The 60,948-nt window shown below is 42.1% G+C and overlaps 2 protein-coding genes across 8 annotated transcripts in view; both read left to right on the top strand.

Moving 5' to 3' along the window:
• Positions 1-249: 249 nt before the first annotated feature.
• On the top strand, positions 250-30,157 carry LOC118587086 (zinc finger protein 426). Of its 4 annotated transcripts, none has more exons than XM_036192716.1 (7): positions 250-307; positions 20,132-20,255; positions 21,553-21,635; positions 23,676-23,805; positions 25,657-25,737; positions 27,453-27,535; positions 27,987-30,157. In XM_036192716.1, the coding sequence occupies exons 2-7, from the start codon at positions 20,231-20,233 to the stop codon at positions 29,244-29,246; spliced, it is 1,662 nt and encodes a 553-aa protein (XP_036048609.1). In that variant the 5' UTR covers positions 250-307; positions 20,132-20,230; the 3' UTR covers positions 29,247-30,157. The 4 variants fall into 4 exon arrangements, with proteins under 4 accessions (XP_036048609.1, XP_036048612.1, XP_036048611.1 ...); XM_036192718.1 differs by lacking the exon at positions 250-307 and adding an exon at positions 5,811-5,840; XM_036192717.1 differs by lacking the exon at positions 250-307 and adding an exon at positions 16,596-18,027.
• Positions 30,158-49,255: 19,098 nt separating this feature from the next.
• Positions 49,256-60,948, top strand: part of LOC118587083 (zinc finger protein 26) — a 25,043-nt gene continuing 13,350 nt past the window's right edge. For 3 of the 4 annotated variants that reach the window (XM_036192712.1, XM_036192713.1, XM_036192709.1), the window contains exons 1-2: positions 49,434-49,498; positions 49,734-49,811. The gene's annotated coding sequence lies outside the window, so the exon portion shown is untranslated. The other variant, XM_036192710.1, reaches the window with a different exon arrangement.

Below are 60,948 nucleotides of genomic sequence, written 5' to 3'. Positions count from 1 at the left end.
GTCTGCAGGGGGCGTTGCCTGGAGGTTGTTGGGGGGGACTCAGGGCGAGGGTGCTGAGCTCTGCCCCGCGCGTCCTCCGGACGAGGCCCAGGCTGAGGCTCTCAGGCTGTCAGTCTCCGGGTGGAAGGTGCCCAGAGGGCGCGTCTGGGGTGTCTGCATCTCCCGCTCTTCAAAAGCCGCCAAAGCAACTTTTATGAAAAAAAGCTGGTTGTTTTATGTTTTTGTTTTTCTCCTCAGAAGGGAACGAATTTTCGCTGGAGTAGTTGGAGTGACCAGCATCATAAACCTTGTGATTTCAGCGCCTTTGGTGAGCACTTAGTGAACGGTGGCTTTTGGAAAAGGCCGTATTCCTTTAAAAAATTAGAAACGAATGTCTCGGGTGAAAACTTGACTCTTATTGGTGTGTGTGTGTGTGTGTGTGTGTGTGTGTGTGTGTGTGTTTTGACATAGAGTGTACGTCTTTCTCGTGAGAGTATAAACGTTGGTAGAACTCAAGTCCATTTAAGAAAACTCAGCCGAGTATGGCTGTGCATGTCTCAAATCTCAGCATTCAGGATGCAAGAGGATTTCTATGAATTCCAGGTTAGCCTGGTATACATAATGAGTTCCAGGCTAACCAGTGCTACATAGTGAAACACTGTATTAAAAAACAAGCAAAAACCCAACAAACAATAATACTAGGCTGTTCTGTACAAAGTTCCTCGGCCTGTGTTTGTTTCTCATCCCTTTTGTATCTCTCTTGTGCTAATGATCAAATCCAGGACCTTGTGCATGCTACAAATATTTTCTCTTAGGTCTTACGCCTGTTCATCACTAAACTACTTAAAAATATGGACCTCACAGAAAAAATGGGGGAAGCTTTATTAAAAATCGTAGAATTAACTGTTAACATTGATAAATTAGTGTTCTCTCTCCCACAACATTCCCTCCCTATTTCTCTTTTAAAAAAAAAAAAAAAAATCTTAAATGTACTTGCATATTAGATGGTTCAGAATCTGTTGTGATACATTCATCTTTTTGCAGAAGTTTGTTTGCTCTTCCCTCTAATAGATAAATATATTGTGTGGTGATTGATTTGCTAAGAGGTAAACTGAAAATAAAGGGGAACATGGCAGGGTTGTGGTGGCACTTGCCTTTAAGAGGCAGGCGGATCTCTGAGTTCGAGGACAGCAAGGGCTACACAGAGAAACCCTGTCTTGAAAAACAAAACAAAATTACTAGATTTTGATCAAGAAAGTTAGAGGATAGAGTTGGGTATGCAGCTCAGTTGGTAGAGTGTTTGCCTATTATGTACAAATCCCTAGGTTCAATCTCTAATACCATATAAACTTGAGTGTAGTCGCCCACACTCCTGGAATCCCAACACTTAATCCATAGAAGCAGGAGGATTAGGAGTTCAAGGTCGTCCTTGCTATATAGTAAATTGTAGGCCAGCCTGGATCACATAAGATCTTGTCTCTTAAAAAAAAAAAAAAAGAAACGCCCTTTTCTTTTTCTGCTCTCTCTCCTCCGTGCGGCCTCTCCTTCTCCCTCTCCCCCTCTCTCCTCCTTTCTCTCCCAATAAAGCTCTAGAAAGGTTAAAAAAGAAACCATATTAAAAACCAGTTGGGCATTTAGCTCAGTAGTAGAACACTTGCCTAGCATGTGTGAAGCACCACACACACACACACACACACACACACACACACACAATCCTGAAAATTAAAAATTATGCAATGTGATATCTGATTTATAAACATTCAGAGTTCTACACATTGTTTAAAAGAAATAAAAAGCCGGGTATTAGTGGCACACACCTTTAATCCCAGCACTTGGGAGGCAGAGGCAGGCAGATCTCTGTGAGTTCGAGGCCAGCCTGGGCTACCAAGTGAGTTCCAAGAAAGGCGCAAAGCTACGCAGAGAAACCCTGTCTCAAAAAAACCATAAAAAACAGCAACATCAAAAACCAGACAAACAAACCAAAAAAAACCAACAAGCTCCTGGGTGTGTGGAGGTGTATAATCCATTCAGGATTTCCGTATTGTGCTGGGCTTGGCGGCAGACACCTGCAATCCCAACAGCTGAGCAGTAGAGGCAAGAGTATCACTGCAAGCTGAGGTCCCCCTGGACAAACCAAGACCTTGTGTCAAAAAATAAACCCAAAAGATGTCTATATAATTACCAGTTAATTGGCTGTATACATGTAGTAGACAAGCTGTCATACATGGTTGAACAGCTAGGTGCAGCTTTCCCTTTTTTGAGGCAGGTGTCATGTAGTTCAGGCAAGTCTTAAGCTTATTTTTGGCTAAGGTTGGCCTTGAATTTGGACTCCTACTACCATCTCCCAAGTGCTAGCTCCAAAGATTATGTGGAAGATAATTGGTAGATAGCACATACTTGGATTATGTTTTATAGGGAGGCATCTAGCTGTTGGCCTAATTTTGGTGCTCTCTGAAGGCCCTGCCTGTCAGAGCACTTTGCCTGTTTGCGGTGCACCAGGCCACAACCCCAGTACTTTGTTTTACAGAGGCTTTATCCCTTATCCTTTCAAATAAAAAATGTGCAGGCTGACGGTTTGAGAGGAGGAGTGTCTTGGGCCCTGGCTCCCATCCATTAGTCACCTGCAGTGAATACATGTCCCCGCCTTTTTTTTTTTTAAATGTGTCCATGCTCATACCTTAATGATGGTGACATGAAGGAAGACTTTGTGCAGTTGATTCTTTCCTCCTATGTGGGTTCTAGTGACCCAACTCAGGTAGACAGGCTTATGCTGCAAGTGCCTTTAGCCAATTTGTCAGCCTTTTTATCCCTCCTCCCTTGTATTTATGGAGGTGTATTGTCAGAGTAAGCTTTTAAGGGCGAGTGTTCTGGGTCAGAGGACATATGTACACTTTATTTTGACATACATTAATCTTTCTCTCCTTTTTCCAGGTCTTACCTGTATAGCAATTTCTGAATCAATTTTTTAACTTCATTTGAAACTTATTCTGGGAAAATAAACAGATTTTTAGTTGTAACTACAAGGCATTTGTTTTGAAAAGGGAAATCACTTGGCCATTTCAAGTGAATAAGAGCACTCACCTGTGTTCTCAGAAGCTGTATTTGCATGGGTGATCTGTCTTCTAGTGCTTGGGCAACTGAGGCTAGAAGAAAATCATTGAGTGATGTCTACCTCTAATACTAGGACTTGGGAAACTGAGGCAGGAAATCACAAGTTGGAGGCCACCAGCATTACGTAGTGAGAGTCTATATTGTTTGGGGATGATTTTATTTACAAGTGTTATTTAATTTTTGCTTTGTAATCTTGCTCTGGTGAATGGTTCTTTCTCTGTGTCTCCTCCTCCTCTCTTTCCCCAAGCAGCTTTTTTACTGGCTGTGAATTCAAAAGAGTAAAATAAAGGGGCTTTTAAACTTCAGGTTTTAGGTTTTCCAAAAATATTTATTTATTTGTTTGTTTATTTATTGATCTTACTGTGTTGTGTAGGTCAGCCTTGGACCCTATCCTCTTACCTCCAGCTCCCCAGCATTGTGAGTATAGGTGTGTCCACCTTGAGTTAATGATTTCAGAATGAGCCCCATTCATGAGCTTCAAATACAGTGTAATTTAGATTATGTGAGTAAATCAGTCTTTACATTTTAATTTATGGTTTTTGAGATAGATTCCTGCTGTGTAGCCCTAGATGGCCTGGAACTCACTATGTAACTGATTTTTCCTCTTGCCTTATGACTACTGAGATTTATATATTTCTATATGTCTGCAATTTAATGTGAATAATATAAAGTATATATGTGATAAATTTTGTCATGTGTAAGTAATAAAATAGTTCTTTATTTTCACCTAATTCAAAATCCATTTTTATGTAGTTAATTTTCATGGGTCAGACAGACACAGATGGCACCCTGCTGTGTTTTAGTGCAGCTTTGGTGTTATGGCTCCATAGTCAAAGCCCCTATACAATGCTGAATATTGCTGCTAATTCTATTCAATCAACAACATGTAAATACTTTTTACTTATATATTAGCTAATGTATTCCTTTTAGTGCCTGTTTCTTTTTATTTAATTTATTAGTGTGTGTGATGTGGGTGTGTGGGTATGTGCGTACAGATCAGAGGACAATTTTATAGAGTTGATTCTCTCCCTGCCCTATTACCTGATGTGGGTTCTGGGGGTTGAGCTCAGGTCAACAGGCTTGCATCTCATCAGAACCATCTCATTAGCTCTTCTGTGCCTATTTCTACAGCTTCTTAGCTGTACTGTGCCTCACTCTTCTAGCTCGGACACAGCATACTTTTCCAGTCTGCCTTTGAGGTACCACAGTAGCTTTGTCATCACACATAGTCCATCCAAACATCTTTTTGTTTTGTTTTAATTTTTCAAGACAGGGTTTCTCTGTATAGTTTTGGTGCCTGTCCTGGATCTTGCTCCATAGACCAGGCTGGCCTCAAACTCACAGAGATCTGCCTGGGTCTGCCTCCTGAGTGCTGGGTTTAAAGGCGTGTGCCACTGCTGCCTGGCTTCAGACAACGTCTTAACTGTATACACTTTTCTCTAGGACCACAAGTAGGACATTGATATTGTCTTCCAGGATTTTCATTTGGCATACTTCATTTTTACATTTTATGTGTGTGTGTGTGTGTGTGTGTGTGTGTGTGTGTGTGTGTATGTCTATGTATGGGGTGCTTGCACTCAATGTAGGAGTGCCACAGCATTTATGGAAATTGATTGTCTGTTACAAACCTCTGGGTTCCAGGGATAGAACTCAGCTTTTCAGGCTTGGCAGCAAGTACCTTTATCCACTGAACCATTTCACTGGCCCTGGCACAATATTAAAATGACACACACACACACACACAAATGCAACATCTTTTACTCACTCATCCTTTCCTTTATTTTTTAATTACACTTATTTGGGGGGTTGTTGAGATCAGGGGGCACCTTGGGAGAGTTGGTTCTCTCCTTCCACCCTGTGGGGCCTTGGAATTGTTGGTGAGTACCTTTTTCTACTGAGCTGTGTTGCTGGCCATGCCGTTTTAGTTCTGGTGGGATACATCCTTATTTTAAAATTTTATTGAGAAATTGAAACTAACAGCTAATCATGTTAGTGTCCTTTGATACTTCTTCACTGTAGAGGTTTCATCAATATTTCTTATGCCTTGTGGTGTATCTGCCCCAGATAGCCTTTTGTTGCCATACTCTTGTGATATAAGAAATTGCCCTTCTCAGCTTTGAGCCGTATATCAAGATAGCAAATGACGTGCCTACTGGGCTATCTGAGAAAAGGTTATCACAAATAGAGTCTTTGACTCTTCATACCCAGCTGCCCATAATACTCCAGGTCGTGGATATCCCATAAATCTGGCATGGATATTAAAGCCCAAGCCAGTTGCCGGTGGTGTATCAAATCTGGGCCCTCTGATAAATTACAGCTGTAGGAACAGTGCCTCGTGTTCCCAGTCCCTGTACCTAGGTGGAGGTCTCCGAGACTCCTAGACTTTACAAGGAGCCGCTTGGGTTCATGTGTGAACAGCAATGAGAGTTCACGTGCTATAGGAGGGTGCTGCTGCGTTATGAATGCACCTTAGCCTTAATGTCCTGCATAAAGGACAAGTGCAGGACTAGCACATTGTTCAAACTTTAGATTGTTGTCCTTAGCATTAATGCTGTGCTCAACCAGCTACCCCATTCTTACATGTAAACTGGGGAACAGTTGTTAAGCATATTCTCCTTTGTTAACTATAGTGTCATATTTGGTTTTATTTTGAAACAGGACTCAGGCTGACCTTGAACTCTTTGTGTAGCTGAGGATGACCCTAAACTCATGGACTTCCTATCTCCACCTCCTAAGTGCTGGAATTCCAAGTCTGTATCACCATACCTTACTCTTATTACCACATTTTGTGAGCACATTTCCCCCTTTTTAACAGCATCTTTGGTTTTCAACTGGGGTCCCTAGTAAACAGCATATATATTTCTCTTTGCTTATCTTCCCATGTTCTCCATAATGAAACTGTATCCAGTGTGCAGTGGTCACGTGAGTTTTTTTCTCACTAGGTACCTCTCTCCATCATCTGCAGGTTGCTGAGTGAAATGAACAGTATAATGGTCCCCTTATCTATAAGAGAGACTTCTTTTTTAATAAATGTGTTTTAAAATCATTTAATTATTTGAGTATTTTGTATGTATGCATGTGTATTTTTATGTGTTTAGATACTCATGTGGAACTAAGAAGTCAATATCTGTGTCTTCACCTATCTTAATTCTTGAGATAGGGTTAAAACTATAGCTCACCATTTTGGTTAGACTATCTGGCTAACAGATAGTCTATGGGTATAGTGATAACTCATGAGTTTGTTTAATACTATGTCTATTTAGCAGAGTAATAGTGGTAGGTTTCCTCCTATAGTCTGTGACCAACTGGCCACAGGTTCTTGGTTCTGATAGTGCCAGGTCTGGGTTCCATTTTATGTGAAGGTCTTAAGTCCAATTGGAAAGTGTCGGGTTACTCCTGTAACATTTGTACCGCTAGTGGTTGCATCACTGGGCATATCTTGCCAGAGTGGACATTATTGTACCTTGCAGAGAGTTCATAGCTGGATAAGATTGGTGATTCCAGGACTGAAGAGATGGCTCAGCAGTTAAAAGCACTAGCTCCTCTTCCAGAGGACCCAGGTTCAATTCTCAGCACTCACATGGCAGGTTACACCTATCTGTAACTCTAGTTCCAGCACATTTGACATGATATTCTCAGACATACATACAGGCAAAACACCAGTGAACATAAAAATAAATTACATATTAAAAAAAAAGGTTGACCATCATCCCCCTCCACTCCCCAATAGCATGCGTAGCACTCAGCACTAAAAGCTAGTCAGCAGGGTTGAAGCTTCCAGGTTAATAGCAGTTTGATTTTTTTTCATGTTCTGTGCCTCAAGTATGTGGTATCTTCAACAATAGGGTCTTATTCTCAAGTTTTGAAGAGTAGCCAAAAGCAGTGGCAATAGTTTATAATGTTTGGAGGTCTGTGTAACACCACCAAAAGAGGTAGTCCATTCTTGGCACTGACTTTTTTATTTGTTAGCCTGTGGTATATCCAGTGGGGACATTGTTGCCTGGCTACAGGGTAATTCTATTTATACTTATACAAGTATAAATTTTAGGAGGTTAGGCTTCTATGCAGTGTCTTCAAAAGGCTTTTAATGTTGCCTTTTCCCATACTCCCTCTTCTATTCTGCCCTTCTATCCCTGCTTTATTTAACCCATCCTGTTGGAGTAGTCATTTTTTTCCCTTTGTGATATGATGGTTAGCTTTTAATTGTCAACTTCTCCACCTGGAATCACCTGGAAAGAATCTAAGAAGGAATTGTGTAAATCAGATTGACCTGTGAGCATGTCTATGGGGGCATTGTCTTGATTGTTGATTCCTATAGCAAGTCCCAGCCTGTTGAAGGTGCCATCATTCCCTGATTTGGGGCAGAAGAGCAAGCAACCAAAGATCCATTCATTTCTCTGCTCTTGATTGTCAATGTGATGTGAAAAGCTGTTTGAATTCATGCTTAGACTTCCCCTAGGTGATAGACTATAGATTCTAATTGTAAGCCAGGTAAACCCATCATCCCTTAAGTTGCTTTTGGTAAGATTGTTTAGTCCAGGGCCAGTGGGTGACTTAGTGTGCAAAAACATTTGTCATGCAAGACTTGGAACCTGAGTTTGATCCCTGGAACCCACAGTGGAAGGAGAGAACCAGCTCCTGAAAGTTGTCCTCTGACCTCCGCATATGCATGCCTACATATGCACACACAATAATAAATATTTCTTAGGTCTCTAGTGCTTATTGAATGAATGATAGGATTTTTGACTGCCCACAGAGGAAGTAGAGATTGTGCCATTCCAGCTGCATCCTGCTCTCTGTATATTTCTTATAGAGAGCAGACAAGGGTATTGCAAAATTATGTTTTAATAACCAATGTTCTCAACACTTAACTTTGATCAAATAGCTGCAAGAGTATAATTCTAGCACTTCGGAAACTAAGAGGAGGGTAGAAAGTTCAAGGCCACCCTGGGCCCTTATGCAAGATTGAAAACATTTTCTTGATTTTAGATAGAGATGTCTGATCTGTTTTCTTGGGTGTTGGTGGCAAAACAGAGTGGTTAGTGAACTGGGCTCCAAACCTTGTCATGTGTCTAATGAACTCTTTCTAGTTATATGGATCTTGTTTTGCTTTGTTTTTTGTTTGTTTTTCAAGGTTGTCTTTAACCTCACTGTATAGCCAGGAATGACCTTGAACTGGGCCTCTTGCCACATCCCTCAAATTAGGAATATAGATGTGCTTTGTCATATGTGGCTCTCAAGTTAGATTTATAAACCTGTGGGAGCTAAGTTAGTCTGTTCTGCTCATCTTTTATAGCTGCGTAACCCAGATGACAAGTGTTAGCATTCCCAGTTGCTGATTAAAACACTGAGTTGTGGTATTAGAATGATGGCTTTGCAGTTAAGAGCATTTGCTGTTCTTCGAGAGGATCCAAGTTTAGTTCCCAGCACCTAAGTCAGACCATCAGTAATTCTAGTTTCAAAGTACCTGACAACTTCTTGGCCTCTACAGGCACTTTGACACATGTGGTGTGTGTGCTCTTTTGCACATGCATGCATAAACAAAACACACACACACACACACACACACACACACACACACACACACTCAATTGAGTTAGCAGGAATAAAGGTGCACATTTGTAATCTGGCATTTGGGATGATCAAAAAGAGAAAGAAGACCGGTAAGATGGCTCAGTGGTCAAGGTGCTTGGTGCCAAGCCTGACATCCTGAGCTCAATCCTTGGGACCCACATGGTGGAAGAAGAGAACCACCTCCCACAGCTTGTCCTCTGACCTCCACATGGGTGCCATGGGCACACCCACTTATTCATACAGCAATAACAAAAACTTTACAAAAGGGTAGTGAGATGACTCAGCGGGTAAAGCTTGTGGGTAAAAATTGCTGTGTGAGCCTGATCTGAAGTTAATCCCTGAACCCCACAGTTGAGAGAGAGAACCAGCGTCCCAGATTTGTTTGCTTGCCATCTTTTGTATACCATGGCACATGTACGTGCACACAGCACACACACTAATAATAATGATTAATAATATATAAAAGACCAGTGAGATGACTCAGCAGCTGAAGGTGCCTACTCCCAAGTCTGACAGCTCAACTTCAATCCCTAGAGCTCACAGTAAGAGAGCCTATTTCTAAACGTTGCCTTCTACTTCTGCACATGCTCAGTCATACACCTATTGGGGACCAGCCTCAGCAGTTTCGAGGGGCTTGAAGAGCAGGGATGTCTGACAGGTACAAGAAAAAGGACTCAGACACATGGGTTGGTGCAAACTGACGAGTATTGTCAGATCTGGAGATGTGCATCTTTTCTGCCTCTTCCCGATCGGACTCAATCCGTCTTTTATTGTAATAATGCAAGGAAATAGGGGATGAGAAAATTCAACAGGTTATTGGGTTTTTCATAATAGTTACAAAAATTCTTTTTGGAAATCAGCAAAGTGTACCCCGTGCCCCTTGATTGCACATAGAAGTTCCCAGGCAGAAAGCCAAAGCATACCGGCTTATTCTCTTGCAGGTTAGTAATTATCAGAACACCTGAGGCAGTCACCCCAGAGGCCATCTACTTGCAGTTACTCAGAAAGCACAGAAGTACAGCAGTGGTTTAAGGTACCAGACTGCCAGCTTCTTCTCAGCTTAAGTCCTTCATCACTCTGTAATTCATCACATTGTCTTCTAACTACTTCTGGACAGCTCTTGTCTTTTATCCCATCTGTATGTCACTCCGTCTACAGTTTTCTGCCACCAGCCTTCTGGGTTTTAAATGATTTCTTCTTTGGGACTATGCTTAGCATGCGCTGGCAGAGTTCTCGGGTCATCTAAGGTTGAATTTTGCATAAACACTAAATTTAATTCAGCCTGCCTCTGAATCGCATCCCATATGCTATAGTTCTGAACTTTGCATTCTGTACAATTGTTCCATGCCTGAAGAGCTTCCTCAGGCCTCAGAGTTTTCCCATGACCTGCATAACAGCTTCAACTCCTTCACTGTCACAATTTCAATGTCATTTCTAATGTCATGGAAACCACCGCAGGAGAGAGAAAGAAAATCATAAAGAACAAGTAGATTAGGAAGATTACAAGAACCAGTAACAGTTGGATGGGTGGGAACATGACATGCATAGGCCATAAAGCCTGCCCTCGGGACACAAGGGTTGTTTTCTCCCTGGCCCACAGAAGGCAGGCTTAGTAGACTATCCAGGGGGCAGACCCAGAGGGATTGATGTGCTCGTTCTTGGGCACCTCCAGCACAGACTCCACTGGCAACACATTAGGCTTTTCATATGCCATCTCCGGCCTCTTCCCCTTTTTGTTTTAGTTGGAGGGTGCGAATATCCACCATTAGAGCAGAGATAGTGAACAAAGTAGTCCTCTGAGGACTGGAAAGAGAATTGAAACAATTAGAAAAAGACCTCCAGCGACGGCAACATTATAGATGCATGTATTTTAATTCAAACTGCCAGTATGAGATTGCACTGTGGATGTAGAAGCAGCAGCAACTTTAAGAGAGGAGGAACCTACAAGTGACTTACTAATTTCAGCATTTTGGTGATGTAAATGAGTAATATCCATAGAAAAGATAGATCCCAACACCCTGAATATGTTTTTGGATAGTATCCCAGTTATGCTGGGATGCATTATACTGAAGGAGAGTGATACAAATCCATTTATTTAAACATAGAGTGGCATTGTACCACCAATATAATCTTGATATTTTGTATCTCATTTTCAATAAACACTACTGCTTCTTCCAAAGCATTAAGTTTATCCTCAAGACCTCTATCTGTTCTTTCCTGAATCATTAATGTCACATTAGCATTCCTAGAGAGCTGATCAATAAGATGTGTGGAATGCACCTCCTTCATAAGAGGTGGTAGACATATAGCAAAAGAAGAAACTATACCTGTAAGTGCAGTAATACCCAAAATAAGAGCGGTGACAAAGCCCTTAGGCCAAACAAGAGCAATGTAGCTTGATGTAAAGCTTCCAAGCCAGGATTAGCAAACCATGTCCATTAACAGCATTAACAGCAACTGGCAGAAGCAAATGAGGAGGCTGACGCAAAATAAGGAAACTACCCTAAGGAGTGGAAGAAAGGCAGTTAGATAAAACACAGTTAATACAAGAAACATGGTAAATGCCATTGCCATTCAGAGCAGATTGTAACTCCTTGTCCGTCCCTGCAGAGAGTGCTATATGGAGCACCCACATAGGCCTGTACAGGCGCAGAAGTTTGTTTGACATTGGAGTGTGGCCTCACCAACCTATGTGTTGTTGTAAAAAGTCTACATAAAGTAAGTTGAAAAGGAAATGATTGAGAAAGATAAAAAGGTTGAAAACCAGGTGGAACCCAGCCAGGAGGATTACCAGGCATTGGCAGACGAAGATGGAAGATGAGAGTCTCCCTTTATGTAGCTCAACTGATCAAGCTGGGACTTGTAGTCAAAACTCGGACTGCTAACAGACCAGTCCTTTAGCAAGAAAGAGGAAGTATTGAAAGGTTTCAGAGAAACAGTTTTCTATGCAAAACCACAAAACCACTGAAGCAGATAGCCATCATCAGGAACCTTTGTCCAAGCACTCCTCAATTCCCCAGCATCCGAGCAAGGATGTAAGCGAGAAGGAAGGGCAGAGGGAGTCTAGTCTGCTCAAAGGCTGAGCACCCTCGAGCAGGAAGAAAAAGCTTCAAAAACCAAACATCTCTATTGTGAACCTGATCAGAATGGTGTAATGGAGAAGGACAATCAGAAATTAACTGTCATTCCTGTAACTGAAAACATCCTGGGTGATTTAAAGCAACAGTAACACAGATAGGAAGTCAGCTAAACCAGAGTAGTTGTTACCTTTAAACATCTCTTCTTTTTCTTTTTTTTTTTCCTCCAGAGCTGAGGACCGAACCCAGGGCCTTGCTCTTGCTGGGCAAGCAAACATTCTACCACTGAGCTAAATCCCCAACCCCTCTTCTTTTAAATATGTATTATTCTCTCCTCCAAAGCAAATGAGTATTATTAATAGTAACCTTCATAGGACCATCTTTCCAAGTAGCATGATGAAAAAGAGGAGGATCAGGCAAATAAGTCCAATGATGAGCTGTAGAAGAAACCGCAGCAGCAAATACCTGCAACACAAGCAGTGAGAAAACAGCCAAAAGGATGTTGAGATGAGCCACCAGTATCCCCAACTTCTCCACGTTCTTCTTAGCCTGCTGAATTAATTCAGAAAGTTTGTCAAGAGTAGGCAGTGGGACAGGAGAAGTGCTTCCCTGTACATTCAGAGGAGCAGAGGCGAAAGTCAAAACTTTATCCAGCTGCTGGGCCATATTAGGAAGCAGGCTCTGACGCAGGCGCCTCTGACGCTGCTTGGGGTTTAGCCGGGGCTTTTTCGGCAGGGTCGATGGGATCAGCAGCTTAGGGTCTGGTGAGACCATTTGGTATCCAAACTGGTGACTCAGCATCCTGTGAAAACATACAAGCGTATCTTTCAGAGGATAGCAAAATGCCTGGACCTTTTTAGGTTGAGGAAAGTACATCTTTTTCTTTCATCAAAGGTTTAGGCAAGACGTTGGATTCTCAAAAAAAATTTTTTTTATATTAGAACATCCCTCAGAATCTTTATTAAGGTAATTAAGCACAAAAAGTGCATGATGAAGCAAATGAGGAGGAGAAAGATACTTAAAGTCTCCTGTAGTTTTTGTATTTGCATTTTTAATGACTCATTTGATCTCTCCATTATGGCTTGTCCTTGAGGGTTATAAGGAATCCCAGTGGTATGTTTAATGTAAAATTTGAGGCAAAAATCTTGAAAAGCCTTTGCAGTTCAGGCTGGACCATTATCAGTCTTTATATGTTTAGGCATTCCCATAAGTGCAAAAGCTGCAGAGAGATGCTGCACAACATCCTTATAGGCCTCTCCTGTTCTGGCTGGGTAAAAACAAGTCCAGAGCAAGTGTCCATACAGACACGTACATAAAAAAGCTTTCCAAAAGAAGGCACATGTGTCATCCACCTGTCATAATATTCTAGGTGACAGTCCTCATGGGTTTACCCCAGGAGGGAGTGAAGTTTGGTGAGTGGGACAGTGAGGACAAGTTTTAACAATTTGTCTAGCTTGTTCTCTGGTCAAAGAAAATTGGTATCTCAGGGCTTGTGAATTTTGATGATGCAATTGGTAGGATGCGAAGGCCTCTTCAATAGGGTCCACCACCAAGTGAGTAAGCACATCAACTCGTGGTTTCCTTCCACAAGGGGATGCCCTATAAAGTAAGAACTAGTTTTAGCCTGTACCAAGCTTTGAAGCTGGAGCAACAATGCATTAATTGAGGATTTATCCATATTAATAACTGTAGTTTTAATATTAGGAAAAAGAATAAAAATATAATGTGAATCAGTATGTAAGTTTAAAGCCTCTTTACATGAGTCAATGCCTTCACCATAGCAAAAATCTCTGCTTTTCAAGCTGATGTAAATTTAGTTTTATCAGTAACAACTGCAGCCTTACCATTAAATGAGCCATCAGTAAATATAAGATGAGCATTATTCAAGGGCTCATAAGAATATTTAGATGGAAAAATCAGAGATTGCAGTTGTAAAAATTGTAACACAGGGTGTGATGACAAATGATATAGAAGTGTCCCAGCAAAAGCTATAAATGCTATAGCAAAATTTTCAGAATTTGCCATTAACCAATCACCCTGTTCAGCAGTAAAGGGAGCAATAATAAAATCTGCATCTTTTCCCAAAATTTTTAAAACCTTTTTTTTTTTTTGTCTTTAATTATTAACTGGGAATGGAGGTCATAATAAGCAGATAATACTTTTGGTCTGGATACAGGTAAATGTAACCATTTAAGAGGACCCTGTTTTTGCCAAATAACTCCTGTGGGGATAAATCTGGTCCTTAGAATTATTAGATCACATGGTAAGTCAAAGTCATACCTGTTTATTAGTTGATTATTAAAGGCTTGTTCTACTAAATGTAAAGCCTCCAATTCCTCTTGGGTCATGTCTCTTTGATTTTGGATTAGAATCCCCTTTAAGGATATCAAATAGAGGTTTTAATTGTCTGGTAGTTAATTTTAAATATGGCCTTACCCAATTTATTTTCCCTAGTAATTTTTCAAAATCATTAAGGGTTTTTTAAGGGCTTAATATCTAATTTTAAGGGTCTATATATTATAACATCTTTTGTAATAATTCTGTCTAAATAATTATAAGGAGGATTCTTTTGTATTTTATCAGGAACTATCTTTAAGCCATAAACCTGTAATTGAGTAACTAATTCTGTTAATGACTGCTTCAGGACCTGTGGATCAGAGCTGGCAAGCAAGATATCATCCATATAATGACATATTATTACAGGGGAGGAGTTCCTGACCTTTAAGACGTGGTCAAATTTTTGGCACAATGTAGGGGAATTCTTTATTACCTGAGGTAAAACCTTCCATTGATATCTCTGATAAAGTCTTTGTAAATTAATTGGTGGAAGGCTGAAAGCAAATCTTTTTTATCATTTGAATGAAGGGAGATAGTGAAAAAACAATCTTGTAAATCTATGATAATGATGGGAAAAATTTTAGGCATAACATTAGGAGAGGAGAGTCCAGGTTGTAGGGCTCTCATGTCTTCCATAGTAGCATTTGCCTCTCTTAAATCCTGCAATAATCTCCATTTTCCTGATTCCTTTTATAACAAAGATAGGAGTACTCCATGTTCTAGTACTTCCTTCTAGCTGTCCTTTTTGCAATTGTTCCTCTACCAAATCTTGTGTTGTCTGGATCTTGTCTCCATAAAGGTGCCATTGATCGACCCAGACAGGGTTGTCAGATTTCCAAGTAATCTTATCTGCTGTTAAAGCAGCAGCCCCTACTGAAAAGGCTGAAGCCCATTCCATATCTCTCCAATTTTTGATTAACTGGGACTGGTTCAGTACGCCCTTGCAGGTTTTTCCCAGCCCTTTTTTTTTTTTTTGCTTGAAATCCCGTTTTTTACATGTCTGAGAATAGGGTCTGATGCAGAAATCAGATAGGTACCCATCTGATCCAGGATATCTCTTCCCCATAATGGAAAAGGCAAAGAGGGCACCACATATGACTGGAAGGTGCCAGCTGTTTCACCATCCTTCCATTGCAGGATGGTGGCACTCTGAGCCACATTGGATGCCTGTCCTACCCCTGTAAGGGAGGCAGCCGTAGCCTGAACCGGCCATGATGAAGGCCAGTCTTTTGATGAGATACAAGAGACATCTGCACCAGTGTCCATAAGACCACTCATATTTTCCCCTGTCACCTCTAGGGTCTTTAATGGCCTTTCCTGCTTAATTTTTTTTACCCAAAAGATATAATCATTGGAGCTGAAACTTGCATTGTCCCTAGGCTGCTGAGTAATATCTATACCTTTTTTAAGATAAGAAAGTAAGAGCAATTGTGCAATTGGTTGGCCTTTGTGAATCATAGTAGTTTTTGAATCTGGTTGAATCATTATTTGTAGTTCTCTGGTATAATCAGAGTCAATCACCCCTGGTAACACTTTTATTCTCTGCTTTAAGGTTGAGCTTCTCCCCAAAATTAATCCTACAGTCCCCTTAGGGAGAGGTCCAAAAATTCCTGTAGGGATTTTAACAGCCCCCTAGTCAGGGGTTAATATAACTGTAGTGGAGGAACTGAGGTCCAATCTTGCACTCCCTGGGGAGGCCCTATACAAAGAGTCGATGGTCCTTATGGGAGAAATGGATTGTTGACTGATGTCTCCATTATTTGGGGGGCCTGGGGCAGGGCCCATTTCTGGTTTCCCTGGTAAGGCACAGGTGCTGTTCCCAGTGGCTACCCATTCTTAGGAAATTTAGAATTATAATCTCTTTGTCAATGATACCCCTTCGGACAATGTGGGCAAGGTGTAGCAGGAACTTGTTCCATACTGGTGGTAACAAACTGAGTCCCCTGTCCTTGAGGACAGGTTCTACTAATATGTCCAGTTGCTCCATGCTTGAAGCAAGCTCCAGGTGGTCCGGGGTGTCCCCCTTTTTGTTTTAGTTGGAGTGGCATCCCAGGTACCCTTCCCTGGATTGTAACTGCAAAAGCAGTTGTACCATAGAGGGAGAAAACATCAAAGCGGATCATCTGCCATCACTCTCTCTTAGGTTTAAGTAGAGCTTGGCAAGTTCTGTTAGCATTTTCATACACTAACTGTTTCAGTGTTATATCAGTGGCACCTGCATTGGCCACTGATTTCTCCACAGCATCATGAGTCTAGCCACAACATCTGCATATGGTTCATTGACTCCTTGCTTAACAGCAGACCATGGCTGGGGTCAAGAATCATTGGAGGGTAGTGAGCGCTATACAGAATGGCAGCAGAAGAAATTTTCTTCAGTATGGGCAAAGGAATTTTAATCTGTTGGTCTACCGAGGCCCATTTTCCTTGTCCCTTATATAAGGGAAAGCCCAAGTCTTCTTCCTCTTCAGGTTTAATATCTTTGGTGGCAAGCAAGGCCCTTATCTCATCATCATAAGCAGACCTCCACAGGAGGAATTGTCCCCCTGTTAAGCATGACCTGGCCAAAATAGTCCAATCTGTAGGTAGCAGGTGGCTTCCCAAGACATTATTAAGGAGAGGGCATATGGTGCTGTGGGCCCTATTTTGAGCAACCTTCCTTCAGTTCCCTTTGGAACTTCCTGCCCACGACCGTCATAGGGAAAGCCAGCAGCTTCTCCCCTTGTGCTCCAGCTTCTGTCAGCGAGCCATGAGCGAGATCGTGGCCCTGTCTTTTTAAGGCCTTTTTTATTAGTGGTTTTTATTTTGAGGGGCTGTCTCAAAGGAGGCCAATCAGGATTAAGATACTTGGCCACTTCTTCCTCAAAAGCATCCTCAGGATCTAATGGCTCATCATCATCATCCAAGGAGTCAGATTCTGAGTCAGGGCTTGAAACCTCAACAATACAAGCCTTATTTTCCTCTTTTCCTTTCCCTGGTGGGGTCTCCCCTGAGGAAGCATACAAAGGCGATTTTTTTTTTCCTCAGTAAGAGGAGCTAACTCTCCCTCTGCTGCTGAAGTTTGCCCTGATGTGGGTAGTTCAGGCAACTCAGCATAAGTCATTGCTTGTTTAACAATGAACCAGTAAAGCAAAGCATTTTCTGGCATATCAGAATCATCAGTCTCCTCTTTGTGCTCAGCCAGCCAGTTTCTTATATCATTTCCTACTTTTTTCCACAGTTTAGAAACTAGAGTTCCTTTTTCAGGTAACCAAGGGCTAGTTTTTCTAATAAAAATGATAAATTATTTCAAACTGCCCTTTTCAAACTGAATTCCCCTTTTAAATAACAGTCTTTTTAGTATTTTCTTGTATATATGATCTTCAGTAGATTCCACCTGTCACATTTTTATTAAATTCCTGTTCACCTTTCTCAGCCTTGTTCTTTGACTGAGGGATCTGCGGTTTCCCCCAAACAGGTTCCTTACCAGACTGGAGGCACAATGCTTACCCTAGGGTCTTCCCTTTGAGCCCCATGTTGTTATGTGCCAGTTGCCGGGGACCCAGCCTCAGCAGTTTCGAGGGTCTCGAAGAGCAGGGATGTCTGACAGGTGCAAGACACATGGGTTGGTGCAAGCTGACGAGTCTTGTCAGATCTGGAGATGTGCATCTTTTCCGCCTCCTCCCGATCCGACTCAACCCCAGTCTTTTATTGTAATAATGCAAGGAAATAGGGGATGAGAAATTCAACAGGTTATTGGGTTTTTCATAATAGTTACAAAAGTTCTTTTTGGAAATCAGCAAAGTGTACCCCGTGCCCCTTGATTGCACATAGAAGTTCCCAGGCAGAAAGCCAAAGCATACCGGCTTATTCTCTTGCAGGTTAGTAATTATCAGAACACCTGAGGCAGTCACCCCAGAGGCCATCTACTTGCAGTTACTCAGAAAGCACAGAAGTACAGCAGTGGTTTAAGGTACCAGACTGCCAGCTTCTTCTCAGCTTAAGTCCTTCATCACTCTGTAATTCATCACGTTGTCTTCTAACTACTTCTGGACTGCTCGGTCCACCTCCAGCATCCAGGGTCCAGGAACCAAGAGAAACCTCTCCTCTGGATCCTGGGTCTTCAGGGTCCTCCCTCAGCCCCGCCTTATGGGTGTGACCATTACCGAAGCCTCAATGGGGGTTGGAACTTCCAGGCCAAGGCTGGAATGGCTACCCACTACAGACAGGGGTGAAAAAAATTAAACATATGAAACACTATTCCTACCTGTTATTACCTAAGGAAGGAATGCTGTTGGTACTTTCCTATAATCTTAAGGTTTGAGAAATTGAATGGGAAGATTGCTGTGAGTTTGAAGCTAGCCTAGGTTATCTAGTAAGATCTTGTTTCGGGCAACTAATCAAAAACCCTAAAGCCAAAAACTGAAAAGATGGTTCTCTGAAAAGATCTATAAAATAGGTGTTGAATAGGTCTGATTTTGCCCTAGCTTTTCCTGTACTGGGGGGAAGGCATGTCTTTTGAGTTCATATTTCCTACCATGACCTTGCAGAGGTTGCTTATTGCTTAAATTGTATTCTGAGATTCCCCCTGCCCAAATACCTTAACATTTAAAACTGGGATATAGGTCAGTGGTAGAACTCGTGTCTACCCTGCATGAGATCCTGATTTCCACACCTGTAAAACAGAATTGAATACTGAACAAAAATCTACCTGAAAACAAAAGAATTATTTTGGGACCATAAAGATAGCTTAGTGTTTAAGAACATTTGCTGTGGATCTGAGAGCCTCATGTATCAAACCAGGTATCCAGTTAACATCTGTAACTCCAGTCCTAAGGAAGGATGGCGACAAGAGGATCACTGGAGCTTGCTGGCTTTCAGCATAGCTGAGAAAATGTGAGCCCCAGGTTCAGAGAAAGACAGCACTTTAAGTGAATGGATGAAGAAAGATAGGAAAGGGTATCAGACACCTCCTGGCCACTACATGAGCACATAAACAGAAGACATACAAATAAATAAGAAAATAACAATCTGCTTGTTGTACTTATAACTTTACCACTCATTAAAGATAAGAGCAAATTTGCATACTAATGAAAGAAACTCTTAACCTGCCTTCAAGTCCTGCATCATCATTTTTTAACTGGTTGGTAAATGAGCAATCGCTAATGTTCTCAGAGTATAGATCCTTTCCTGTTTTGTTCTGTCTTAAATTTTATGATTGTTTTCTCTCTGTGTGTATATAATGCATGACGTAGGGAGAAGGGTACACATACTACTTCCCAAGTGGAGATCAGAAGACAGTTTATAGAGTTGGTTCTTTTCTTCCACCTTTACATGGATCCTGGAGATCAAACTTAAGCTTACATTGTCTGGAGGCAAGTGCCTTTACCTGCTTAGCCATTTTGCCAGCTCCCTTTTTTTTTTTTTTTTTTTTTTTTAGGCAAGGTTTACTGGCATGTAGGTGGAGTTTTCTGTCCCTCCAGCCCACTCCCAAATAACCACACAGCGACTTACTATTAATCATAAATGCTTGGCTGGTAGCTGAGGCTTGTTACTAAATAGCTCTTTCAACTAAACCCATATTTCTTATCTATGCTCTGCTGCATGGCGGTACTTTTTATCAGCATGGCATGTTCTTCTCCTGCTTCCTCTGCATCTTGCTGGCGACTCTGCCCTTCTTCATCCTCATACTCTCTTTTTGTCCACAAGACCTGCCTAAACTCTACCTGCTTAGCTGTTGACCATTAGCTCTTTATTAAACCAACGAGAACAACAAATTTTCACAGTATACAAAAAGATTGTTCCACAGCACTGGCATTGCAATCATGCACCACTATACTTGGCTTTGAATGTAGGTCTTTTTAGTGCAGTTATATTTACTGTGAAGGCTGGTCATAATGATAATTGAATACATGCACACATACATACACATACATGCATACACACACACACTCCTTGCACAGTGTACTACATAGCATTTCTCAGTAAATGACAGTTAGTATCACTAGAATTCATGTTTCATAGACACGTTAACTAATGATTGATACTACAGGAGTACTAATGGTTGTGTACAACAGGTAATGCAGAGTGCTTCTGTCCACTGAAACTCAGCAGCTGCACTAAAGTGATGATAACCCCAGTCAAAGGAGTATTAAGACACACTTCCATGTTACAGAATGGCAGCAACTGATTCATCCCACGGTAAGGTCTGATGATTCTGTGTCTTAGAAGAATTCCTAAGGATCCTCTAGGGATTCCCAGCACTGTGGTCTGGGTCAGAATAGTTTATGTTGATGATTCTTTTTTTTTTTTTTTCCCCGAGACAGGGTTTCTCTGTGCAGCTTTGCACATTTCCTGGAACTCACTTGGTAGCCCAGGCTGGCCTCGAACTCACAGAGATCCACCTGCCTCTGCCTTCTAAGTGCTGGGATTAAAGGCATGTGCTACCACCACCCGGCTTTTTTTTTTTTTTTTTAAGATTTATTTATTTATTATGTATACATTATTCTGCCTGCATGTGTCCCTGCAGGCCAGAAAAGGACACCAGATCTCATTACCCGTGGTTGTGAGCCACTATGTGGGTGCTGGGAATTGAACTCAGGACCTCTGGAAGAGCAGCCAGTGCTCTTAACCGCTGAGCCATCTCTCCAGCCCAGATTTTATTTATTTTTATATGTATGCATGTTTGTCAATGCATCATGTATGTGTAGTGCCCATGGAGGCCAGAAGAGGGTGTCAGATGGGGCTGAACAGTTCTGAGCTGCCATGTAGGTGCTGGGAATTGAACCTGGGTCCGCTAGAAGACACATCAGTGCTCTTAGTCACTGAACCGTCTCTCCATCCGCCAACACTTTTCTTTTTTGAGATAGGGCCCCATGCAGCTCATGGTGGCCTTGAATTTGCTAGGTAACTGATGATAGCCTTGAATTTCTGATCCTTTTGCTTCCACCTCTTGAACTGGGCTGACAGGTATGCACCATCACACCCATTTTTATGCTGAAATGGAACATGGAACTCCACGCATGCTAGACAAGTACCGTACTGACTGAGCTCCAGCTCCAGCCCTGATAAAGTAGTGTTTTCAGGGCATAAAGCTGCTTTACTTGTGAAATGAGGCTGTTGTTAATAGTTATCCTAATAAGCAGCATTCCTTGTCATCCTTCTTTCAGGTTGTAGATGGGACAGGACTGTTCTAGCATTCTGTGGTATGTAGGGGTGGGGAAGAGCACTGTGTGTGTGTGTGTGTGTGTGTGTGTGTGTGTGTGTGTGTGAGAGAGAGAGAGAGAGAGAGAGAGAGAGAGAGAGAGAGAGAGAGAAGGAACGAGTGAGAGAGAGGGAGGAGAGAGGGATATATTGAGAAATAAGGTGGAAAATAGGGAGACATCAGTCTGTAGTTAGATTGATTACATAGGGCTTTTGTAGCAGGTGGAGTGACTTCTGTGCCTTTGAATGAGACTCTGGACCACTGAGTGTTCATACCTGCTTCCTTTCCCTTAAGATCTTTCAGGGGACTCAGTCTGCCTTCAGCAAGGAAAGGTATCAGCAGAAAGGATGTTGATTGACTGCCTGACAAATTATCAGGTAAAAAAATACACACATATACACACTTTCAAAATGTTCTACCTGTAGACAGTTTCCTCTAGACAAACTTGTTTCTAAGGCAAACAGGGCCTCACCTAAGGATCTTGTTCCCTGGGAGTTAGAGGCTGTCATAGTTTGCCATTTGTTGCCATGATAAACATAGGGCGGGGGCGGGGTGGGGTGGGGAGAAAGGGTTCATTTCAGTTTACACTTCTCAGATCATAATCCAACACTGAGGGAAGCCAAGGCTGGAACTTGAGGCAGGAACTGAAGCAGAGACCATTGGTGGAATCTGTTTCCTGGCTCATGCCCCTGGCTTGCTCAGCCACCTTTCTAATACATCCCAGGCCCACCTGCCCAGGAATGGTACCACCCGCAGCAGGCTGGGCCTTCATCAATCGCCAATCAAGAACATGCCCCACAGGCCATTCTGATGAAGGCAGTTTCTCAGTTGAGACTCCCTTTTCCCAGACACGTCTAGGTTTGTGTCACATTGACAGTGGCTGTGACAAAAACTGTCCTGTTAGTGAGTTGGAAACTTACAGTTAATCTTCTTGACTTTTCAGTAATAACCTGGTTTTACCTTCATGGTGTCAACTCATGTTTCTTTCTTTTCTTTTTTTTTTTTAAGATTTATTTATTATGTATAAAGTGTTCTGCCTGCATGTGTCCCTGCAGGTCAGAAGAGGGCACCAGATCTCATTATAGATGGTTGTGAGCCACCATGTGGTTGCTGAGAATTGAACTCAGGACCTCTGGAAGAGCAGTCAGTGCTCTTAACCTCTGAGCCATCTCTTCTGCCCTCATGTTTGTTTGTTTGATTTTATTTTTGGCTTTTTGAGACAAGGTTTCTTTATGTAGCCCTGGTTATCCTGGAACTCACTCTGTAGACCAGGCTGGCTTCAAACTCACAGAGATTCGCCTGCCTCTGCCTCCTGAGTGCTGCGATTAAAGACACACACCACCATCACTCTGCTTCCTCGTTTATCTTTTATTATTACATTTGTGTGTGTGTGTGTGTGTGTGTGTGTGCGCGCGCGTGTATACACACCCATGAATGTGTAGATGCAAATGTTTATATGAGCACATGCCACAGTGCGTGGACTCAGAGGACAGCTTGCAAAAGTCAGCTCTCTCCTTGCATCATTTGTGTCTGAGGGTCACACTCAGGTCATCAGGCATGGTGGCATGTAACTTTACCCACTGAGCCATCTTGCTGGCCCCTGGTCAACTGAATGTGTCTTCCTTTGTGACGTTCTCTGGCAGATGATTTGATAGATGACAATTTCCTTTTCTACAGACACTTGTTCATGTGTGCACATCATCACATCTTTAGGAAGTGCTGGCTACTGCGCTTCATACAGAGAAACAGGATATTTTCTGGTGTACTGCTAGTACCAGTTCCAGTTCAGCAGTGGCGTGTGACTTGAGGAAGTTAAGAGAGTGAGGATAGGGCTGAGGATGGAGCTCAGTGGTAGAGTTCTTGCCTAGCATGCTTAGTCAGGGTTCTGGGTTTTGTCTAGCAAGGCAAAAAGTGGGTAGGGTCCTGAGGAGATGGCTCAGAGAGTAAAGGGCTTGTTGTACAAATAGAGGGACCTGAATTTTGAGCTCCAGCACCCATGTGCTGCATGGCTGCATATGTCTGTAATTTCATGGTTGTGGGTGGAGATGGGTAGATTTCAGGACTCACTGGTCAGCCAGTCTAGCTGAAACAGCAATTTCCAGGTTCAATGCAAAACCCTGTCTCAGAAAATAAGGTGAAGAATTAATTGAGGAAGGCATCCCAACATCAACCTTTGGCCTTCACATGAACCTGCACAGGCAAGTGTACCTATCAGTATACATGTATATACAACACATACACACACACACACACACACACACACACACACACACACACACACACACACGAGTTTACAGAGAATTTTATAAATGGGGCCAGGAAATTTTCTATAGATGATGGGTCCTGCTTCCTCATCCTTCCATGTTCATTAACAAAGATCTTATTTGGCTAAACCCAGCATGTCTTCAATATTTCAGGACTTAGTGAAATTTGAGGATGTGACTGTGGACTTTACCCAAGAGGAGTGGTCCTCACTGAACCGAGCCCAGAGAAGCCTCTACAGAGATGTGATGCTGGAGAACTACCAGAACTACCTGGTTACAGTAGGTAGGACTGCTGCTGTTCCCTGGAGCCTCCGTGGACTGTGTCTGGGGAATGGTGATGGCAGTGAGTGAGACACGACTCCATCCCTAATACATGTTTGTTTTGGTTTTTGCTTTGCTGTATTTTGAGACGGGGGTCTCACTGTAGCCCTTGATGGCCTGGAACATGACATATAAAACAGGCTGACCTCAAACTCACAGATATTACCCTTGCCTCGGCATTCTGAATGCTGAGATTAAAAGTATATACCACCCTAAATATGTCTTAATATACTGGGGTAGTTCTCAAAAAGCCCAAGGTCTGTATATATTTTTGCTGGGTGTTGGTGGCTCATGCCTTTAGTCCCAGCACTAAGGAGACAGAGGCCAGAAGGTCTTTGAGTTTGAGGCCATCCTCGTCTACAGAGCGAATTCCCAGGGCATCCATGCTACACAAAGAAACCCTATCTTGAACCCTGCCCTTCACTCCAAAAAGAGAATATATATTTTCCCTCTCCATGTTGATAGGCTAAATTAGAGACATCAGTGTAAAATCATAAATCATTTGTGTGTCAATAAGTTCTCTTTGCATTCAAGAGATGGCTCAGTGGTTAAGAGACCTTGTTGAGGACCTGGAGTGGAGATCCAGTACTTACATAACAAACGGCTTGTGGTCTTGCACACACCTGAAACCTAGTGTAGAACGGGGGGAGGTTGGAAATGAGGACCACTGAGGCTTACTGGCTCCCAGCCTAGCTGGAAAAACATAAGCCAAGTTTCCAGGAGAGACTGCTGTAAAGAGGTGAGACAGAGTGATAGAGAATGGCACCCAACACCCCACTTTGTCCTTCGTGTGTGGGCACAGGCATGCACACAGATGTGCATATACCACACACACCACACACATCCGTACCCACAAGTGCATGTATTTAATTAGAGAAGGGGTTGGGGAGATGACTCAGTTAGTGAGGTGGTTACTGCTCAAGCAAGAGGACTGAGTTAGATCCCCAGCTCCCATGTGATAGCCAGCTGTGATATTGACCCCCACATGTACAGAAGCACACCCACATACATGAGCACATATACACTCATGCAGAATAATAAGTAAATTAGAAAGTTTGATTATCTTGATGACTGTGATGAACAGTACTATATTTGAACCACTTGTAGTTAATTTCCCTAGAGGAACAAAGATCTCTTTGTTGCAGTTCTCTCTCTCTCTCTCTCTCTCTCTCTCTCTCTCTCTCTCTCTCTCTCTCATCTCTATCTCTCTCTCTCTCTCTCTATCTTTCTCTCTTTTGCTTTTGGTTTTTAAGACAGGGTTTCACTGTGTAGCTCTGGTTGTCCTAGAACTTACTCTGTAGACCAGGCTGGCCTTGAATTTAGAGATCTACCTGCCGCTGCCTCCTGGGATTAAAGGCTTGCACCACCACTGCCTGGCTGTTGCAGTTCTTTCTTCCTGTTTGAATAAAAGTCAAATCCTAGGTTAGATCTGACTCAGAGTTCGAGCACCTGCCTATCACTTGCAGGGCCCTGGGTGCAGTCCCTTGTACTACAGAAAGAAAACTGGTGCTTTGTAATGTGTATGTGACTAAATTAATCAGGGCCTTAGGCTTAGACAAGTGGTACTTGTATTATTAGCCCCTTAAAAATAATTTCTGTGTTATCATTACAACTCTAATTCCTGGCCAGGGTTGGTGGTGCACTTCTGGGATTCAAGCACATGGGAGGCTAAAAGAGGACTGTCTCTGTGAGCCCAGAGTCAGCGCTTGTCTCCAGACACTGGGGAAAAGCAAAAATTCTGGTCCTGAACCTGGGGAGTTATGTCATTTTTCTGTCTGTGTCTTCTCACCAATGAGTCTTACTTTGTGCACAGGGTATCAGCTCATCAAACCCAGTCTGGTCTCTTGGTTGGAACAAGAAGAGTTTAGTACAGGTCAGAAGATAATTTTTCCAGGTAAGTATTCCTGGAAATTCCTTTTTTTTTTCCTTCTGAGACAGGACTTCTCTGTGTAGCCCTGGCTATCCAGGAACTCAGTCTGTAGATCAGGCTGGCCTCGAACTCACAGAGATCCGCCTACCTCTGCCTCCCATGTACCACCATCACTGGGCTTGGAAATTCTTTTTTTTTTTTTTTTTTTTTTTTCTGGGGCACCAGATCTCATTACAGATGGTTGTGAGGCACCATGTGGGTGCTGGGAATTGAACTCAAGACCTCTGGAAGACCAGTCAGTGCTCTTAACCTCTGAGCCATCTCTCCAGCCCTGGAAATTCTATTTAATGAAAGTTTAGTATGTTTGCAACTGAAATACACTTAAAATGAAAACAAAACTCTTGTGTTGGACTGGAGAGATGGCTCAGTAGGTAAAGGCATGTGCAGCCATGCCTGACAACTTGAGTTCAATCCCTGGAACCCACATGGTGGAAAGAGAGAACCAACTCCCAAAGTCCCCTGACCTCTATATGCATGCTGTGACACATGTGTATATGTGCACACATACACTCAGTATGTGAATGAATGGATGAATGAATGTTTTTTAAAAAAAACCTTAAAATCCTTGTATATGTATGTATGATGTGTGTATAGGGGCATGTATGGGTTGCCACGGTATATATTTTGGAGTCAGAGGGCAACCTTTGGTGTTGACCCTCACCTTCCACTTGGTTTTGACAGTGTCTTTCTTTACCACTGCATGTGCCAGGCCAGCAAGCTTCAGGGGACTTTCCTGTCTCCATCTCCCATCTTGTCATAGATGTACTGGAATTACAGACACATTCTATCATGCTCAGCCTTATGTGAGTTCTGGGGATCTGAACTCAGGTCCTCACACTTGTAAAATAAGACTTTACTCTTTTTTAACCAGCCCAGCTCCTATAATGAAGTTCTTTAAGGTAAAATTTGTCTCGGAACTCTGAGGCAAGAAGGAAAATCTTCAACTTCCAATATTCTTTTAGTTTACTTAAACTTATTGCTTTGAGATATTCTACTTAAATTTCCCTGAAATTTTTTACACTCTTCCCCATATAATTTCTTTCTGTTTACCATTGGTTTTAATTTTTATATAATTAACTTTTTTTTTTTTTTTCCCCCCGGAGTGAGGACCAAACCCAAGGCCTTGCGCTTGCTAGGCAAGCACTCTACCACTGAGCTAAATCCCCAACCCCTATAATTAACTTTTAATATGATCTAAAGGCTTGATTCAGTGTTATTATTTTTGCCTGGTATGATGGCATGTTGTGATCCTTCTATTCAGGAATCTGAGGCAGAATGGTTATGAAGTCAGCATAGTATGAGTTGTGTAGTGAGTTCAAGGCTAGGCTGCTTAGTCTTAAAATAGAGCAGAAAAATAACCTCATCTGTTTCTACTTTTTTCTACCTTTTAAAATTCAAAATAAAAATAAATAAGCCTTATTTTTTAAAGATAATTTATTTTTATTTTATTTGTGTTGGTATTTTGCCTGCATGGATGTCTGTGTGAGAGTGTCAGATATTGGAGTTTGAGACAGTTTTTAGCTGCCATATTGGTGCTGGGAATTAAACCTGGGTCTTCTAGAAGAGCAGTCAGGGCTCTTAACCACTGAGCCATCTCTCCAGCCCAAGCCTTATTTTTAACTCCTGTTTTCCATTTCTTTCTCCAAACTCTTAACATTTATTTTTCTGTTTTACTTCAGAATGGAAAATGCAGCTTGAAACCAAATGTTCAGCACCCCAACAGGAAATTTTGAGGGGTAATATATCCAATGGGATGCAAATGGTAAGAATAAGAAAATTATCTTATTTTTATTCAAAGAAAATTAGAGGCTAGAGATCTGTCTCTTGCACAGTACCTAATTGGCATGCTTGAAGCCCTTTGAAGGAGAAAACTAGGAATCTCATTAAAGGAGGTTTGAGAGAAGCAGATAATACACAAGAGCAAGTGTCTGAAGAAATAGTATTAAATTGTGCCCGTGATGTGTAATGAAACTCACTGCTTCAGAATTCACACAAATTACATCTTTTTCTTGGAATGGTACAGAAATCTTTCAAAGATTAGATTGGATAACACAGCATTCTGGAGGAAGTGTTTAATCACACCACTTGAGAGCAGTGAACGAGTATGAACTGTATGCATGTAGTGAAAAATAATCATAATGTTTTGTGATCAAATGATTATAACCTTACCAATTGGCTGCAAAAAAAGAAATGTTGTTCTTCCCTTTCATCAGCAGACAGGAAGCCAGAATGGAAGGGAGTGCTGTAACTTGACGAAACCTGGAGACTTCTTCAGTGAACTTTCATCCCTTAAGACACATATGGAAACTCAAACTACACAGGATAATTATGGTTGTAGTCAGTACAGAAAAGACCTTGTAATGCTTCAGAAGAAAAACTGTGCTGGTGAGAAACTTTCTGAGTTCAATCAGAATGAAGAAATCTGTATGACCCCAGTTAAGGTTAATCAGAAAATTACCACACAAGAGAAATCTTTTGAATGCAGTGACTGTGGGAAGTCTTTTATTAATCACTCACACCTTCAGACACATAGAAGAACTCACAGTGGAGACAGACTTTATGATTGGAATGAATATGGGAGAAGTTTTATAAACTCAAGACTTGCTGTGCTTATAGAAACTCTCAATGCAAAGAAACCTTACAGATGTAAGGAATGTGGGAAAGGCTATAGATACCCTGCATATCTAAATATTCACATGCGAACTCACACTGGTGAGAAGCCCTATGAATGTAAGGAATGTGGGAAAGCCTTCAATTATTCTAATTCATTTCAGATACATGGAAGAACTCACACTGGAGAGAAACCTTATGTTTGTAATCAGTGTGGGAAAGCCTTCACTCAGTACTCAGGCCTTAGTATACATGTAAGATCTCACAATGGCGATAAGCCCTATGAATGTAAGGAATGTGGGAAAGCCTTCCTTACATCCTCACGACTTATTCAACATATAAGAACTCACACAGGAGAAAAGCCTTTTGTGTGTGTCAAATGTGGGAAAGCCTTTGCTATCTCTTCAAATCTTAATGGACATTTGAAAATGCATGCTGAAGAGAAGACATGTGAGTGCAAGATTTGTGGGAAAGCATTTGGATATCCTTCATGTCTTAATAATCACATGAGAACTCACAATGCCAAAAAATCATACACATGTAAGGAATGTGGGAAGGCCTTTAGCTATTCCACCCACCTTAAAATTCACATGCGAACACACACTGGAGAAAAACCCTATGAGTGTAAACGGTGTGGGAAAGCCTTCAGTCATTCCACTTCATTTCAGATACATGAAAGAACCCACACTGGAGAGAAGCCCTATGAGTGTAAGGAGTGTGGGAAAGCCTTCATCTGTCCCAGTTCCTTCAGAATTCATGAAATACGTCACACTCACACTGAGGAAAAACCATATAAGTGTCAGCAGTGTGGTAAAGCCTACAGTCATCCTCGTTCACTTCGAAGGCATGAAAGAAGTCACTAGTGAGAAGCCTGATTGATGTAAGCTATGTGAGAGTGCCATTGTTTGCTCTAGTTTGCTTTGAAGACATGATGGTACTCACACCGGAGAGAAAATATTAAAATTATATACATAGCTTGGAGCAGTGCTCTGTGGTAGCTGTTCAGGAGGCTGAAGATGGGGCATAAATTTAAAACTATACTGGGCAACACAAATACTCCATGTCAGAAAAATTAAAATGAATGCGGCAAGATGGCTCAGTGGATAAAAGCACCTGTGAATGTCCGACAGCTTGAATTTGATCCACATTCTTGTAAAACAGACAGATATAGTGGCATGCATCTATATTCCCAGCAATCCTACAAGATGGGAGGCAGAGGCAGGAGAATCACCTGGAAGCCTGCAGGGCAGCTAGCTTAGAGTATGCAGCATGGCAGAAAGGACAAGAGAGACCCTGCCCTGCCTCAACAAGGTAGAAGAACCAATGCCTTAGCATTATCCTCTGACCCCATATGTTTACCCACTTCCCCACATATGCCACAGTAATAAATAAAATTTCAAAGAATTGAAATGAGGGCTGTTGAGATGGCTCAGTAGATAAAAGCCTTCTCTATACAGTACTGACAACTTGCTTTCTATCCCTGGTTCCCCATGGTATAAGGAGAGAATTGGCACTTAACAGCTGCCCTGTGATCTCCACATGAATGCTGTGGCACACATGCCTCTTGCCAGTCTCCAAGAATAATAGATTTAAAAAATTGAAACGAGAGACTGTAGAAATGTCTCAAACAGTCACCAGCACCTGCCACTCTTGCAGAGGACACAGGTTCTGTTCCCAGCATTCACATGGCAACTCACAAGCATCTATAACTGTAGTTTCAGGGCATCTGGCACCCTCTTCTGGCCTCTGTGAACACTCAGCAGACATAGAGTGCACATGTGCAGGCAAAACACTTATACACATAAAGTAAAGATAATAAAAAAGAAGAGGAAGTTGCAGTGAGTCCTATTAGGTCAGAGTGATGATATCCTCAGAAGGTTAATGCAGCAGGCTGCACACAGAGGAGACCATGGGAGTCTTCAATGGTCTTCTGCAAATAGAAACAGGTGGCTACCATATGTGTTTCTTCTATGACCTCCAGAGGAAACTACCTGAGTTATGCTGATCTTTGATTTCCAGGCTCCCAATTGTAAGAAATAAATAACCATATTTAAGCTACCTGGTCTGTTACTTTGTTGCATTAGCTCTAACAAATATATTCAATATGAATAAACCTGTAGACTACCCAAAAGCTTTGGTTACATGCAGGTCTGATTGCAGTGGCCCTTATTTCTATAATCCTACAATTTGAGAGGTGGAAGTAGGATTAAGTGTAAGACCTGTGCTGTACAGCAAGATCTGTCTGTCTGCTTCTTCAATATCACATCTTTAAAAGTCAAATCAAGGGGTGGGGGCAAAATGATAGCTTAGCGGTTAAGAGCGGTCTTCTGTTAGTCTTCTAGAGGACCTAGTATTTGAGTCCCAGTGTCCACATGGTGGCTTATAATCATGTCTGTAATTCCAGTTCCAGCTCATCTGACGCCCTTTTTTGGCTCCTGAGGGCAACATACAGTCATGTGTTGCACATAAATACATGTAGGCAAAACACTCATGTACACAAAATAATTAATAAGTCTTTTGGTTTTTTTTGAAACAGAGTTTCTCTGTGTAGCCCTGGCTATCCTGGAACTGGGTCTATAGACCAGGCTGGCCTTGAACTCTCAGAGATCTGCCTGCTTCTGCCTACTGAGTGCTGGGATTACAGGCGTGTGCCACCACCGCCCGGCTGAATAAATCATAAAAAGACAAATAGCATGGAAATAACGGCAACTAATATAATCCTAACACTTGGGGGATGAGGCCAGAATGATCAGGAAGTCAAGGCCAATATTGCCTACATACTGAGTTTGAGGCCACCTTGGTACCATGAGATCCCATCTCAAAACAAAAATAAAACTGAGTGTTGTAGTGCACACCTGTCATCCCAGCACTCAGGAGGTGGAGCAGGAGGACTAGTTACCCTTGTCATGGTAAGTTTGAGGCTGGCCAGGGCTGACAGAGGTCCTGTTTGTGGTGGTTTGAATGAGAAAGGCTCATGTTTGGACGCCTGGTCCCCAGTTAGTGTGACTTTGGGAAGGATTAGGGGCGTGGCCTTGTTGGAGGAGGTGTGTCACTGGGGGTGGGCTTGGAGGTTTCAGAAGCCCATGCCAGGACCAATATATCTCAGCCTGCTGCCTGCAGGTCAGGGCGTGAAGCTCTCAGTTACTGCTCCAGCATCATACTGTTTGCTTCCCACCATAATACATGATCATGGACTGACCCTCTAAAACTGTAAGCAAGCCTCCAGCAAATGCTGCTGCTTCTCTTTGAAATAAGAATTGCTTTGGGGGGGGGGGGGAGTTGGGATTTAGCTCAGTGGTGGAGTGCTTGCCTAGCAAGCACAAGGCCCTGGGTTCGGTCCTCAGCTCCAGTAGAAAAGAAGAGCTGCCTTGGTCATGGTGTCACAGCAGTAGAACACTGACTAAGACACTGTCTCCAAACAAAAGACACACACCTGGCGGGGATGCTCACAAAGCTTGTTTCCACAGCGCATGGCCTCCACTGTGCTCCAAGTGTTTGACCCCTGCATTTTCTCTAAATATGGGAAACTTGACTGTGTAATTTGTGGTAAAGGGGAACTGCACAACTGCTAAGCCACCTCTGTAGCCCGCAAATGAACTATAACATATACATTTTAATATACGTATATAACATATATGGAATGGAGTGTAGCCAGATGTTTCTCTGGTCCTGCCTGGCCCCGAGGTCCAGACGAATTTCTCCCACCTGTGGTCCCAAAGGTGCTTATGAAATAATTACTCAGAGGCTTGTATTAATTACAAACTGTACTCTTATGTTTTGTGTGGGGGTGGGGTGGGGGTGGGGGTTGAGACAGGGATTCTCTGTGTAGCTTTGGAGCCTTTCCTGGAACTCACTCTGTAGCCCAGGCTGGCCTCGAACTCACAGAGATCCACTTGCCTCTGCCTCCTGAGTGCTGGGGTTAAACTAGCTAGCTCTTATAACTTAACCTATTTCTATTAATCTCTGTCTTTGTGGCTTCATGGCTTACTGGTACTTTCACATCTTGCTTCTCCTAGTGGCGGCTGGCAGCGTCTCCCCCAACTCCACCCTTTGTCTCTCTGTATCTCTGCTTGGATTTCCCACCTGGCTGTAAGCTTTCTTGCCATAGGCCAAAGCAGCTTTTTATTAACCAGTGGGAACAACATATACTCACAGCGTACAGAAAGACATCCCCCAGCCTTAATATCCACATGTGAAACAGCTGAGAACAGCATCTAAGCAATGTGGAAAAGCCTTTCACTTGTTTCAGTTCAACTACATGAAAATATCAAGTTGTAGAAGACTCATGAATTTAAGGAGTATAATAAACGTGTCAAATCATGGATCCTTTTTATATGTTTTTTCATTTATTTTGAGGTAAGGTCTCTGTATGTACCCCGGGCTCTCCTGGAACTTGCTATGGATCTGCATGTCTCTGCTTGCTGAGTACTGGAATTAAAAAGTATGCACCATTATGCCCAACTAATTTTTAAGAATGATTTTTCTGTGTCTCTGTGTGGACATGTACACAAGAGTTTGGTTGCCTGGGAAGGAGTGACAGTGGTTGTGAGCTGCCAGATAATGGTTCCTGGGAACTAAATTTAGATCCTCTGCAAAAACATTAATCTGTCTTAACCACTGAGCTATTTTCCCAAACCTATTACTTTTATTACACTGATTGATGGTTGGTGTTTGTGGACATGTACATGCCATGGTGTGCATATGGCAGTCAGAGGAGAACCTGTCTAAGTCAGCTCTAGTCCCACCATGTGTGTCCCAGACACTGAACTCGGGCCATTATCCTTGGTAGAAAGCTTGTCTTGCTCGGACTGAGGAAAGGCTCTTCCTGCTCATATCTATAAGGGGTGTGTACGTCTCATGTGTGGCTGTCCACGTCTTTTCCTAGATATGGAATTTGTCCTGGGTATGTTTTCTGTGTTGTTAGTTTTTATCTCAGATCTGTCTTCCCCATGGTTTCTCAGCGTGCGCTCTCTCTCTCTCTCTCTCTCTCTCTCTCTCTCTCTCTCTCTCTCTTATCATCTCCAAGAGTTCTTGAAAATTGTATTGACTTTTTTCTTTCCTAATATCTGGATATGGCTTTTCCTCAGTTTTATCTTCAATAGCTGATGTTCTTTTGGTATATTATTGATGCTTTCTGCTATGTTTTATTGTTGTTTGATTTACTGAGATTTTGTTTCTAGTATTTCTCTTTTCTTCAAACTCTCAAATTCCTTGCTGATTTTTAAATGTGTTTTTCAAGACAGGTTTTTCTATGTAGCCCTGGCTGTCCTAGAACTCACTCTATACTCTACCTGTGTCTGCCTCCCAAATGCTGGGATTAAAGGCATTCCCGACCATGCTCAGCTTCCTTGCTGAATTTTTCATCCACCTTGCTGAATTTTTCATCCACCTTGCTAACGTTCTTGTCCAATTCCTGAACTGACTTCTTACTTAATTTATCAGCTATTTTTTAATCTTCTTTGAGGTAATTTTTTTTTTGGTAGCCCTAGCTGTTCTGGAACTTGTGCGTCTCACAGACATCTGCCTGCCTCTGCTTCCTGAGTCCTGAGATTAAAGGTGTGTGCCACCACCACCTGGCTGGTCATTGATCATTTTAATGACTTTTCAGCAAGTAAAGGCGCCTAGTGCCAATCCAGAGGACCTGAGTCCAATCTCCTTAATACACATGGTGGACGGACGGACAACACACGTTGTCCTCTGGCCTCAAGAATACACCCTGGCATATGCACACACACACACTGACCCATGAGGAAAAAAAGTTAAAAAAAAAAAAAAAAACAACCTTTAAAAAACTTTCACTTCTGAATTCTTTGTCTAGAATTTCGACCATTCTATCATGTTTGGAGTCAGTAATTGAGTAGCAGTGATCTTCAGGAGGAGTCACGTAGCCCTGTTTTTGTTTTGAGGTAAGGTTTCTCTGTGAGGCCCTGGCTGTCCTGTGTTTCATGTGTTTCTAAGCTGTGATTCACTCCGGGGGGGATGGACAGCTCTTCTAGTTTTGTGTGGGGGTCTTCTGAGTGAGCACTTCTCTCTGGGGGCCACCCCAGTACTTCTCGGAGAGGAGAGAACAAACAGTCACAGCAATACTAGAATTCAAAGGCCCAGATACACAAAACAACTAGAATCAATCAACATTACCCGTGTCACCAATGACCATACAAAAGAAAGTGTCTAAAACGCTGTAATCTATTAGATCAACATGAAGGTACAAGCTATGGTGACATAGGCCTGTAACACTGACACTTGAGAGGCAGAGGCCGGCAGGTCCACCGAGCAAGTTCCAGCTTGCTGCTTTGAATACCAATTCTTAAAATTAATTTTTTAAAGTCAAATAAGTTTGAGGCCAGCCTGAGACACACACATGCCCTCATACAAAACCTCTGAATTAAAGAGTAACAATAAAACTCAATTATATAAAAGGCCTTGAATAATTTCACCAGGCATGCAAATGAGCAGCAAGCACAGCAAAAGATGATTAAGTCACTAAACAGGAAACGAATCCAAACCACAACGGGGCTGTACTGTATCGTATGCGTTTCAGACTGCAGAAGTAGCGGGGCTGTACTGTGTCCTACGTGTTTCAGACTGCAGAAGTAGTGGGGTTGTACTGTGTCCCACGTGTTTCAGACTGCAGAAGCTAAGCGGGGCTGTACTGTGTCCTACGTGTTTCAGACTGGCAGAAGTTAGTGGGGTTGTCTGTGGTCCCACGTGGTTTCAGACTGCCAGAAAGTAGCGGGGGCTGTAACTGTGTCCCACGTGTTTTAGACATGCAGAAGTAACGGGGCTGTAACTGGTGTCCTACGTGTTTCAGACTGCAGAAGTAGGGCGGGGGCTGTACTGGTGTCCCAGTGTTTCCAGACTGCAGAACGTAACGGGGGCCTGTACTGTGTCCCAACGGTTTTCAGACTGCAGAATAAACGGGGCTGTACTGTGTCCCACGTGTTTCAGGACTGGCAGAAAGCTAGCGGGGGCTTGTAACTGTGTCCCACGTGTTTCAGACTGCAGAAAGTAACGGGGCTGTACTGTTGTCCCACGTGTTTTCAGACTGCAGAAGTAGCGGGGGCTGTACTGTGTCCTACGTGTTTCAGACTGCAGAAGTAGCGGGGCTGTACTGTGTCCCACGTGTTTTAGACTGCAGAAGTAGCGGGGGTTGTACTGTGTCCCACGTGTTTCAGACTGCAGAAGTAGCGGGGGCTGTACTGTGTCCCACGTGTTTCAGACTGCAGAAGTAGCGGGGGCTGTACTGTGTCCCACGTGTTTTAGACTGCAGAAGTAACGGGGCTGTACTGTGTCCCACGTGTTTTAGACTGCAGAAGTAGCGGGGGCTGTACTGTGTCCCACGTGTTTCAGACTGCAGAAGTAATGATTGCCTGCAAAGTAAAAACGAGATACCATTTTGCCACGCTGATGATGGCCGTTGTCAACAGCAGATGGGGAGGGGGGCGAAATTTAAAAAAAAAAAAGAGGGTCTGGCGCACGATGGCTCTTGCTGCTGAGGATGATGACCCAAGCCTGACCCCTGGAGCTCCTGTGTCAGGAAAGGACCGGCTCTAGAAGTTGTCCTCTGACCTCTTCACACATGTGCCCACCCCCCCACAATACAAAATGAAAACCGAGAAACTGAAAAAGTAAAAGGTAAGGAAATGTGCATTACTGGTAATAAAATGGCATAGCAGGTCTGGAGAGCTGTATTGTGGTTTCCCCCACCCCCATTATTAAACCTCATTATTATATGATGCAGTGATACTTTTTCCCTATAAATCCAAAATACGGAGAGCTGGAACCAAAGCTGTGTTTGCACTTCAGTGTTGATAGGACGATTACTGGCAATAGCGATCATTTCAAACTCCGAGCAAGCCTCTTTGTCATCATGCTTCTTATCTTCCCTGTGACTGTGCCCCAGACCTGCTAGCTGCGTATAGCATAACCCCTGTGGCTGTGAAGAGCCCAATCACTCAGTGCTTTCAGATCTGACCCAGAACCTACTGGATAAATTACCAAGTGGCATCCTCTAGATAGTCATGCAAGCCACCTCCCTGACTGCCTTTGCTGGGAGTTCTGTTCTACCCACTCATGCACACGATTACCAAGTTGGAAGGAGTCTGCTTTGTCTAAGGTTGCAAAGGACTTGCACCATCTGCTCCAAGTGTTTAGTTACTGCGCAAATTATGCTTGTAGACTACTGCCACCTTGTGGTCACTTTCTTTCCTTCCTCTGACAAGGAGTCACTTGAACACTGCACAGTGCCGTTTCGTTTTTTACATTTAGATTTCTGATCCATTTGTAGTTTACTGTTGTATGTGATATGAGGTACAGATTTTTTTGATTTTACATTTATTTATTTGTTGGGGACATGAACATGACATAGAACTTGTATGGAGGTCGGAGGACAACTTGTGGGGGCAGGGAGGGGGAGGTTGGGAGTTGGCCCTCTCTTACCAGGGATCAAACTCAGGTCCTCAGGCTTGGCAGACAGCACCATGCCATTGATACAAAATACTATTTTTTAAAAAAGTATTTATTTCGTGTATATGTGCAAATGTGTGTGTGGCTACACATACCCTTGACTACATTTGGAGGCCAGAGGAGGACATTGGCTGTCTTATTCTATCATATTCTTCCTTATCTCATTGAGATGGGGCCTTTCACTGAACCTGGAGCCTGCTGATTTTAGGCTAAGCCAGCAAACCCCACCAATCCTCCCAATTTCCTTCCCCTACCATTTCTGGGGTTACAGGTACACATGACCATTCCCAGCTTTTATATGGGTGCTAGAGATCCAAACTCAGGTCTCATGCTTTTGTGGCAATAGGTCCTATCCACTGAATTGTCCCCCTAGCTCATCTTTTAGTATTCATAGTGGTACTATATTTGTTATGAATAAACTCTTGGGGGATACCTGGTCATATCAGCACTTTTGCAATGCACAGATGATCTCAGGCCATATGATGAGACTACACCATAACTAAAAAATACACAGAAGAAAACCAACCTTTGTCAATGTGATACAAACTAAAGTCATCTGGGAAGAGGAAGTCTTAATTAGGGATTGTCCCCATTGGATTAACCTGTAGGCTAGCCTGTAGGGAGCATTTTCTTGACTAAAGACTGATGTGGGAGGGTCATGTCACTGTAGGTGGTGCCACCTCTGGGTAGCTAGTCCTGGAAGGTATAAAAAAGCAGCTGAGCAAGCCAGTATGTAGCATTTCTCCATGGTCTCTTGCTTCAGTGTCTGATTCCAGGTTCCTGCTTTTGTGGTCCTGCCCTGACTTCTCTCAGTGATGAGCTGTGACTAAGTTATAAAATAAACCCTTTCCACCCCAAGTTGTTTTTCCGTCATTGTGCTTCTCACGGCAACACGAAACCACTAAAACAGAAGTTGGTACCAGGATTGTGGGGGTGTTGCTGTAATGGACCTAAACATGTTTTTTTTGGGGGGGGGGAGGTAGTGGAAGTATTTTGGTGGTTTGGACTAGAAAAAGCCATTACTCTCTGAGATTCCTGAGCTGTTATGGGAGCTTGGGAGATAGGAATGTTGGTAGAGGTGGAGGCCTGGTTTGTGAAGTTTCCATCTGCTCCAAGTGTTTAGTTACTGCGCAAATTATGCTTGTAGACTACTGCCACCTTGTGGTCACTTTCTTTCCTTCCTCTGACAAGGAGTCACTTGAACACTGCACAGTGCCGTTTCGTTTTTTACATTTAGATTTCTGATCCATTTGTAGTTTACTGTTGTATGTGATATGAGGTACAGAAGCAAAGGGCTCTGCCTATTGTTGGTAAGATAGTTTGAAGTGATTTCTGGTCAGCTGGGGTTGAAGACCATCTGCACTGATTAACAAGAGACCAGCACCACTGGAGTGAAATCTTTACTGGGACAATTGATGCTAATCAGCTGGAGCTCAGACGTCAGCTGCAATTAAGGACACTGGCATCGTGGAGGCAGAATCTGGGAGTAATCCCTCAGGGTCAGCACCCAGAAGCTGTGGTCCAGAGGGAGCCGAGACCCTATCTCCAGCTGGCAGCTGAACTCGGGAACATGTAAGAGTCTCCCAGGAGGTATGGTGGACACATGGTGGACGCAGCCATGGAGAATAACCGAGGCTTGCATCACCTGGCAGAGAGTCGGAGCCCCTGAAGAAAGGCCCTTAGGGAAGGTGCAGCCTCAGTTGCGGTAGAGACCCCAGTCCAGCAACTGGACGGGACAGGACTGTGGCAGGTCGGTAGGCTCAGGCCAGATTCAGTCCACAAGTGGGGTGTGCTGTGGATGGCAGGTCTGAAAAAGTGGAGTCGCCCAGGTTCTTTGAGCAAGACTGGTTCCAAATGTTGGACACTAAGCTATTTACACTGTTGGACTTTGGTTTTGCTTGACTTCCCTCAATAATGGACTATGATTGATATGTCTAAGCCAAATAAGCTTTCATCCCAAATTAGCTTTTAATCACTATTTATTGTTAGTGTTTATCCCATCAATAAAAAGTGACCTAGGATACATTGCAAATACAAGTAACTGGAAATGCAAAGTAATCAGGAACTAGAATAATTCATTTCTATGTCCACACAGATAAAACAGAGTAAAAGAACATAAAGACCTGTGGAACAGAGAACACTCTACGCATGGGTAGCTTAGCAGTATGAAAGAGTCAAGGCAAAGACTCCAAGAACACTGATGGGAGTCAGAAAAACTTCCTTGAAGCTGAGGATATAGCTCTCTCGGTAGAGTGCTTTCTTAACATGTATAAGCCCTGGGTTCCATTCCCAGCACTGCATAAAATGGGGCGTGGTGGCTCATGTCTATAATACCAGCACGCAGGAGATGGAGGCAGAAGGAACAGATGCTTAAGGTAATCCTTGGCTGTGTAAGTTCCAGACCTGAGTAGTTTCCTGGGTATCTTTTGGGGTGAGTTCTTATGCCCAGCCTTGACCTTCAGGTCCATTTATTTATCCTTATAGTGTGCAGAGATGGTGTCTGGTCCTGACAACCCCCCCCGGGGGGGGGGGGTATGGGTACTGCCCACAGGCCTAACCTCAACCCTGGGAGTTTCTTCCTCTACATGATTAACAGATTGCAGCCCAGTCCTCAGAGAAGAAAACTGTAATCTTTGTGTCTGACCTAGTTCAACATTGCTGATTCCCCAGGAACATCAGTGGTAGCTTTTCTGCAGTCACGTGAGACCTGGCTTTAAACATGGATTCCCTTGTGTGAACCAGCACAGTTCTTATGTATTTTCAGGGGTTTATACATGAGCTTTTACCAGCTCAATAATTCCTGTAGAATAGTAACCAGAGATAAACATAGTGCGCTGGGTCTAAGGTCCTACAGCACTAAGCATAAGTCAAACCTGTGCTCTGACACCCATTACCATATGTGGATGGCATCATGTGGAAACTATGGGAGGCCCAACCACTGGGAGGCCCATGCTTTAGTTCCAGCACTAGGGAGGTAAAGGCAGGCAGATCTCTGTGTGTTCCAAGGCCTCAAGGGCAGCCTGTTCTACATAGAGACCTTATGTCAAAAACAACCAACCAGTCAAACAAACAAACTTGGGAAGCAGAGGAAGGTGGATTTCTGTGGATTTGAGATCAACTGTTTCCATAATGAGTTCCAAGACAGTTAGAGCTACATAATAGAGACCTTGTCTCAACACTCGCCCCCCCCCCAAAAAAAAAAGAATACATAAAAAGTAAGACTTTTAAATATGTTTAGTAAGGGGGAAAGTAAGATAGATTAATAGGCTAGGCAGTTTGCTGTCATGCTTAACAATCTGATTGAGATTCCTGAGCCCCATCTAGTGAAAGGAGAGAATTGATGCCAGGAAGTTGTCCTCTGACCCCCATAGCACACCAAGGCACATGAGTGCACGCACATGCAAAACAGAAATGCAATAAAAGTGAGAAAGTGTTTAGCAAGGTTTCTAGTAAAATGCATGAAGCAAAGATCAACTACATTTTTGTATATTTACTACCTGAAATCAGCTGCTGGGGTGGGCAGCCTCTAGGCTGTGAGAATAGGGTGTCACTTGTGAATGACACATAGATTTCAACCATGACTCACCAATGTTCCAACTTCAGCATCTGTGAGCAAATCCTCCAAGGACTCACAGGTCTTATTTTAGACCATCAGGACAGTGTCCAAAGCTAGCTCATAATCGCAACTCACACAAGACATTCAAAACTAATCTCATGATATTTGGTTGCCAAAAATGAAAGGTGGCAGCAGATAGGCTAAGTCACAGCACACAAACAGGAAAGGAAAGCTTCATAGCTACTTTCATTCTGGGAGCAAACATAATATGAAAGTGTAAAGGTCTTCTATGGGGCCAGGGCACGCGTGCACGCACATGCGTGTACATACACACACACACACATACACACACACACACACACACACACACAAATTTTCTTGTTTAAATAAAATTAAAAATATTTCAAACAGACGCTTGGATTGCCATTATCATCTTGCTTTGATCTTCTTTCCTATTATTTTGAAAATTCGATGTATATGGGTGTTTGGCCTGAATGTGCACCTGTGCACCACTTGTGTGCATATGCCTTCAGAGGTCAGAAGACAGTGTTGGCAGCTGGAGTTACAGATAGTTGGGAGTCACATGTAGGTGTTAGGAATTGAACTCAGGTCCTCTAGAAGAGCACCCAGTGCTCTTAACTGCCAAGCCATCTCTCATTACTTTTTTAAATTAAAATTTTTATTACATTTATTAATTTATAGGGTGGGGGCTGCCTTGAGCGCCACAGTCCAGGCATGGAGGTCAGAGAACAGATTTTGGGAGTTGGTTCTCCTTCCACCATACGAGTCTTAGAGATTATATTAAGGTCATCAGGTTTGGTGACAAGCACCTTCACCTGGTGAGACAGCCTGAGCTTCTTTTTCTTATTGTGTGGAGGTCACCTGTGAAAAGGTGAAAAGAGTTCACTGCTCCTTCCGTCCAAAGCCCCCACAAAATCATATGAATCAAAAGGCTCAAATCTTGGGCTAGAGAGTTGGCTAAGCAGTTAAGAACACTGGCTGCTCTTGCAAAGGATCCATCTTGTTTCCAGCACATACATGGTAGTTCAAAAACATCTGTAACTCCAGTTCCATTGGCTCTGACGCCCTCTTCTGGCCTCTGTGTATATTAGGCATGCATGTGGTGCACATCTGTACATACAGGCAAAACATTTATACACATGAAAATAAGGATAAATATTTAATAAAAGTGGTTGGCTTTATTTTTATTTTGTGTGCAAGTGCCTGCAGCAGCCAGAAGAGGGCGCTGGATTGCCTAGGTCTACAGTTACAGGCAGTTGTAAGCTGCCAGAGGCAGGTACCTTCAAGAACGGTATATGTTCTTTCCTAACCTCTGAGTCATTTCTCCAACCTTTCTTTCTTTGAATTTCTCTTTCCCACTTCAGTTTTTTTCTTTCTCCTCCTTTCCTGAACATTTCAGCATTCTCGGCTTGCCTTTGGGACTTGTAGTTGGGTCAGACTTAGAGACCTGAGAGTTTCATCCCAAAGTCAGTCCTCTCACCATCTCCAGTGTGTGCTGCATGATTTTAGGATGATGTGGGGGAGACACTAGGTGACTCCCCTTTAAGTGTGTCTTCCTAGCTGAGCAAATAAGGTTTCCTCAAACTCAGGAATGAGGTATGTGCTCCTGAGCTTTCCTCTAGGTGTTTCTCTCATACCCGGGGACTTCGCCCTCACACCGCCACCGTGTTGGCTGGAGAAAGTATTTCTGTCACTTTATGATTAAGTACTCACATAATTTCTAAATTAAAGGTACAGGGGCCCTCTTGGAGTCAGTGAGTGGCTCAGCAAGTAGGGGCACTTGCTGCCACCCCTGATGGCACGTGTTTAAGCCAGCCTTGTCTAAAGAGCGAGGTTCTGGCCAGTAGAGCTACATCATAACATCCTGCCCCAAAAGCACCAAGTAAAGGGCTGAAGAGATGGCTCAGCTGTTAAAAGCCTTGGCTACTCCCCCAGAGGACTCTGGTTTAATTCCCAGCACCCACAGCATCTTTCACAACCGTTTGTAACTCCAGTTCTAGGAGATCCAACACCTTCTGGCTTCCACAGGCACCAGGCACACACCTGGTACACAGACATACACACAGGCAAAATATCCATATACATAGAAAATAATTTTTAATTAAAAAATTAAATAAAATAGCTTTGGTCCAGCCAGTGTTGTGTGATAATTTCCTCTGGGAGAAAACCTTCCATCTTGGAGGTTAAGAGCTGTTAAGACACAGAGATGTTCTAAAAGGAGGTAAAATGACTTTATCCTGGAGGGAAAACTGTTAAACTCAGGAAGGAAATAATTTAAAGGCTTCAGGAAGTCCTTGAAACTGACCAGACTCATTAGGTCCCTCCCTCTGTAAGCACACATAAATAAGGACTGTAGTTGGATGTTTCTCTGGTCCTGCCCATTCCATAGACACTTGGTCCCAAGTAAACACACAGAGGCTTATATTATTTACAAACTGTATGGCCTATGGGTCAGGCTTCTTGTTAGTTAGCTCTTATGTCTTAACTGAACTCATTTCTATGAATCTATATGTTGCCACGTGGCCATGGCACACTGGTCTGCTGGCATCTTGTTGCTCCTTGGGCGGCAGGCTGGCGTCTCCTCTCATTCTCCTTTCTTCTCTGTCTCTTCAGTCCAAAGGTCCCACCTAACCATATTCTGCCTTGCCATTGGCCAAACAGCTTTATTTATCAACTAACCAGAGTAACACGTATTTACAGCATTAAGAAAGACATCCCACAGCAAAGGATTGCTGAGAGATACTCTCAGACAAGTTGAGTTGCTTACGAAGAAGCAAAGGCCAGCCAACTGCCTAAAATAGATACCCTCTAATCCAGTGGTCCTCAGCCTGTGGTTTGGGGTCAAATGACCCTTTCACAGGGGTTGCCTAAGACCACCCTACATATTAGATATTTACCATTCATAACTAGCAAAATTACAGTTAATGAAGTAGCAATGAAAATAATTGTATGGTTGGGGTCACCACCCAGGAGGAACTGTGTTAAAGGGAGTTTGAGAACCACTGCTCTACCGTATTGAGCTGCCTGTAGGCTGTGCAGTGTGCTCCAGGTTTCTAGCTTCATGAGCCATCACCCATGCTGGGGTGAGCTTTTAATGACACAGGTGTCTTAGAGTCATTTCTGCTCCTGTAAGTAACCCCTCACCTATATTCCTGTAAATAACCCCAATAAAACTCATGGGTTCACCAGGTTGGACTTTGGTGATATTTCTGCTTTGGCCTATTGTTGGTTCCCTATCCGGGTAAGTAGATACATGTTTACATCTTCCCAGGAATAGTGTCACACAACTGAGCCAGTGAGATGGCTCAGTGATAAAGGCACTTGCCACCAAGGCTGATGACTTGAGTTCCATCCAAGAAACCCATATGGTGGAAGGAGAGGACTAACTTCCACAAATGGACTTCTAACTTTCATGTGTGTGGAAACACACATGTGCAACATATATACATTTATAATAAATTAATAAAAATGTAATAAAAAATTTAAAGGGTGGTACAACTGCAACAAGCAGGATAGGAGAAACAGAAAAAAGACACAGCTACTGTAGCAGTGGCAGTAGAAAGGGACTATTGTAGCAAACCAATGCTCTGAAACAAGTGAAAGGACATCTTGTCAACCAGCTCAGAATAAACCAATAACCCAAGGACTGAAACCAAAGGGAGATTCAGGTCACAAAAGAACTCAACAACATCTGCTCAAGGAGGCAACACAGATGACCAGTGTGTGAGACTTTTCCTGGGGAGATGTAACAGATTCATCTATTCACCCCAGAAAGGGAACCCATGCAGAGCAAAGTAACAATTGTGCCAATGTCCAGTTTGGAGAACCAAGGAGTTATCACTGAGTTTACAAGAGTGTGGGTGAGGGGCTACTTACAAAGACCAGGATGACCGGAGAAAGCCATCCAACATTGGTGACAACTCACAAAAGCTGCAACTCTGGAGCTCTGTACAGACTATATGCATGATTCCCGACTCTTTATTATGCAATTAAAAAGTATTCCCCTTATGAAGAGGTGGCTCTAACTGCTGTTGTGGAGAGGAGACAATGACCTATCTGGCTTCCTCAAGCTGCATGGGGTCATTGGGTATGGCAGGCAGGATAACCCTCCAGTGTGCATATTTATATAACACCATAAAGTAGTAGGGACTAGAAAGACAGACTTTTTTGCATTTAAAATTTTTTGAAATTACAATACAGCATTTCTCCCTCCAAACCCTCCCATATACACCCTCCTCATTCTCCCTCAAAGTCACGGCCTCTTTTTTCACTGTTATTATACATACATACATACATATACATACATATATATATATATATATATATATATATATATATATATATATATATATATTCCTAAATATAACCTGTTCAGTCCATATACTGTTAGTTGTATGTATGTATGTATGTATGTGTGTATCAGAGCTCATTGTTCGGCACTGAACAGCCAGTTGGTGTGCTCTTCCCCGGGGGACCACCTCTCCCACTCGTAGCTCTCCTCAGTTCTGTGAGGTTTTTTTTTGTGTAGGGTTGAGGCCTTGTGGACTCTTCCCTGTCCACTTTGGCATGTCCATCGGTGTCATCCCTGTTCAGCTCACATTTGGGCAGTTGTGTTGGTAAGCAGTCTCAAAGCAAACTCCCTGGTTCTCTGGCTCTTACAATCTCCTCTCTGTTCCTTCTTTCACAATGTTCCCTGAGAAGGTGGCTCTTTATCTGAGAGCACTTACTGCTCTTGCAGAAGACCTGGGTTTGGTTCCCAGCACCCATGTTTGGTGCTCACAGTTACCTATAACTGGTTCTAGAGGGATCTAATGCTCTCTTCTGGCCTCCCCAGGCACCTGCACCCATGTATACATACATGTGAGTGTGTGTATGTGTAATACAGTCCCACATACATAAATAAAACTGAAAATGTTCTTTTTCAAAAGGAAAGAAGAGGAGGACAGGGAAGAGGCCAACAAGATGGCTAAGTGGGTAAAGGCACTGGGTAGGAGAGAACTGACTCCTGCACGTTGCTTTCTGACTTCCACAAGCATGCAAACATGTTGTGGCATGCATACTCTACATACATAAGTATAAAAGTTAAAAGAATAAGAGAGGCAAGCAAGTTAAAACAATGGCACCATTTTATAATTATAGTGTGAGTGATCCGAACTTATGGTAACATCCTAATGTTGAGAAAAGAATAAAGTCAGTGTTACACAAAGGAACACATGAATGAAGTGAAAGTAATTTAGAGATTGTTTCTTTTTGCAAAAATGGTGTGTCAGAATCCAGACTACACTAGTGTGCACACTTGGCCAAAATGGCCTGTTTTTAATCTCTAATATGGGATGACTGCATCTCATCCTATTTCTGGGAGCTGGACTTCACAACATAATATAATTGGCTTATGAGTGCAAAGAGGAAGGGGGTGGTTTAAGGAAATGTATGCTCCTGGGCTGAGTAACTTTCATAGAAGAAATACATTTAAAATTCCCACCTCTTTGTCATACAATGTTAAAAAATCAACTCCCCATCCCAAGAACTGCTGTTATGGAGAGAAGCAAAGACTTACCTCGGCTTTTTCCAGCTGGGTGGGGTCGCCAGGTGTGGCGGGGTACCCCTCCAGTAGGCCTATCTAAAAGACCCTGTAAGTGCCTCTGTAGTTTCATTTGATTAACAGCCAGGTGTGTGAAGATAAGGAGGCTCTTGAGTGGTCCTTGGAAAAAGATGCGAAGGAAGAGCGGAGGCAAGAGGGATAGTGTTACAAGTCCTAGGCAGGGAATCTAGAGAAGGCACAGAGGATATTTTTAAATGCCTAAATCAAAGTCCATTAAAATATTTTGATGAGCCCACAGGGCATCCATCTGTTGGACTTCTTAATTTTCTTTGGCTCCTAAGGCTGTTTTCCAGAGTGCTGAACTCAGAGTCTGTTTTCAGGCCCTTTAATAACTGTGGAGTAGTGAGAAGCAGTATGACTTCCCTCCTAGATGGCTTCTAGAGAGGGAGAGATGAGAAAGCCATCATTTAATTTTTAGGTTAAAAAGTGGTCTTGCCTTTCTTGACTGCAGTGACATGTATAAAGTCTTGTATGTGGGCAGCATTTTTTTTTTTTTTAAATCAAGAAGAAAATCACCAGTGATAGTACATCCCATATAGGTTTAAAGTTAATGTCTAGGGAGTATGAGTCCTTAGACCACAGGTTCTCAACCTGTGGGTCATGCCCCTTCTGGGTTGCTTAAGAGCATCAGAAAACACAGATATTTACATTATGATTCATAGCGTTGGCAAAATTACAGTTGTGAAGTAGCTCCTCTCCCTTCCCCTCTCTCTCTGTGTTAAGTGTGACTATACTCAGTGGGCCAGAAACAGAAGCATACAACAGATATGGAGCACAGGAGTGTTGAGAAGGGAAAGCACACTTTATCTCAGAGAAAAACAGGATTGGAAATGCCAGGAAGAAAGAGCAGGCATTAAGACCCAACAGAGCCCCTATCTCCAGCCTCCTACCTAAGAAGTCTGACTTCTCTTATTTGGGTTGTTTTTTATTCCCCTGGCCGTTTGTTTGAATCTGTACTTTCCCAACTGTCTAGTACCTGGCACTGTCTTATTTGGGTACTGTTTGAATCTGTACTTTTCCAACTGTCTAGTACCTGGCACTCTCTTATTTGGGTACTGTTTGAATATGTACATTTCCAGCTTTTCCTTGGGCTGCTGCACATTCACAGGACCTTTCCAAGTCAGCCATTTCAAAGTGTCAGTTCCCATTGATCTGTAGCTGTGAAAACTTTTAAATTTTTTCCCTTAAAAACTGGGAAATATATCATGTAAAACAATGTGTCAAAATTAAAACAAAACAAAACAAAGCCTACTATGGAGGTTTGGTGTTGCCTTCTTATTCCGTTATAAAAATGCATTGACCTCATCATTTAGCAACACAGTCCTGTGGGCCTCCCATTTCCATGATCCAAGAAGGCAAAAAACAAACAAAACAACAACAAAAAACAAAAGAGAAAACCAAGAAACCAAAACAACAACAACAAAAACAATGAAAGAAAAGACTGGGATATGACTGAATACCTTTGGTGTGGGAAATTCTAGGGGTGTTCTTGACCAGAGAACTTTACATAGAGAATTCCAGGCCAACCAGGACTACATAGTGAGACACCATCTCAGAAAAATTAGAAGGACATCGGAGGGTTTGGAGAGAAGACGGAGTAGAAGTAATAAAGCAGTATTTTAATAAAACTAAACAATAGATGGAAACTCCACAGGCTGCTGAGAGTGGCAGTGTAGATGTGTCCCTCACATCTGACATTTGGACAGAAAGTTATATAGGACACAATCCCAAGACACAAGTGTGGACTCTACAGGGTGTTTCATATAGGAGTGTCTTCAGTGCACATAGATAAATCAGTGCATATATTAATGATCTTGTGGCTTTCTACGTAATATTTTGCAAAGGATGTGATTTATAATGAGGTTTAAATATTAAGCAAAGCTTAACATTTAAAGAACATTTAAAAATTTAGTACAATATATGAGCTGGTTTACTTACTCTTTTTTTTTTTTTTTTTAAGATTTATTTATTTATTACACATACAGAAGAGGGTGCCAGATCTCATTACAGATGGTTGTGAGCCACCATGTGGGTGCTGGGAATTGAACTCAGGACCTCTGGAAGAGCAGTCAGTGCTCTTAACTTCTGAGCTATCTGTCCAGCCCCTAAAACATTTCTTCTTCTTTTTTTTTTTTTTTAAAGATTTATTTATTTATTATGTATGGTGTTCTGTCTTCATGTATGCTTGCAGGCCAGAAGAGGGCAGCAGATCTCATTACAGGTGGTTGTGAGCCACCATGTGGTTGCTGGGAATTGAACTCAGGACCTCTGGAAGAGCAGCCAGTGCTCTTAACCGCTGAGCCATCTCTCCAGACCTTTTTTTTTAAAAAAAAAAAAAAAATAATTAATTAAAAAAAATTTATTCACATTGGTGTTTTGCCCACAGGTATGTCTGTATGAGGGCATCAGATCCCCTGGAACAGGAGTTTCAGACAGCTGTGAGTTGCCATGTGGTTGCTGGGAACTGAACCCGGGTGCTCTGGAAGAGCAGCTGGTGCTTTTAACCACTTGAGCCACCTCTCCAGCCCCCTACTTACAATTCCTAATGAATTTCTATTTGCAATGAAATTGTGCGATGGTTTTAAAAGCCTTGTTCAAATTTAGGGTTGAGAGGAGTGCTAATATGGTAAAATTCAAGATTATAGACATTTTGGCCCTACGTAAGTACAACTTCTTTGTAGCCATATTATTTTCATTTTTATTTCAGACAGGTTCTCATTATGTAGCCCCACTAGCCTGGACTTGCTATGTAGATCAGGCTGACCTCGAACTCAGGGAGTGCTGTGACTGCAGCATGTGTCATGTCTGGCTCTGATACTTTGTTTTTAAATTTGTTTTTAACATATTAGTTTGAGATGTCTTTACGAAAACACAACTTTTCTTTGTAAGCAATTTTTGTCTGTTTATCACCTGTGTTCACATTTTAAAATTTTCATCAGGAAGTCTCAGGGGGAGGAGTTTCTTTCCTTTTTCATGTCCTCTTCATTTTCCCTGTCCCTCTAGCCCATCTCACTCACCATCAACGGTTAGAATTTAGCACGATGTCCAGACAATACAAATAAAAGCCTGCTGTGGTAGAGTGCAGGCGATAGGCCGGTTCAGTCTGGCAGTTTGTCAACAAGGGAAGAGCAGGAACCAAGAGGAGGCCGGAGGGAAGGTGTGAGCCTCCCGAGATCCCGTACTTCTCGGTCTGTTTAACCTCGCTGTGGGATTGGTCATCGGGAAAGGCCGTCCGCGCCCAGAAATCTTGCTCTAACTTCAGTCTCGTCCTTTGACCGGTGTTTAACCTCCGCTTCGGAATCGGTCTGCACCCAGGTCCAGGGAACCGAAATTTCTATTCCGGAAGGGTTCCGACTCGGCAGGCGGAAGTGAGCCGCAGCTCGCTCCGTCTCTTCCGGTGTGGCTGCGCGCGGCCCCGTTCTCTTTTCTCCCTGGTGGCGGGCTGGCTTGGACGGGCGCTGTGAGGCCGGGTGAGGGGATGGGCGGCGGCGGCGGTGGGCAGTGCGGCCCGGGGTGGCTTTCGTGGGGACCCGCTCGTCCCCAGCCGCGCGTTTCGCCCCGTCGCCTCAGAGGCTCGGACCCAACGGTCCTCCGGTCCCGGCCGGGGGCCATTTCGCTTAAATGTGCCTCGTTCCCCGTGTCTCCGAATATAGCCCTTGCTGCCTCGAACGCCCGTAAGGTAATCTTACTGCTTTGCTTTTCCAGAAGGAAAAGGATTTCCGCAGTTGGAGTCCGGCTTGGCGACCCATCGCCCCACGGACCTGGCCATCCTGGCGCCTACTGGTGAGCAGTGGGTAGAATCTGATGGACAGGAAGTCTCAGGATGAGGGGCTGCTTTTTCATGTCCTCTTACCCCTGCCTTTCTAGCCCATCTCACTATTAACGATTAGATTTTAGCATCCTTCCTTTTGGGAAACAGATACATTCCATTAGTTCGTGGTTTTTTGTTTTTTAACCCATCATGCATCATTTTGGCATGTTACCTGTTACATTTAGTCAAAGGAAAATGTAAATGCTCAGGGTGTGCATATTCGTGTGTTATGCAGACCGCAAATCATCCCTTACCCCTTCTCTTCATCCCAACAATAAAGTGTTCACAAGTGAAAAACAGGGAAATTGGCACTGAAGTGATGGCTTATAAAAAACTGGAATTAGGGCCTGGAGAGATGGCTTAGTGGTTAAGAGTTCATGTGGCACTTCCAGAGGACCTGAATTTGGTTCCCAGCACTCTTGTTAGTGGCTCATAACACTAACTTCAGCTATGAGGGGATGGGGAGACCAGGCGCTTACACTCATGTGGTACACATAAACACATACACATAGTTGAATAAATAAGTGGAGCACTATTAAGGAATGGATGGAGCTTTTCTAAAATAGTATGTTTGAACTTAATTTCTCTGTGGAGGGGCATGTTTCAGGAAAACTTTAAATCATTACGTTGTGTTAAATTGTAGGAAAACAGCCAGAGCCAGGCAGAGAAACAGTCTCGAAAACCAAACCAAACCAAAACAAATACTGAACAAGATACCTCCTGATCCTGGTATGATCCTAAGCAATGGAAAGGACAGTACGGGAAATTGGGTCCTAAGCCATTTGGTCACTATCATTGTGCCAGCCAGGTTTGGAGTGGATCATTCACAAGATGAGTCCAGAAACTTACTGGCAATCTGGTGGCTGTCAGCCTCATTTAGTGAACATCTGGTTCGGAAAAATAACAGTGAAGACATATATATGTTTATGCAGACTACAAATCTGTTGAAAGCTACACTTGAAGTAAAATCTCAGAGTAGGAAATGATTTTCACAGCTTTCAAGAAATTCGACAACTTCAATTTGGTGGAATTAAATGGCTGGATTCATGTTCTTTTAACCGACAGTTATAATAAGCCGACTTGAACGTTCATGATACAGATTGTTGTTCTACCCAATCACTGAATTAGAAGGGACACCCACATGAGACAAATTAAAAAATATATTATCAGTGGAAGAGAGCTCCATTGGGAAATTCCCTAGATACATAGCCATTAGTTTCATGACATATCCTTCAACATGCTTACTTTAAAAATGGGACAAATGTAATTGAACAAACATTTTTATACTATCTTACATCAAGTATCTCTAGTGAAAAAGGCATGTTATTTTGCACTTTTCTGTACATTTAAAAGAATTTTAATTTTGATAAGTAACTTCTGGGTTAAAAAATACCAGTGTAAAGCCAGGCAGTGGTGGTGGTGCGTGCCTTTAATCCCAGCACTCAGGAGGCAGAGGCAGACAGATCTTTGTGAGTTCAAGGCCAGCCTGGGGCTACAGAGTGAGTTCCAGGAAAGGTGCAAACCTACACAGAGAAGCCCTGTCTGGAAAAACAAAAAAAAAAAAAAAAAAAAAAAGGAAAAGTCAGTGTGAAAAAGCAGATTTCCATGTTGCTCCAAAACTCACCTTTGGTCAGTTGGCTCATATATCCTTAAGCTTATTATTGTTAATATAATGAGACAGGGTCTTTCTGTATAACACTGCTTGGTTGGCCTAAGACTCACTATTATACCAAACTGGCCTTGGAATCACAGTGATCCATCTTGCTTCCTGGTCCTCCACACCTAGGCCTATTTATTATTTGAGTGTGTGTGTGTGTGTGTGTGTGTGTGTGTGTGTGTGTGTATGTATGTATGTGAGAGAGAAAGAGATGTAGATATGTATCACCATGGTTTGTGTCTAATAGTTTCTCAAAACTTAGAGCTGTTTTTCCTTTAAGTAACATTTATTTTTTTTACATAAAAATCCTGTTTCTTTTGATGTGTGTGCGCATGTTTATTTTGTTTTATTTATTTACTTATTTAATTTTCGGTTTTTCGAGACGAGGTTTCTCTGTTAATAGCCCCTGCTGTCCTGGAACTAGCTTTGTAGTCCAGGCTGGCCTTGAACTCAGAGATCTGCTTTCCTCTGCCTCCCAAGTGCTGGGATTAAAGGTGTGCACCACCATTGCCTGGCCTGTATTTCTTTTTAAAATTCTTAGCACATTAGTTTAAGGTGTGTGTGTGTGTGTGTGTGTGTGTGTGTTTGAGACAGGGTCTTATCTGTGTATCCCTGGCTGCCCTGCAATTCTCTGTGTAGACCAGGCTGGCCTCAAACTCAGAGATTTGCCTGTCTCTGCCTCCCAATGCTAGGATTAAAGGCATGTACCACTATGCTTAGCCAAAGATGAAATCTTGGGGGTGGGGAAGATGGTGACAAAGGGCTGGTGCTTTTAGGTAGTTGTTCCTTTCTGGGATAACATACTTCAAAACTAAATCAACTTATCGATTATTACGGTTTTTAAAATACTTCACATTTTCTTTTGGTGTAAAAATCTTTAGAATGACTCAGTCAATAGGTGGCTAAAGTATCTTTTTTGTTATTTTTTTTAGAAGCATGAATATTTATTTGTGACACAGGAGTTTGTGTACAGTGTTGAAAATCTACTGCTTGTTAAACTCACATTTGCACTTCTCTTTTTTAAAGAAATATAATCATTATTTTATACAGATATAGATATGTAAATGCAACATCAAGTTCAGTAGTTCAGTGATCCTTCAGCATTTTCCACTTAAATGCCTTTTTTTTTTTTTTTTTTTGACATAAATACAGGTTATAATTCCAAAGTCCAGAGTTATTTGAAATTGGAATATATTTTCTCTGTAGAAAATAGTAAAAATGATAACATTTTCCAGTAAGCCCTTTTAAGCTAAATAATAGTTGAATTATACATATAAATATTGATTAGATTCTGGGATACAGAAGGAACCTATCTTCATCTGTGCATAGAGCTATGTTTAACTTAAGTTGTATAAGTGAGATTCCTATTCACCCTCCCCTTCACTGTTTATGGAAGACATTTTTCTATAGTCTAATCCATAATCTAAAAAGATTTTAGCTTCCCCTCCTGAAAGTACAGCCAGCATATCCTTTCATCAGTTTCATATGGTACAAATTCTTTTCCTAATAGTGCAATGTTTCACTAAATCATGCCCAGTGATTGGGCAAACCTAAAACTTATTTGAAGTCACAGTCATCCTAGGGTCCTCCCTGCTAGGTTGCCTCCTTGGATCTGTGGGTTGCAGTCTGGTTGTCCTTTGCTTTATATCTAGTATTCACTTATGAGTGAGTTTATACCATGTTTGTCTTGAGTTTGGGTTACCCAACTCAGGATGATATTTTCTAGTTCCATTCATTTGCCTGCATATTTCATGCTGTCATTGTTTTTCTCTGCTGAGTAGTACTCCATTGTGTATATGTACCACATTTTCTTTATCCATTCTTCTGTTGATGGGCATCTAGGTTGTTTCCAGGTTCTGACTATTATGAATAATGCTGCTATGAACATAGTTGAGCATGTATCTTTGTGGTATGATTGAGCATTCCTTGGTTATATGCCCAAGAGTGGTATGGCTGGGTCTCGAGGTAGATTGATTCTCAATTTTTTGAGAAACCACCATATTGATTTCCACAGTGGTTGTATAAGCTTGCACTCCCACCAACAGTGGAGGAGTGTTCCCCTTGCTAAGCACACTCTCCAACATAAACTGTCATCAGTGTTTTTGATCATAGCCATTCTGATAGGTATAAAGTGGTATCTCAGAGTCGTTTTGATTTGCATTTCTCTGATGACTAAGGATGTTGAGCATTTCCTTAAATGTCTTTCAGCCATTTGAGATTGTTGAGAATTCTCTGTTTAGCTCTGTAGCCCATTTTTTAATTGAATTAAGTATTTTGATGTCTAGTTTCTTGAGTTCTTTATATATTTTGGAGATCAGCCCTCTGTCAGATGTGGGGTAGGGGAATATCTTTTTCCATTCTTGTAGGCTGTCTTTTTGTCTTATTGACCATGTCCTTTGCCCTACAAAAGCTTCTCAGTTTCAAGAGGTCCCATTTATTAATTGTTGTGCTCAGTGTCTGTGCTGCTGGTGTTATATTTAGCAAGTGGTCTCCTGTGCCAATGCATTCAAGACTATTTCCTACTTTCTCTTCTATCAAGTTCAGTGTAACTGGATTTATGTTGAGGTCTTTAATCCACTTGGACTTGAGTTTTGTGCATGGTGACAGATATGGATCTATTTGCAATCTTCTATATGTTGACATCCAGTTATGCCAGCACCATTTGTTGAAGATACTTTCTTTTTTCCGTTGTATAGTTTTGGCTTCTTTGTCAAAAATCAGGTGTTCATATGTGTGTGGATTAATGTCAAGGTCTTCAATTCGATTCCATTGGTTCACATGTTGGTTTTTATGCCAATACCAACCTGTTTTTATTACTATAGCTCTATAGTAGAGCTTGAGGTCAGGGATGGTGATGCCTCCAGAGGTTGTTTTATTGTACAGGATTGTTTTGGCTATCCTGGGTTTTTTGTTTTTTTCCATATAAAGTTGAGTATTGTTCTTTCAAGGTCTGTGAAGAATTGTGTTGGGATTTTGATGGGGATTGCATTGAATCTGTAGATTGCTTTTATCAGATCGCCATTTTTACTATGTTAATCCTACCTATCTATGAGCATGGGAGATCTTGTCATTTTCTGATAATCTTCTTCAATTTCTTTCTTCAGAGACTTAAAGTTCCTATCATACAGGTCCTTCACTTGTTAGTGTTATCCCAAGGTATTTTATATTATTTGTGGCTATTGTAAAGGGTAATGTTTCTCTGATTTATTTCTCAGCCCTTTTATCATTTGTGTATAGAAAAGCTACTAATTTTTTTGAGTTAATCTTGTATCCTGCCACCTTACTGAAGGTGTTTATCAGCTGTAAGAGTTCCCTGGTAGAATTTCTGGGGTCACTTGTGTATACTATCATACTGTCTGCAAATAGTGAAAGCTTGACTTCTTCCTTTACATTCCAACTTCTATCCCTTTGGTCTCCTTATTGTCTTATTGCTCTAGCTAGAACTTTAAGTACTATATTGAATAAGTATGGGGAGAGTGGACAACCTTGTCTTGTTACTGATTTTAGTGGAATTGCTTTGAGTTTCTCTCCGTTTAATTTGATGGTGACTGTTGGCTTGCTGTAAATTGCCTTTATTATGTTGAGGTATGTCCCTTGTATTCCTGATCTCTCTAGAGCCTTTATCATGAAGGGGTGTTGGATTTTGTCAAAGGCTTTTTCAGCATCTAATGAGGTGATCATGTGGTTTTTTTTCCTTTCAGTTTGTTTATATGATGCATTACATTGACAGCTTTTTGTATGTTGAACCACCCTTGCATTCCTGGGATGAAACCTACTTGGTCATGGTGGATAATTTTTTTGATGTGTTCTTGGATTCGGTTTACCAATATTTTATTGAGTATTTTGCATCAATGTTCATGAGGGAGATTGGTCTGTAATTCTCTTTCTTTGTTGCATCTTTTTGTATCTCATGACAGCAAACATCTGCTGATCTTCTTAAAGTCATATTTTTAATCAGAAGATCTAACTAGGGATGCTGGTCCCTGATGGTGACTGTCAGGTTGGCATCAAAACCTGGTCAAAGGACAGTAGCCTTAAGCCAGAAGGCTTGGGCTGAATATTTTTCCTTCTTTCTTTCCTCTCTCCCTCCCCCCCCCCCCCCCCTTCAAGATGGCTTTCTTTATGGAACTTTCCTACTTGGTTTTGCTTCTGGCAGCATTTTCTATCTGGCCCTTTTAAATGGATGTCTGAGGCCTAGTCCTTTGGATCCTGAGCTAATGTATTCTGTTGGCTCAGGTATGTATCAGCCAAAGCCCTCTGTTTAAAGTGAATACTAGAATTGGCAAAATTACTAGAAGAATCTTTGCATATATCAACCACTGTTGCTTGCAGACTCCATGAATTTTTTTTCTGCGTCTAAACAATTTTTAAACTGTTTATTTTTTTAAGAATGTATCCCCCCAAAATTTACAGAACCCCTTTCAGTACAACCTAATAAAAGTGGTTTCTAGAAAAGTGGTTTCATGAAGTCTATCTTTAGTTCAGTTTGAAAGCATTCCTAAGGTAAATGAATTTTGAGAATGTTCAAGGACAAGCATTTTTGGTTTAATCTATGACATTCTGAGATAAAGGTGCATCTACAAGATGTGTTATTTAGGCATTTTTTAAAAAGGGGCAATGAGTTATTAAACACACTAAACTAAACCTCATTTATATTTTCTTGATGAAGGAATAAAAATGATTACATTTTATTTTATTTTTTAAAGATTTATTATTTTATATATATGGTACTCTATCTACATGTTTGCCTGCATGCCAGAAGAGGGCATCAGATCCCATTACAGATGGTTGTGAGCCACCATGTGGTTGCTGGGAATTGAACTCAGGACCTTGGAAGAGCAGCCAGTGTTCTTAACCGCTGAGCCATCTCTCCAGCCCAATGATTACATTTTAAATTATAGCCTTTTCAGTGTTGTCCCCCCTTTTTAGACATCTTCTTTTTATGATTATTTTCATCTGTTATTCTTATTTTCAGGACAAGAATCCAAAATCCACCCCAATCCAAAATATCTTGGAGAATCCACTGTTACTCAAAAAACATCCATTTTAAAAAGAGTTAAATCCAAGTTGCACATGCAGTATGCTGTAGTAAATTAAGATTACCTATGTATAAATTTTCATCAACCCTGTTAGTATACCATGTAGATTTAAGTTAACTTTTTGTTACAACAGATTTTACAGATTTTTAAAATTTTTTTATTTTTTATTTTTTTGGTTTTTCAAGACAGGGTTTCTCTGTGTAGTTTTGTGCCTTTCCTGGAACTTGCTTTGGAGACCACGCTGGTCTCGAACTCACAGAAATCTGCCTGCCTCTGCCTTCCAAGTGCTGGGATTAAAGGCGTTCGCTGGCGCTGCTGCCACCACCCAGCTTTTTTTTTTGACAGACTTTTTTTTTTAAAAAAAGATTTATTTATTTAATATATGAGTGCTCTATCTTCATGTATGCCTTTATGCCAGAAGAGGGCATCAGATCCGATAGAGATGGTTGTGAGCCACCATGTGGTTGCTGGGAATTGAACTCCACCCCAATTTATTTGTATTAGGAGTTTGCTGGTTTGGATCTGATGAGTTTCTTCCAGGCTCTCCTTTATGCTCATCTGAGGCAGTGTCTCCTTTCTTGTGCTCTTGTGGATGACCTTGTCTTCTTTGGTATAGGATTCCTTATTTTCTGCAGTGTAGGATTGGTTATGATGAGTTGTCTTAATTTGTGTTTGTCTCAAAATGTGGATTGGGGGTGAAAGGCTGTGAGGAGTTTCTTGGCAGATACAAAATACAGTCAGGACAAGATGGTGCCACCTTAGCCATTTCATAGTTAAGGATACTAATGATCTTTATTCATAGTGTTCTGTGTCTGGCTTTGGTAGCATAGTGATGAATTTAGAACTTTTTCTTACTTTTCTAATTTTTGGAAGGGCACAAGGTTCTTGAATTATTTAGGTACTTTGTAGAATGCAGTTGTGATGGTACTTTTCCATATGTTTCCTAGGTGGGAGAATTTTTATGTGATTGAGTCAATAGTGTTAGTGAAAGGGACCTTTAAGTTTGCACAATATACTCCAAGACCAAGTTCTCAGCACAAAGGTGGTTTTTTTTTTTTTGTTTTTTTTTTTTTTTTTTTTTTTTTTTGCTCCAGAGGACAAGTGTCAGGGAATAAGAGACAAAGACATGAGATAGAGGAAGAGGGGTAAGGGATATTTGCCCCAGAGGGACAAAGGACTGCCTCTGGATAGAGAAGACAGATGAGGCCCATGGGCAGATGGCAGTTTATAAAGGGAAAGGGGGGAACTTGTGTTAGGATGTGTTTAATTTTGACTGGGCATGTTAATTAGGTGAGCCAAAAGGGGACTTAAATACTTCGGTAGCTGGACCTTGGTGGTCAACCTCCTGGAGGAAGTGACCAAATATAAGGGACCTGATAGCTAACTTTAGGAATGTAATCTAATGTTTTTAGCAAGGAGGAGGGAATGTGGAAAGGGCAAGGCCTGCCAGAGCCATGTTTGCCATGCTCTGGCCTGCTAGAGCACCTTCAAGTTAGATTATTTGTGAGTTTTTGGTTTTTGTTGTTTTGGTTTTTCGAGACCAGGTTTTCTCTGGGTACCCTTGACTATCTAGGAACTTCCTCTGTAGACCAGACTAGCCTTGATCTCACAGAGTTTCACCTGCCTCTGTCTCCTGAGTGCTGAGACCAAAGGCATGCATCACCACTGCCCAGCAGTGTTTTTTTTTTTTAAAGATTATTTTTCTTGATCATAAGGGCAATTCTAGAACAGGATACAAAAATATGCAATCTCAGTGGTTTCAGAAAGCAAATTTTCTGTCCATTTGTCCTTTATTTTTTTCTTTTTTAAAAAAAAATTATTTATTTTTAACTTTTACGAGAATTGGTGTTTTGCCTGCAGGTATGTCCTTGTGAGGGTGTCAGTTTAGCTGTGAGCTGTCATGTGGTGTTGGGAATTAAACCCAGGTCCTGGAAGAGCAGCCAGTGCTCTTAACTGCTGAGCCATCTCTCCAGCCCCCATTTGTACTTTGACTAGGAAGTTGCTGTGTTAGTAGTTTCACTAACCAGGTAGAGAAATATCAAGTATAATTAGGAATATAATCAACACTTATATAATTACAAAATAAAATTGTAAATCTGCTAAAGAAAAATCCTATGTGAAATGAAACAACTGCTTGACAAGAAAGGGAAATAAAAAGGAAAGATTAATAGACAGGTCTTCCCATAGAATGAGGGTTTTCATACATTTAGCATGAAATTGATAATCTTCCATTTAACCAGGAAAAGTTTTAGAGAGCTTTTCAGTTATAGGGAGAGGTACTGAAAGAATGTTGAACGAAGTAAGCAGAGGACAACAGTTACATGTTGGATCCCCTGGAGCTGGGTTTGGAGGTGTGAGCTGTCTGGTGTGGGTGCTGGGAACTTAACTCAGGGCTGCTGCAGCAGCAGAGCTGGCTCTTAACATCTGAGCTGCCTCTCCAGCCCTTCTTTATTTTTTTTGGAAATGCTTATTGCCATAAAATTTCCACTTAACATCTGTGTCTGCCTGCCTGCCTTCCCCCCGCCTGCCTGCCTTCCTTCCTTCCTTCCTTCCTTCCTTCCTTCCTTCCTTCCTTTCTTTTTTTGAGACAAGGTTTCTTTGTGTATCTCTGGCTGTCCTTGATCTCGCTCTGTAGACCAGGCTGGCCTTGAACTCACAGAGATCCACCTGCCTCTGCCTCCCAAGTGCTAGGATTAAAGATGTGTGCCACCACTGCCTGGCCTGTATTTCTTTTTAAAATCCTTAGCACATTGCTCAAGGTGTATTGTTAATCCCTCTATATTTGTCAACTTTGTAATTTTGCTTTCACTATAGTTTTCTAGTTTGAACCAGTGTAGTGTGCAAAGATAACTTGGACAGTTTAATCTCCTTACATTTGTTAAGACTTAGAGAATATGCTCTATCCATTTGGGAAAAATGTATTTTGCTATTGTTGGATGGCCTATCTTTAGGTTCTTTTGGTATAAAATGTCTTCTTCATCCAGTGTTTCCATGGCTTTGTGTTTTGTTTAGTCAGGATGAACTATCTGTTGTTACACACTCCCTTTTTGACATTCACTGTTATATAGCAGGCAGGAAGTATGTTGAGACTTACTTGCTTCAGATACTTAGACACTCAAGTTGTTGTGTCTGTAGATCTATCTACCTGACGAATGGATCCCTGAATCTATATAATGGTATTTTGTATGTTCCTTTTTTTCTATCTTAGCACTGGCTGGAATGAAACACCTAGTCTTCCTACTGTCAGACTTAAGTGAGGCTAAACTGTGGTTGCTATTTGCTGTAGTGTTTCTGTAAGACAAGGAGATTCTGGTCACAATGCCTTATAGTCAAGTAGAATTTAGAAAATATATTTTTTATGTGTATGAATGTGTCCTGATTTTTGTTGTTGTTGTTAGCTTGATACAAGCTAGGCTCATCTGAGAAGAAGGGACCTCAGTTGAGGAACTAATTCCATAAGATTGGCCTATAGACAAACCTGTGAGGGCATTTTCTTGATTGATGATTGATGTGTAACGGTCCAGCCCACTGTGGACAGCCCACAGTCTGTCTCTGGGCAGGTGGTCTTGGGGTATATAAAAAAGTGGGCTGGGCAAGCAAGAAGAGGAAGCCAGATGTTAATAATAAACAGCATTCTTCATGGCCTCTGCTTCAGTTCCTGTTTCTAGGTTCCTGCCTTAACTTTCCTCAGTGATAGACTATTAACTGGAAGTGTAATATGAATAACAATTTCCTCAGCAGGTTGCTTTCAATCATGATGTTTTATCACTACAGTAGAATTGCTAGCTAAGATGGTGCTTTGTCTGCGTGTATGTCTGTGTGTCACGTATTTACTGATGCCCAAGGGTGCCTGCAAAAGGGTTAGATCCACTGGGACTAGAGTTACAGATGGTTGTGAAGGTGATCTTAACTTCTGAGCCACTGCTCCAGCACAGGATGTTAGATTTTAAGTAACTTATGTGCTTACTTTCCTGAGTCCTTTATATGGCACTTATTGTGGTGTATAATAATCACGCAAAACAACATTTTAGGGATAGTTATTCAGATTAATGTCAGTGTTCTCCCTTCCTCACTACTCTGTACTTGAACAGTCATTAATTTTGAGAGTATAGATTGCTTTGTTATATAATGATTATGATACCTACTGTCAAGGATGATCCCTGCTTAGACTACTAGCAATAGTGGAGAGGGTGCCTGAGCTGTCCTACCCTGGTAATCAGATTGGTGACTACCCTAACTGTCATCATAGAGCCTTCATCCAGTAATTGATGGAAGCAGATGCAGAGATCCACAGCCAGGCACTGGGCTGAGCTCCAGGAGTCCAGAAGAAGAGAGGGAAAAGGGATTCTCTGAGCAAGGGGCATCAAGATCATGATGGGGAAATCTAGAGACAAGTGAACCAAGCTCTTAGGA

This window comes from Onychomys torridus, chromosome 7, assembly GCF_903995425.1.
Source record: "Onychomys torridus chromosome 7, mOncTor1.1, whole genome shotgun sequence".
Classification (NCBI taxonomy): Eukaryota; Metazoa; Chordata; class Mammalia; order Rodentia; family Cricetidae; genus Onychomys; species Onychomys torridus.
Note: the sequence above shows the minus strand (reverse complement) of the source record. Positions and strands in the feature narration are given on the sequence as shown.

Coding starts and splice junctions, on each gene's coding strand:
- LOC118587086 (XM_036192716.1), top strand. CDS start 20,231: ATGGCAGCAACTGATTCATCCCACG. Junction 21,636..23,675: donor ACTGCCTGACAAATTATCAG/GTAAAAAAATAC, acceptor TCAATATTTCAG/GACTTAGTGAAATTTGAGGA. Junction 25,738..27,452: donor TCAGAAGATAATTTTTCCAG/GTAAGTATTCCT, acceptor GTTTTACTTCAG/AATGGAAAATGCAGCTTGAA.